This window comes from Phocoena phocoena, chromosome 1 (genome assembly GCF_963924675.1).
Source record: "Phocoena phocoena chromosome 1, mPhoPho1.1, whole genome shotgun sequence".
Taxonomy (NCBI): Eukaryota; Metazoa; Chordata; class Mammalia; order Artiodactyla; family Phocoenidae; genus Phocoena; species Phocoena phocoena.
In genome coordinates this window covers 24,987,864-25,049,809 of record NC_089219.1, presented here as the reverse complement: position 1 = coordinate 25,049,809, position 61,946 = coordinate 24,987,864, and the positions used below count along the sequence as shown (strand labels likewise).

The 61,946-nt window shown below is 47.1% G+C and overlaps 2 protein-coding genes across 2 annotated transcripts; one reads left to right on the top strand and one right to left on the bottom strand.

Moving 5' to 3' along the window:
- Positions 1-1,265: 1,265 nt before the first annotated feature.
- On the top strand, positions 1,266-18,274 carry PEF1 (penta-EF-hand domain containing 1). Its single transcript, XM_065888767.1, has 5 exons — positions 1,266-1,328; positions 10,073-10,391; positions 14,826-14,981; positions 15,462-15,605; positions 17,246-18,274. Exons 1-5 carry the CDS (start codon positions 1,305-1,307, stop codon positions 17,473-17,475), a joined length of 873 nt encoding a protein of 290 aa, XP_065744839.1. The 5' UTR covers positions 1,266-1,304; the 3' UTR covers positions 17,476-18,274.
- A 2,615-nt stretch (positions 18,275-20,889) lies between these two features.
- Positions 20,890-30,268, bottom strand: HCRTR1 (hypocretin receptor 1). The gene is made up of 8 exons (XM_065878048.1): positions 30,193-30,268; positions 28,635-28,972; positions 28,268-28,446; positions 26,844-27,087; positions 26,355-26,470; positions 24,277-24,503; positions 23,070-23,191; positions 20,890-21,353 (listed from the first exon to the last, which is right to left on the bottom strand). Exons 2-8 carry the CDS (start codon positions 28,831-28,833, stop codon positions 21,163-21,165), a joined length of 1,278 nt encoding a protein of 425 aa, XP_065734120.1. The 5' UTR covers positions 28,834-28,972; positions 30,193-30,268; the 3' UTR covers positions 20,890-21,162.
- Between the last annotated feature and the right edge of the window lie 31,678 nt (positions 30,269-61,946).

The window sequence follows — 61,946 nt, the reverse complement described above, 5'->3', positions numbered from 1 at the left end:
CAGTATATATGTGATTTTGGTGAAGGGGGAGTACACATAGTCAAGCACATATTTTTTGCAGAAGGTTACTGCTAGTCATGAGGGGAAGATGTCACCATGGAGGATTTTTACTGCTTTTCTAGATACAAGGAGATGAAGAATTGGGCTCATAAAATCGTCTCCTGAAAATATCTATCTGAAAACCCGTTCTGCCAGTTTTTCCCAGAGCACAGAGTGCCTCATTCCTGATCTCCACTCTGAACTCCTTTCAGGGGGTGTTGAAGGTCAGCAGCTACAGCAGCTCTTAATTTGATCCTTGTAGAGGTAGATGGCAAGTGCCAATCTGTAGGTGACACTGGTGAGATGGTTAGATGGGCCAGAATGGAAAGCACCTCATAACACTATTAATTAATTTTTAAAAAACACAGGTCCTGGAGATATAATGACAAGCAAAACCTGACACAATCTGCGCCCGCATGTAAGAACTAACAAATTAAATAAGCATGCAAACAAGTGGAGAGCCTGAACCATGAACAGGCAAGTACATGACTATGAGGTCGCTTAGTAACCAGGATTTTACTTACTTTGGCACCAGTCCTCAAGACTTCCCTGATGAGAACTGGGACATTCACTGACCCCAGTTCTAGGTTACACTCTGCCCCTAACCCATACTGAACTAGGGCAAGTCACTGCTTCTCTGGACCTCAGTTTCCCCATGAGGCCCATAGGGGCCCTAGATGATCTAATTTCCCTCCCATTCTGACGGTTTGGAATTTTCCTGTCCAAACACCATAGATCCCACTCCAAAGATGCTAACTGACACGTGGTGCCTGACATTAGAACGCAGTAACTTCTCGCCCTTGCCTCTAGCCTTCCCCGGAGGCCTCCATCTGTTCCCCGTCGTCACGGTAACCGCCTGGGCCTTCCTCAGCTGGAAACTTTGAGTGACGACAGCAACTACGCCACTATCATGCGTCCCATTTGCCAGGTTAAAACATGGCCACCACTGCAACACACCACCCAAGCTTCGCCCTAAATACCTGGGCCCGACCAGCCCTGGAGCCTACTCTAGGGCAGGAAAGAGAGGAACAGGTGCGCCAGTACAGCGAAGCAGATTTCTGGGAACGTCTCCGGATCCTTAGTTTCTCTGGCGTCTCTGGGAGGAACCAAATCACCGCCCTATAGCGTCACTTCCGTCGACCCATGCGCCTAGGATTGATAGTTGCGGACATCCAATCAGAATAGGCCCCGCCCCCACGCCCAGGAGGAGGCGGGTTTGAGACGGAAAGTCCCGCCCCACGGCGACGTGAGACGTCAGAGTCGCCATGGCCAGCTACCCCTACGGGCAGGTGAGTGTGTGAGGGGCGGGCGAATCCAAGTGGGTGCCTCGCCAAGTCCAGGCCCGGGATCCCCTGCTTCTCTTTCTCCCCGCCTTCTCCGCGCCTTTCCCACGCTGAGGTTGGCTTCAACGAGGTTTCGCGCAGGAGAGAAGGGAATAGGGATGGTCGGTCGCGCCTGGCTCACGTCACGCAGGACTGCACGTCTGGGAGGTCGTGTCGCGCCCCCTTTGACGTCGTGCACGGGAAGATTTGGGGTTCTTGGACCCCACAGAGTCAGACTGGGCTTGGCCTGGGCCCCATGTTTTCCCAGGATCCCGCTGGGGCCGCAGGCGGGGTCATCAACGCCAACAGAACGTTTAGAGCACTGGTTCTGTCGGTGTCTTTTGGGGAGTTGATAAAAATACACCCTTGACGTACTGCATCTGTATAATCAGGAGAACCTGTGGGTTTAGCAGGCTGCGCAAACGAGCTTGTTCGACTACTGACTGAGTCCAACACTTCCATTTCACACACAGGAAAGCGAAACCCAAGGAGACATGGAATTTATTTGAAGTCACCAGGCAGTTAGGCAGCAGAGCCCGGAGCTGTCAGCAAATGCCTTTTCCCCACTTGCCAGCCCATCTTGATCCAGGGAAGAACACCACAGCAAGGCGAGTCAGAGGAAGGTTCACACCTTGGCTCCATCACTTAAATAGTTTTGAGCCATTGAGCCCTTTCTGAGCTGAAGTTTCCTCCTCTGTAAAATAGGGCCAAATAATAGGATCTACTTCATAGAGCTGTTATGAAGAGTAATGAAGTGACGCTTGTAAAGCATTTGGTACTATGAAGAGTGTGACAGGTGTTACCTTTTAGTATTTTGATTTTTACTAGATTCCTTGAAGGCCAGTGCTGGAAGGGCCCTCAGAAGAGTCCCTTCGTTTTAGCTCAGAGAGGGCTCCTGAGTTGCCTAAGATCACACTAATTTAGGAGATAAAACCCATGCAGGAAAAATTGGAAAGCAAGGTCACATGGGATATTGCTAAGTGCTGGGCTGAGTGTAATCACATATCAGAAGATGTGGCAAGAGCCCTCGTAGGGAGTGCAGCCCTGTACAGTTTTTGCACACAGTATTTGGACATCCGTTATCTCAATCATGAAGGTTCTGTGAGCAGGCTAGCAGGGATTATTCCCCCAATTTATAGCCGAGGAATAAGCCCAAAGAGGTTAAGTGGCTTGCCCAAGGTCACACATAGCAAGTGAGGGAGTGCCCATGCTAGAACTTAGAGTTTCTATCATTGCATACTTAGCAGAGGTAGGAAGGAGAGAGGCCAGCCTGGGCTGGGGTTAGGAGGAAGTATAACCTAGCAGTGTTTCCCAAGCTCAGTTGCATTTGCTGAGGCTTGTGAATGTTAATACGTATTGCTAATAAAGGAGTATTCTGTGGTTAAATAAGTTTGGGAAATACACTGTTAAATACAGCTTAATGAGTTTTGTTAACCTGTTAACCACAGGCCATCTCAGAATTCTTAATTTGTTAATAGACATTGTAAATTTGCCAGAGAGGCAAAATTTGCCAGAGAGGGATAGAATATGAAGTGTTTCTTAAACTTACTTAACTATGGAACGCCCCACCCCACTTATATGACATAAGTCTGGTCATATGTTGGTGACACTGGTATTCTTGAGGAACACAGTTTGGGAGAACACTGCCATAGTACATTGTTTCTCAGTGGATGGTCTACATCAGAATCACCTAGAAGCTTGTTAAAAAAGCACATTTTGGGGTTCCACCTCAGACCTGTTCTGTACCCAGGAAAGGCCCAAGCATCTACATTTTAATAAGCTTTTGGAGACAATTTGTATGCATCCTAGAAGCAGTGACTTGGAAATTAAGAGCCTCAACTTCCAGGTTAGACAGAACTGGGCTAGAATCCTAATTCTATTTAATAGTTATACACCTTTGGACAAATCATCTAAGGGCTCTGAGCCTCGGTTTCTTCACTTGTAAAGAGGGAGGACTAGTACTTCATAGGGCTGAAAAGAGGATGAAATATGATAAAGCCTGTAGGGAGCTTGGCGCATTGCTGATACCTAGTGTGTGCTAGAGCGTGGTGGCATAGCTCTTGCTGCTGGGGTCACTGTTATCATGCCGTGCTGCCTGGGGTTATGCTCAGTGAAATATTGAAAAGGAGCACAGAGAGGAATGTGTCTCTAGTAGAGGAAGAAATGCTTGTCTCCCATCATACCTTCTTCGTTCCTCCTATCCAGCTCCTGGTCCACAGTGTTCCAAGAAAGGAAGTGGGTTGTCTGAAAGCATCCAAAGGCTTAGTCAGTGCTGCCTCCCCTCCACCCAGTACATAGCCCTGGAGGATTCTAGCCTCTTGTTAGGAGTCAAAACTCCTGTAATTTTCTGCTGCATCCTGCCCCAGGGTCCTCAAGCATGGACTGGGTGTTGGAGGAGTAAAACTCAAGTACCCTTTGGTCCTGTGGGGGAGCCAGCCTGATGGATTTCAGTGCTTAAGAGCTTGGTCTCTGAGGCCAGCGAGATTTGGCTTCAAATCCTTGCTCTGCCATTTCCTTGCAGAAATTTCTTGCAGAAGTCTGAGGCTCGGTTTCCCCCTTTTTAAAAATGGGGTGATAAGAGTACCTACCTCAAGGGTTACTGCAAAGGTTAAATGAAATAATCCACATAAAGTGCTTGGTATGGTGTTTTGGCATATAGTAAATACTCCAAGGGGAAGAGTGATACAGACACGTAAATTGTAGAATCTGTGCGATGAGTATTAAATGGGAGTAAGTGTCAGGCTAGCACAGGAGGGACCCCTAACTTAGTCTTGAGGGAAGGAAGTCTTGTTAAAGGAGGTGACTTTTAAGCCAAAAACTGAATCTCCAGTAGGAGTTAGCTGGGTGAAGAAAGGCATGGTATTCCAGTGGAGGGAATAGTATTTACAAAGGCCAGGAAGCAAGTAAGAGAGCCCAGTATTTTGGAAGAATTTAAGGAGATCAGTCTAGTTGTAGTGAAGAGGAGGGAGGGTAAGGGTAACAAGACCAGAAAGGCAAGCAAGGACCAGATCCTAAAGGGCATTATGTGCCTTTTTGAGGAGTGTGGACTTCATCCTGAGAGTTGTTGGGGAGCTCCTGAAGAGTTTTCTCCCATTCGTGCTTTGAGCTGTGACCGTGGGGCACTGTCAGGGGGTGTTGAAGCAGGAGAGACAAGGCAGGGAGACCAGTTTCAAAGCTGTTGAAGTAATCTAGGTGAGAGAACAGTGACCTGGTGAACATGGAGCTGGGAGGTGGAAGTGAGAAAACTTGGTGCCTAATTGAGGTGACGGAGGAAAGGAAAGAGGAGGTGTCCAGGAGGGCATCAGGGTTTCCCTTCACTGCAGTGGGAACACAGAAGGAGGAATAGATTTGGACGGAAAGTCCAGGAGGTTGTTGGATATGAGGTCTGCAGCTCATGAGAGATGAAGCTGGAGAGAAAGATTTTGGAGTGTCAGCACCGAGGTGGTAATTGAAGTCTTGGGACAGTTCTTGGCTCGCTGTTTATTGGCTGCAGATTTCTGGCCTTTAAATATGTTAAGAGGTTCTGCTGGTGAATGCCCAAACCACTCCTTCTGTAGTCTTGTGATTGTTTAACCCCTTAGAATGGGCTCTAACCTCCTCCAGCGGGCTGGGGGCTAGCTCCAGAGCACAGGCTTGTGTTTCCCCTCAGTACTCAGCATGGACCAAACTTTGACACCACTGGGCTTCACAAGGGTCTTGGGGTAGAAGAATGAGCCCTCAGAGCCAAAAGAAAATGTAAGACTTTCTGAGTGGGTTATTTGGGAGGGGGTGAACTCCCCACCACTTGCGGGAATGTAAACAGAGATTCCAGATGGTGCTGCAGAGATTCCATCATCGACTGAGAGGTTGGACTGGGAGGTCTTTGGGGTCTCTTACAATACTGTGGCTCTCGAATTGGGTCTAGGTGTGGGGGTGAAAACAGAATAAGATTCTTCTGAGTCTCCCTAATTTCTGGGCTTGAAGCCTCTGAAAGATTACCTAATCCAACCCTTTCCCCTTCAACCCCTTCCTCTGTAGAAATGCGTCATATCTGACACATATATTTAGGACAGTCTCTGGCACTAGCACGTGGTAGACACTCACTCATTTATTGGTGAACACCCAGAAGAGGGTAGAGTGGTGGAGTCATGCAGACCCTGTTTTGAAGCTTACCAGTTCTAGCTGCGTCATCACAGGCACATGATTAAACTCTGCACCTTAATTTTCTCATCTGTAAAATGGGGATCATAGCACTTACCTCATAGGACTGAGGATCAGTGAGAGCCTTAATAAAATGTTAATTGCCCCTTCCCCCCACCCAAATTTATCAAATGTAGTTTATTTGCAATCAGTAAAGACCTAGGGTTAGTTTTCTGTAATGTTTTGGAAACCATGATTGCTGAACTCTTCCTGTCTTTTTTTTTTTTTTTTTTGACAATCTTGTGTTTATCAGGATGAAATGCTCTTGGAAAAACTCTTCAGAGGGTTGGCAAATGGCATGGAGTAGTATAAAAGAACATGGAATCAGGGACTCTGGTTTTCATTTCTGGTTCAGACATTTACTAACAGCTCAGTGTCCCTGGGAACCCTCTTCCCCAGCCTGGATTCTTGTGGTTTTACTTTCTTCGTCCTCTGGTGCAAGCTAGAAACCTGAGTCATTCTAAACACTTCCCTTTCTTCACTGCCCCCTCCATCGCTTCTCTAACCTAATTAGTTGCCAAGTCATGTCTAGTCTATCTCTGAAAAAGCTTCAGAATCCATCCCGTTCTCTCTGAGTCTGCTGTCTGGTTCAAGCCCTGCCTGTCCAGCACCTGGGCTGCCGCCTCCCCCACCAGTTCATCCTTCACACCCAATGCTGCTTAGTTCTCTAAACAAGGCCCGATCACGTTTCTTCCCTGTTGGAAACCCTTCTGTAGCGCTCTGTTTCCTCCGGCATAAAGCTCCAGATCTTTTGAGTGGTATTCATTTGTTCACATTTTTATGGCGGCTTGCCGGTGCCAGGCTCTGTGCTGGACCCTGGGCTACCGTGATGAATGAGGCCCACTGTCTGCCCCTGGGGAGCTCACTGCTGTGTGACAGAGAGAAACTGCTCTAAGATGCACCAGCTAACTGAAATGCAGCAGGACAGGTGATAAGACAAGGAGCATGTAAAGAGCTTGCCTTTCTGAGTTCACTCTGCGTTCTTGCCCCAGCCCCCTGCTTTTTAGCCCACTCCCTGACTACTCCATGCTCACTCATAGGTCTGTGTGTTTGTCTTTCTTTCTTCCGTCTGGAATGTCCTTTACTGCCTTCCTTTTGGAGAATGCCTGTGTATCCTTCAGTGCCAGTTCCAGTATTATTCCTGCCTCTTCCAGGAAGCCTTCCTTGACCCACTGCCTACATGTGTTAATTTGATTGCTCATTTATCATTTGACAAACAGAAACAATTCCTCTGCCCATGCCTTCTTAATAGCATTTAAGTAGATTTTTCTGATGACACTGATCAGATTGTATCATAATTATCTGGGGCTCCTCAAGGCCAGGCCCTGTTTAGCTTCGTGCCCCAGGCCTAGCACAGAGCCTAACACAACATTGTTGCTCTGTAAATGCTTGCTGAATGGATGAAGTCTTTTCACAGTTGTACACCTCAGTTTCTTCATCTGAAAATAGGCCTACTAATACCTTCCTTTTTTCTGTTGGAGGATTGTTGGCAGAATTTTGCCAGTAGCATTTGTATGTATGTGAAAGTGCTTTGTAAACTGTACACGTAAGGGCTTTAATGCAGGGCAGAAAGGAAAGGGTTTAGTTGTGGCCAGGCTGCACCAGACCCCTGGATTGTGATAGGACCAAGGTCAGAAGACCGGCCGGCAGCACTAGCTTGGTTGTCGTGGGGTTGTTTCCTGGGGGAAGGGCTGTGCCTCAGGTGTCGTAAGCCAGGAACAGTTGATGGCTTTGCTCACATGACTTCTTGTGGAGCAGCAACTTCCTGGCTTGGTGTCCAGCCTGTTCTTCGGGTGTGCCCAGACTCTGCAGAGTCCCCATCCCCTTTTCTAGCCTACACTGGAATCCTGTGCCCTATCGCTTAAGGAAAGAGCACCGTGGCAGGAGATGGTGGGAATCAATGGACTGGGATATGGACGGGGAGTGATCTGCCTTTGCCTTCAGCTCACAGTGTTTCTTAAGCCAGTCTCTTCCCCTCAGCTGGCCTTAGTTTCCCGTCTGTAAACTGAAGGGGTTAGGTTGAAGAGGTCTTCTGGGCACCTCTCCCATCACACCTCTCCAGCTCCCTTGGGAGTCTTTAAGTCCTAATCCAAGTGCTGCTTTCTCCTGGAAACCCTCCCCGATTTCACTCTCCTTTGTGGTCCCATGGCACATGGCTTATGTGTCCATTTTAAACACCTGTTTCCTTATGCTGTTTTGTTAAATGTTACAGAGTGTGTTTCAGTGTCTCTCCTATTAACTGAGCTCCTTTGAACATTTCACTCTCCTTTATACACACCCCCCGCCCCAAGAGTTTAGCTGGCCCAGGGCTTTGCTGATAGCAATAATAATAATTAATATAACAGTAGAGCTACGATTTATGCTGGATGCTGTTGTAAGAACTGTTTCTTGTATTAATGGTTTTCAGACTGCCTTTTGAATCACTGGGGGGTTTCTGCAGGGCTCACTCACAGCCTAGCAAGGGAGGGGCCTATGTGGTCAGGGCTCTGGGACCCCCACCTCCAACCAGAGCAACTTTCTCTTGCCAGTTTTTTTTTTTTTTGCGGTATGCGGGCCTCTCACTGTTGTGGCCTCTCCTGTTGCGGAGCACAGGCTCCGGACGCGCAGGCCCAGCGGCCATGGCTCACGGGCCCAGCCGCTCCGCGGCACGTGGGCTCCTCCCGGACCGGGGCACGAACCCGCGTCCCCCGCATCGGCAGGCGGACTCTCAACCACTGCGCCACCAGGGAAGCCCTCTTGCTAGTTTTTAAATATTTTTATTCATCAAAAGGTTCTTTAGGGAGTTCCCTGGTGGTCCAGTGGTTAGGATTCAGCGCTTTCACTGCCATAGCCCGGGTTCAGTCCCTGGTTGGGGAACTAACATCCTGCAAGCCGCGTGGCCAAAAAAAAAAAAGGGGGGGGGGGCGGATGGGGTTCTTTAGCTAAAAATTTAACTAACAAAATTCTGCTGTATACATTTCTTGTAATCTACAGAACAATTCAGTGAGGAAGGGATTATTATATTTTACTTGTGAGGAAACAGGCCACTGACCCATGGTCATGAGCTCAGCTGATGAGAGAAGAGTTTTGAATTGAGATTTGCCTGTGACTTCATTATCTGTGAAGGAGTCTTGCTACGAGCTGTGGCAGCTTCCAGGGCATAAGAGCGTCCACGATGCTGAGTGGGGAAGGTGGAAGGACGTGCTTCCTGCCCTCCCTCAAGAAGCCTCTCCTCCCCGAGCAAGCAGACTCTCTTGAGATGAAGTGTGACTTTGGCCTTAGCCTTGAGGGTAACTGTCCTGGAAGCTATCAAACGCAATTAAAAGAGGAAATCCAGGCTCGTACTGCCTAGGCCACTGGTGTGCCTTACAGGTTGATCTAAAACGTGTCCAGATGGTACCATCCTCACAATGCTCGGAGCCGGGCGCAGTTGCTCTCTGTGCCCTTGAGCTCACTGCAGATGTGTTGAGGCTGTGGTCCACTAGGCCATTTAGGGAGATGGAGCCGAACACTCTGAGCCTCAGGGATCCCTGGCTAGTGGCGTGGGGACAGGGACAAGAGAGGGAGGAGTGCTCCCATGTATGCTCTACTGTTTACATGGCCTGGGCTTAGCAGCCAGGAGACCTGGATTCTGGCCCCAGCCCCTCCACACGGTTGTTGTGTGATTTTTCTGGACTTGAGTTTTCTCCTCCATAGAAGAGTCCTACTATTAATAGTTACTGTGTATTGAGTGCTTACTTTGTGCGAGGGCCTGTGTCAGAGCCCTTTACGTGACTGGCCTCATTTCATTCACATACTAACCTGGAGGTAGGCAGGCACTCTTAGAGCCAAGGATATTTAGGCTTAGAGAGGGTAAGTCATTAGACCAGTTAGTAAGTGGCAGACCGCAAGCTTGAACTGGTCTTTTTCACTCTTAACCATGGGCCTGTATTGCCTTAGGAGTAGGGTCTTGCCTGCCTGTCTCACAGAGCCATGAATGAGGCTGGGGAAATGGTTTTGCATCATGAGCTAGAGTAGGGTAAGGAAGACATGCTGTGGATGAATCCGTGCTATAGATACATCATTTGTGACTGAAGAGGGTCAGGGGCATGGGCTGGAGATCACATTTGCACTGTGAATTCTGCGGATAGAGATGGGGGTACCACAGGGTGTGGATTTGGAATTCAGTTTGATTAATTTGCCCGCTCATTCATACAATAAGTATTTATTGAGCATCTGTTCTGCACTGGGGGCTGGGGATAAAGGGATAAAGTGGCAAACCAGACATGATACCAGCCCTTGTGGAGCCCCTTGGTGTGCAGGGAAGGGCAGCCAGGAGGGCAGGGTTCTAGCCCTACCTCTGCAGGTCAGTGGCAGTGTGACCTTGGGTAAGTTGTATCTCCTCCAGAAGCCTTAGGTTCCCCATCTGAGCAGTGGGGTCATGATTCCAGTCCAGTTCAGCCCATAGGATCAGTTGAAAGAAAGGCAGTGGCAGTGCCTTATAACTGTAAAGTTCCATACTGTGGCTAGTTTCTGGCCCTGTCATTCTGACTGATATCTTGCTCTTCTTGCAGGGCTGCCCAGGAGCTGGAGGACAAGCACCCGGAGCCCCTCCGGGTAGCTACTACCCCGGACTCCCCCATGCTGGAGGGCAGTATGCTAGCGGGGTACCCCCTGGTGGCGGATATGGAGGAGGTCCTGCCCCTGGAGGGCCTTACGGACCACCAGCTGGTGGAGGGCCCTATGCACACCCCAACCCTGGGGGGCTCCCTTCTGGAACTCCAGGAGGACCGTATGGTGGCGCGGCCCCAGGGGGCCCCTATGGACCACCACCTCCAAATTCCTATGGTGCCCAGCATCCCGGGCCTTATGGACAGGGAACACCTCCTCCAGGTAAGTAGGGATCTTGGACTCCAAGTGCCTCTGACCTTGTTCTGAGTTATCCAGGGCCCTTCCTTGCCCTCCTTGTGGATGTGTAGGCAGCCTGGTCTCCGGCACCTTAGCATCTTGTCTCTAGCTTAGCTTGCATTAGCAGAATGAGAAGTCTGTTAGTTAGCTTTGCTGTGGTAACAACTCCTAAATCTCTGGCTTACAGTGGCAAATGTTTATTTCTGTTCCTTGCTCACACTTATTTACTCTTGGTTCCATGTCGGCAGCTGCAGGCTTGGCTGCTGAGGTTTTGCTCCACGTGTCTTTTCTTTCCAGGATCCAGGCTGGAGGAGCAGCCCCTATTTGGGATATACTGTTTTTGTGGCAGACAAAAAGAGTAAGAGAGCTAGCAGGAATGCACGATGCCCCCTAAAGCTTCTGCTTTTAAGTAGTTTATATCTCTTCCACTCATGTTTATTGGCCAAACCACATCCTCTGGTCAAGCCTGACATCAATAGGATGGGAATGGATACTCCTCTCACTGGAGGGGCTCTGGAGGCCGCCAGGCAGTGGAGAGGATGTACCATGCTCTTGCAGGGAAGCAGGGGAGGGAGTGGATTAGCAAATGATTGGAGATAATACTACAGTCTACCGTGGGGAGAAACCCCATTTCTGTGTAAGAGAGACTGACTGCTATATGTAGAAAGGTAAGATAGCATAGTTGTTGAAAGCTTGGGCTCTTGAGATCAGATCACTTACTGACCTGACCAAATGACGTCATCTCGTTAAGCCTCAGTGTCCACATCTATAAAATGTGTAAATGTCACTACCTCACAAGTTTGTTAATAAAGATTAAATGAGAAGTTGCAGGTAAACACTGGGCACAGGGTATGGCAAATGGGAGGGGCTTAGTAAACAGTGTTCTGTGAGAGGACTCATTCTGGAGCATTCTCAGCAACGAGGTATGTGGCATTTAATGTGATAGCAGATATGGCAAGGGCCGTACCACTGAAAGATGCCGAGGCAGGCAGGAGAGTGATGGGATGAGATAGGGGAAGGATAAAGAGCAGAGATTGTAAAGCTGAGGTACTGGACAAATGGGGGCTGGGGAGGGGGCTTGGCAACTCAGTGGAGGCAGAGAATCTTAGGTGGGACTTCAAGCTCAGTGAAGATTTCTGAATGATTTCAGACAGGGGGTTGGGGAAGGTGAGATCCCAGACCCCTGTGTCCTCCCAGGCTCATTCAGTCAGCCTCTTCGCAGTGCTTGTTCCCAGGAGACCACACCAGCAGCGAGGCAGCCTGGAACCATTCTGGTGCACCTGAAGGGCCTCCAGGGAATGGTACTGCTGGGAAGCTGTAGCATCTTAGCATACATACCCAGCAGGTGGCCGAGGAAGAGGCTCAGACCTTGGGGGTTCTAAACACTGTGAGCCAGTGGCATTTATCTTATCAGAGCTGGGGCTGCTGGCTGTTTGCTTTCAGCTCAGAAGCTTCCTGGTGGATTTCCTCCTCCTTTTAAAATTTTGTTTCTGAGCCTACATGAGGTCACTGCAGGGAAAGAAACCCCTGGCTGTGAGGCTTATCCCTCCAGGGCCTGAGGCCAGAGATAATGGGGCTGCAGGGGAGAGGAGAAATGTGCTTCAGTCTCTTAACTGCTCACCCTCTGCAGCTTCCTCTCTCCTCTCCAGTGCCGCCCGTGAGCCCCTGGAGCAGTGCTTCTTTTTTCTTTCTTTTTTAATATTTATTTATTTGGCTGCGCTGGGTCTTAGTCGCAGCACAGGGTATCTTCGTCGCAGCGTGCAGGATCTGTTTTTTCAATTGTGACATGCGTGTGGGATCTAGTTCCCTGACCAGGGATCAAACCCAGGCCCCTTGCATTGGGAGCGCGGAGTCTTAGCCACTGGACCACCAGGGAAGTCCCTGGAGCAGTGCTTCTTAAAGTATGATCCGTATATCACCTGCAGTGGAGTCACCTGGAGGTCCCACTAACTTAACCCTGCTGAATACAGGGTCTAAATGTTGAACACCATGCTCTGCAAGAGAGGTTTGACCCTTAAAGATGCCTCATTGCCCACAGGGAAGATCCTAAGGGCACTCGATTCCCAACGGGTCTTTCCAGACCCTCTCTTCCATCAACCCCAGACCCCTTGGAGTACTCTGAACACGCTCTGTGCCTTCGCCACATGCTTTTTCTTTTCCCCATCGTAACTCTTAATCATCCTTTCATACCCAGTTTAAATAGGCCTTCCTCCGCGAAAATGTGACTGCATACATTCCAGGCCCTCTGTGAAAACTTATTTTGCTGTTATCTCATTTAATCATCACAGCAACCCTGGAAAGTAGGTCCATTTTAGAAATGGGGGAATCAGTACTCAGAGAATGAAACAATTCCTCTAAACCACACAAGCTAGTAAGGATCTTTGCTCTCTTTGCTTCCAGAGCCTGAGCTGTTCTATGCTGACTGCACAGACCACATATTACAGAGACTCTCCTGCCTGTGGCTGTGACCTCCTCTGCGCCATGGCACAGCAGCTGTTTTAGGAAAGAGGGTGGGGCCTGTCTGGATTTCCTATCCGAGGAGGTCAGACTAGTCCCTCAGTCAGGCAAACCTTTATCCTTCTGGCCTTACTTTGGGGACTGGACAGTGGTTTCTGTGCTGTCTCTGATACTTACATGTGTGAAGGAGCCCTCAGTCAACTCAGCAGGTTTACCAATACTGTGTAACTCTGGCTTTTTCCCAAGACAGTCTTCTGTGCTTCTCTGCTTTCATCTGCCACCTTCTCCCCTCACCCCCAGCCCACCCTGCATGTCTTTCCAAATGAATGATCCTTTCTTCCATCTGACGTACACACAAAGCTCCCAGACACACAAAGCCGTTTGAACCATGACAGCAATGCTAATAATCAGCAGGTATATAGTGCTTGGATGGTGCCAGGTGTTGATCTAAGGGTTTTCATTTATTAATTATATCTTTATAATAACCTTATGAAGTAGATGCTGTTGTGCTTGTCATTTCACAGATAAAAAAACTGAAACACAGAGACCTTCAATAACTTAACCAAGGCTGCACATGGGAGAGTTGGGACTTGAACCAGGAGGCCAATTCTAGCATGAATTGAGCACCTCCCCTTTCTGTGTCCGGCTCTGTGCTAGCCCCTGGGGATTCAGAGATGAGTTAGGCTGGGATCTTGCTCACAAGTTGCTCCAAGTGTAACCTGGAAAGAGTAGGAGAAAACATGTACACAGTGGAATGATCAGGGCCATAGAGAGGAGTACAAAGGAGAGAGGAAGGAGGCCTGTCCAGGGATGGAAGAAGAGGAAAGGCTTTATAGAAGGAGCAGCATTTTATTTGGGTTTTGAAGGGTGGGTGGGAAATGGATGCAAAGAGATGAGGGAGAAGAGGGTATGAGACAGAGAACCTGGTGAGGTGAGTAAAGGCTTCATAGGGAGCTGTGAAGGTCTGGGTAGGACCAAGTGCCTTACTTACTGCATCTAGGCTGGAACAGAGGCAGAGGGGGACAGAGTGGGGATAGAGTGACAGGTAGATGGGGGTAGACCACATTGTGGGGAAACTGGAATGCTGTTTTAGGGATGCTGGACTTTATTTTGTAGACAGTGGGGAGCCTTTGAAGAGTTTTGAGTTGAGGTGGGGGGAAATTGGTGAGAACAGAGTGGAATTTTACAAAGATTACTCGGCAACAAGTACTAAGTGGTGGAGAGTTGCTGTCATGAGGATTTGGTTAGGATTTTGGGTTTGTTCCACAGTCAGGTGAGAGGTGTCTGAATCAGGACAGGTGCAGTAGGAACAGGGAGGAGTTGATACCTGTGTATGGAACTGGCAGCTCTAGGCAGCTCTTTGGGTGTGTGGGGTGAGGACGTGTCAAAGATGTCTGCAGGGAGGTTTGGAGATGGGGACAGGCATCGGAGGTGATGGGGAGGGAAGAGACATGGAGCTCTGTGGCCACCCACATTCTGGTAGCTCTTGATAGAATATACCAGCTCTCCTGGTGCCAGAGATGGACCAGACCTGGTTCCCACCCCAGAGAGCTCCCTGCTGCCTGACTCTCAAGATGCTTGTCTCTGGGCTGTGCATGTTAGGTGCTCAGCAAACATTTTTGGGGAAGAGATGATCCCCCTTTTCAGAGAATTCTTAATCTGCCGGACAAGTCCCTGTTCCTTAGAAACTTAAAATCAACTAGAGAAGTGGCTGGGGCACTGTAGGAAAAACCTGAAGGATTTGTGGAGTAGAAATCAACCGCAAATACTCGTGAGTTTACACAGAAGGTCCTCTTCCATTAGAGTAAGGATGTTGTCTTGATGGAAGACAGGGAGTGGGTAGGCAGATTTGTGAGACTTTTGAGGTAGCTGGGGGGCACTGAGGCTGACCTTTCCCAGCATTTCTGTGGATTGGTCTTGAGGCCTGCGTCTGACTCCCCTGGTTGGCACCCCTTCCTGCAGGTGGCACCCCTCCCAATGTGGATCCTGAGGCTTACTCCTGGTTCCAGTCAGTGGACTCCGATCACAGTGGCTATATCTCCATCAAGGAGCTGAAGCAGGCCCTGGTCAACTCCAACTGGTCCTCGTTCAACGACGAGACCTGCCTCATGATGATGAGTGAGTCCTAGCCCTTCCTCCTGGGCTCCGGCTGGGGCAGAGCCGCCTCCTGTCTGACGGTAGGTGGGTGGGAGGCCATTCTGAGGAGAAATCTTTTGGCCAGGGAGGATTTCTCACAGGAAACTGGGTTCAAGGTGAGATCCCTTAGAGAGCTCTTTTCCTTAGATCTTTTGTCAAGTTCTAGACCTTGCTGAATCATAGGCCAGCTCAGTGTCTCATTCTGCAGAATGGGACTCCCTGTCCTGGTGGGAGATGGCAGGGAGGGGGTCAGCTGCCAAGCCTGTGGAGAAGATGCAGTTCTGTCAGGGGTGGAGGCTGGTATAGTACTTGATGAGGGTGCATCTTGGGTACCGGCATCTGGGCCTCAGGCCTGTGGTTCTGTGGAGTGTCCTACTCCAGCCTGGGGAGAAGGGAGCCTCAGTGGTATCTGAGGACCCTTGGCCCTTAGTCTTGAAGCCTTCTTTCCCTCCCCCACCCAAGACATGTTTGACAAGACCAAGTCAGGCCACATTGATGTCTACGGTTTCTCAGCCCTGTGGAAGTGCATCCAGCAGTGGAAGAACCTCTTCCAGCAATATGACCGGGACTGCTCGGGCTCCATTAGCTACACAGAGCTGCAGCAAGGTGAGGGCCTGGCAGGGACTCAGTGCACAGGCACAGCCGGATGTTTCTCTTTACCCCCTAAGACAGAGCAAGGGGTTCTCTCTAGCCTCTGGCTACCACGTGTCCAACTGCACTGCAAAACGCTGCCCTCAGCACAGGCCCTCTCCCCACCCCTTCTGTGACCTGGCTGGGCCGTGAGCCCAGTCCAGGGCAGGGAAACGATCGGGGCTGGACTCTCTGGCGATGGGATTCCTGGCAGCACTAGGTGAGACAGGCGCAGCTGTCAGGGAGCCTTGGGGATGGAAAGTCAGCAGCCGAGGGCACTTTGAGACTGGTACATGTGGCTCGTGTGGCTCTTTCCTCTCTAGTTTCTAGCATGCAGAACGGAAAGAGCCCTGTAGAGGGGCTCAGAAAGGTGGCTTCTGTTGCTAGCCCTACTAGAAGGCAATTTCATTCCCAGCTTTGGGACCCAGACCACTCTAAAAGTTGCAGTTGGGTAAGATGACCTGAGGCCACAGCTCCAGGTCTGGTTCCAATTCTGACTCCAGAGGATGGTTGGTTAGTGTGGGGATGAGAACTGGACGGGGAGCTTTGCCACCTGAGAGGGAGAAAGGGCTCCCCACAGAACCCAGCCCCTCGCCCTGGCCATGGATTTCAATCAGACTAAGGAGCCTGGGGGCGGGAGCAGGGGGAAGGGGAGCTCCCTGGTGGAAGGGAAAGGAGGTGACCTGTTCTGAGCACCTACTCTGTTGTCAGGTAATGGTCCGGTGATGGATATTTGTAAGGGTGATATTATCACAGGAAAGCTAATATTTATTGAATGCTTGCTATGGGCCAGGTACTGTAATAAGCTTTTTTCATATATTACATCATTCTTTCTCTGCATGTGATAGGTACTGCTTCTTATTCCCCACCCTTAGATGAAGGATCTCTTATTATTACCCTTTTACAGGTGAGAAAACTGAGACTTAGTCTAGGTGACTTGCCCAAGGGCCACATAGCAAAAGGGGAGCTGAGACTTTAGCCTGAGCTGGTAGATTATACAGAGAGGAAGAAGGAAGCATCCCAGGAGGAGGGACAGGAGGAGCAGCGTGGAGGCTGTGAGCTTGGAACTGCCCAGCAGCCTCGCCTGGGGAGATGGTGATGATTTTATAACTTTTAGCAAATAACACTTACTGGGTGCTTATTATGTGCCAGGCACTACACCAAATCCATTGCACGATCACCTACTTTAATCCTTACTAGAACCTACAAGGTAAGTATTATCCCAGTTTTAGAGGTGATAAGACAGAGGATTAGCAAGGGTTAATAAGCCACCTCTCATGTGTGTCTGCTCGGGGCAGGGTGACCCGAGGGGGCTCAGGCTCCTGTCTGTAATAGAGACGAGTCAGAGATGAGCGTGGACAGACTGGTGTCATTCTGGGACCCTGCAGGCCCCTAACTGAACAGACAACAGAGACTTTGAGAAAGAGGGATGGGGGCCTTCCAGCTCAGGGGAGCATCCAGAGCCCCTGTTGTGCTTCTGCCGTTTTGGACAGCCCCTCGGGACATCTGTCCTGTTTCTGCTTTGGTGCCAGTCCCCTTGAAGTTCCTGAACTGCTGTATTCCGTGGAGCTGGTTGATGGCGGTGCTCACGGCAGGTTTTTGTGTCTGCTCTCCAGCTCTGTCCCAGATGGGCTACAATCTGAGCCCCCAGTTCACCCAGCTCCTGATCTCCCGCTACTGCCCGCGCTCTGCCAGTCCTGCCATGCAGCTAGATCGCTTCATCCAGGTGTGCACCCAGCTGCAGGTGCTGACCGAGGCCTTCCGGGAGAAGGACACAGCTGTGCAGGGCAACATTCGGCTCAGCTTCGAGGACTTCGTCACCATGACAGCTTCTCGGATGCTATGACCAGCCCATCTGTAAAGTGGGGAGTGCACCAAGGGACTTTTCCTGGCTCCTAGGGTGGGAGAAGCATGTGGGCCTCTCTTCATTTCCTGCCCTTCCTAGAAAAAGAATTCTCCCCTGCCTGATTCAGCATTGTTCCCAAAGAGGGCTGGGAGTCTGTGTCATAGCCACCAGGTAGTGGGGACCTGGGCTGAGACCACACAGGTAGGGGCCTGACCTAGGAGAGGACTGGAAATTGAATGTCCTTTTACATCCCTGAGTATTTAAATGGCACAGCCTTGCGCCAGGTGCCAGAGATGCTGGTCATTGCAATGGAGTTAGTGTCCAGTCAGCTGACTCCAGACTCTAGCTTTTCCTTCTATGCCCTGATGCCAGCGGTAAGTGTTCATCAACCTCTTAACGATTAGCACCTGCGTTCCCTCACCCACGCTGTCTTGTCAGATGAACCCAGTTTCTCCAAAATGGAATCTGACCAGGGTGAGAGATTTGCCCATGGGACCAGTGGCTTGGATTCCACCCCCCACAAGTCCGTGTGTGTTGACTTCTAGCTGCCTGTTCAGGGACCTTGGGCAGTCTGCTCTCTGGGCATCTTTGGCCACGCTACCCCTCTGCAGCTTGGACCCCTCATACTTGCCTGCCATCCTCTGCTTGGCTTCAGTCCCCGGGGGACAAGTTGCTACCTCCCACTGCCAATGCTTTTTTTTTTTTTTATTTGTGGTTGTTTTCATTTGGGGCCAAAAGTTTGGTGCAACTGTAAGCTTCAATACAAGAATAAAACTCTGGAGTTTCGCATTTTACACCACATCTTCCCAGTTACAGGTGCATATGCTTATCCATTCAGTCACTCATTTATTCTTTCATTCAACGAATATTTAAGTACATAGTATATACCATGCCATGCAGAAAGAAACAGCTCAGGGGGACATGCCTCCACAGGGCTGCTCTCACTTACTGGGTTGAAGTTAAGTGTAACTTAACTTCAGGTTAAGTCTGACCTTGCCAGGTTCAGTCCAAGAAGCTGACCGTGTGTTTTATAACAGTTTTAGGGCTGGCATTCTGGGCTAGAAGCAGCCACCCCAGACTTTCCACAGCCTGGCCTTTTTATTATCTCAAACCCTAGTTTTAATCTTCCAGACAAACTGCATTTATGCAGTCATAACTTTCTCCCCATTTTTGTTAAGCGCAGACATCTGTACTTGCCAGCTGGATCTTCAGATCAGCTTGATAATCAGTCTATAGCAAACGTCTACAGTGATCTGACAAAACTTCAGTCCGAAGCCAAGGCACCAGACGTTTTGGTTTGATTGGGGGACCTTATGATGGGTAATGGTGAGCTAATCCTTCTGTTTTGGGGGGATGAAGATAAGAAAACAGGCTCTCCTCCCTGCTTGGTTGGGGAAGCAGCCCAGTGAGGCCTGGCAGGTTATGTCAGGCTTAGGCAGTTAGCCCCGGTTCTCCTCTGGGCTGCTGTCGTGCTAGAATCCTAGAGTTAGGTGGAATCCAGTTCCCAGAGGCCAGCCCCCATGCAGAGCTAGAACCCCTTCCATGACCCCACTTTGAGTCTGGCCTCTGCTTGCCAACCTCCAATGACAACTCAGTGCCTTTCCAGGCAGCCCATTTCCTCCTGGACTAGTAGGGACTTCTTCCTGATGTGGATTCCAAATCCCACCACCTTGAAAACACTACCCATTGGCTATGGTTTTCTCTCTTGGGCCACCGAGAACATACTCCACCCCTTCCTGCATGCCAGTCCTCTAGATACCTGGAACCTGCCACCACATTCCCCCAGGTCCTCCCTTCCCTAGGCCAGATAGTCCCAGGCTTTCCAGAAGCTGTTCACTGAGCTTCATTCCATGGCATCCTGGTCACCTGTGAGTTCATCTGAGTCCCCCAAAATAGAGGCCTGAGGCCCACCATGGTGCTGGGTTCAACCTGCAGAGAACAGAGTAGAACTGCAGCCGTTAGGGGAAGCTTTTATTGTTTCTTTGTTCCCACTGAGCCAAGTGTTTACTGAAACCTGTGTCTAGAACAGTGTCAATCATACTCCGTCACCTTTGTGATCAGCTGGGGCTGAGGAACCCAGGACCTGGGTTCTTCCTTGTGGGCATGGTTGGTTCTGGGCTTGGGCGTCAGCCCTCACACCTCATTCCACACACTGCCCCTCCAAGCCTGGCTACAAACTTGACAAACAGCTTTGGATCCTAAGGCTGGCGGGAAGGGAGTGGAGAATGGGCGGGACACCCTGTACCCTCTGGCAACAGCTGCACATCTGTGGCAGTGTTCACGTGAGCTGGGCTGGCGAGTCATCTGGAGCGCAGGATGACATGCTCAGACCACTCCCTCCACCTGCTCTGCCTACGAGGAGGGGTGCTAAAGCATTCCTGGGCTGGGCCCCTGGCAGGAGCCGCGGTTTGCGGTTTGCCCCACTTCTTGACGGGTGAGGTCATTAATCAGGTTAAGCAGACCCAGCGGTGCGCATGGCCGAGCTGGCCTCTGCCAGATGTCTCCCGCCCGGCTCAGCAGAGAGTCCTTCAGACTGCTTCCCACCTCCTGCTCTGGCAGCAAGGATCAGGGCCTCTGGCAGCCCTCTAACCATCTTGGTGGCAGATGGAACACGTCTAGCCCAGTCTCTGGCTTTCTCTTTTTAATCTGTGAGTTCATAGAAACGAAATGCAAGCCCTGATTTCCAAGAAGGTGAAGATAACAGTAAATTGGTCTGTTAACCCTGCTGTCTGCCCACCCTACCCCCCTTACCTTCCATAGACTGCTGGGCTCGTGAGCAGACAGATGTGGCCAGGATCGAGGTCCTGGCTTCAGAGCATCGGAGCCACGTGAGGGAGCAGGAGCACGTGTGCTCTGAGACCTGCCCAGGAGCCATCTGGGATCCCGCGTGTTAGGGGACGAGAGGTGGGAGGGGTCAGCAGATAGCTGCATTCCAGCACTGTCTTCTCTCCTCCCCCAGCCTCCCCACCTTCTCACTCCTAACCTAAGAAGCACAGATTTTGTGCAATGACAAGGAAAGGGAACATTCAGTGCCAGGCTTTTAATTACAGTTGCTTCAGGCTGCTGGCCTCCATACCAAATGGCCTCATGGAGAGTGTTCTATCACTGCACAAGCAACGGGGTCCAGTCTGTGGTGTGTGCACTTGGCACCTGGTGAGGGTGGGGCTCTGTTGCCACTGGGGAGGGGCTGGGCTCAGATTCGTTCACATGGGCCTCGAGGAGCGCTGCCAAGTGCAGCCTGGGCTTTAGAGCCCCTGGACCAGATGGAAATGCCTGCTGGGACCCTTATAGCAGACTCCAGGGAAGACCTGTGATTGGGTAGGAGAGGGGTCTTTGGGAGGAGGGCCAAGCTCTGGAAGGATGATAGTGATGGATGGTACTGTGCGGTATAGCCAAGTGAGAGGAACACAACGTTAATCTTGTCCTTAACACTTTACAGTTTACAGAGAGCTTTCCTTTCTTGAGCGTGCTTAATCCTCACATCAATCCGCTCAGGGGACGCAGCTCAGAGAAGGGAAGTGACACTGCCCAGAGTTAAACAGGCAGAAAACGAGGCGAGGAGCCCCGGTCTCGCACTGCAACCAGCAGTCTTTCCATGAGGAGTGGGGGCAGCTCCGCCAGTAGCCAGAGGAGCAGCCCAGGCAGGGGGTAGGTTGCACCCCCTTTTGCCACCAGGAAGGCCCTCGCTCAGGGCAGCACCGTGGTGACACTGGTGAGCACCACGTGCTCCGAGACTTCGGAGACAGAGCACCGGCCCTGCAAGGACGAGGACTTGTGGCTGGCAGAGGAGCGAGGGCCGGGGGCCTTCAGAGAGCCGCAGGGACCCAGGCCAGGCAGGCAGCAGGAGAAGGCGGCCTTAAACTGCTCCCGGAATTTGCCTTGGTTGAGAGACAGAAGACACAGCCATAAGGAGACAGAAGCAGCAGGAAGGGGCCTTGGGCCCAGGGACACCCACGCAGCTCCAGCCAAGCTGCCTGTGACGGGGTGGGAGGGAAGGGTAGAGCTGGGCAGGAGAGAGCCCCAAGGCGACCTCCTCACTGCCAGGGAGAGTGAGGACAGAGGCCCTGGAGCAGGTTCCCAAGGAGAAATGCAATTTTCATCTGATTCCTTGACTGCGCTCTGGCTCTGAGCCTGGCTGAAAACGTTTTGTCTGGCTCAGGGAGCTTAGGTCACCTCTGCCCTCGTTGGCGGGTAGGTGGAGGGGCTCGCGGCTCACCATCTGTGGCTAGGCTTTCCCCATCTCTGCCCCATGGGGATGAAAATGACAGCGGCAGCAGCCCTTGCACAAGGCACTGTGCCGGGCACCTGAGTTTGTCGCCCAGCTCACCCCAGCACCCTGAAGGCCTGAAGGGAGTCCTTTAGCCTCACTCCACAGAGGCACACAGAGGTGCAGTGGCTTGCCCAAGGTCACCAGCCAGAATTTGGGCCCCGTTCTAATTCCAAAGCGTTCGCTTAAAGGGTAGGGAACAGTGGGGAAGGAGGGATCACCACAGCCACCTGTACAGTCAGAGGACACCAGGCAACAGATCGCGCTGGAACTGAGCGACCATGCTTCAAGCACCCGGCAAGCCTGGCCGGTGCCCAGCAGAGGGCCGAGCACACAGCAGGCGCTCAGCAAGTGTAGACCAAAGGCAGAAGTGCACGTCAGGAAGTCTGCCTGACGTGTCCTCCGCCGCCTGCTCGTCTCTTCTGTTCTCCCCTCTGAGCTGGAAACCACGGCTAGCCTCTGTTGAGTAATTCTTTAGTCTCAGTGAGGGTTACAGCATTGACCCCAGCCCCTTCTTTAACCTTTCAACCTTTTCTCAAAGACTGTCCAGGCTTGAGCAGTCATCTGGTCAGTTCTCTAGGCCTGGTCCGAGTCAGGTCTGGGGAGTCACGCTCTGCTGAGCCCAGGCGGGGGCCCGGGGTGGGCCCTTTCCACCCTGAGACCGGGAGGTAGTGGAAGGGGGTGGGGGCTATGGGACAGTGGACAGAGGAGGCCTGGGCGGGGGGGCAGGGGACCAGGGATGCCTGGACTTGCAGAGGGGAGAGTGGGAGGGCTGGTGCTGGAGGCAGGTGGATTCAGGGGTAGCCCCCCCAAATTCGGGCCACTCTGCCAGCACGTGTCTAGCTGGGCATGGGGAAGCTGTTTCCTGGCCCTGGGCTGCCTCGCTGGTGGCCCTTCCTTCCCCCTGATGCCTCGATTATGCAGTCATCTTCTCAGGCAGGGGCTCCATCTGGAGCCTGTGTTGACCAGACTGGCTGATTGGCAGACCTGCCGTGCATGCATCACGCAGGGGTGGAGGTGAGCTGGCCCAGCCCCTGCGCTCCCACCCACTCAGTGGTCTGCGTGATCTGCAGAACTGGATCCTGGAGCTGGTCGCTGCCTTTGGCCACTATTGGGAGTGTGGCCTGTCTCCCACTCAGACCAGGGCTCTTGGGCGGGGACAAGTCTTCCCCCTGAGTGGGAGTTCCCAGAGCAGGGTCATGATCCCCAGGAGGCAGCAGGTGTATTCTTCCCCGCATGCTTTATTCAGCCTGGGTTGAAGATGGGGAGACCATTGTCCTGGGGACTGTTGCCACCCTCAGTTACTCTGCGTCCCCAGCCCACTCACCACTGAGGAAGTTGTAGATGATGGGGTTGGCGGCGCTGTTGGCGTACACCAGCCAGTGGGAGAAGGTGAAGCAGGCATAGACGGCTTCTCGGTCGCTGGCTTGGTGGAACATCCCAAACACCCTAGGACCAGGGGGCAGGACACTCAGAAATGGGATAGGGGTGTGTGTGTGTGTGTGTGTGTATGTTGGGCAGGAGTCGCTGTCCTCATCTACCAGACAGGAAAACTCAGAAAAGGAAGGCGAGTTGACCAAGGTCACATAGCTCATGAGTGGCTGTAAAGTACAAGAGTCCCACTGCCCCTTCTGTCCACCAGGTAGCCCTTTCCTGGGCCTCTGAGTCTGGGGTCCTGACCACAGTTTGGGGTTCTTGGGCGCAGAAAGTATGACCAGAGTGGGCCTAAGAACAGGGACCAGGGTACCTCTGCTCAGTCACCGGCCGTGTGGCCCCCTGGGGCTCCCCGTCCGCTTTATTATCCATCCCCGTAGCAGCATGATGAGTCATAGACATCATCCATTTTTTAAATAGGGAAACTGAGGTTCAGAGAAGCAAAGTGATACGTCCAAGATCACACAGCCAGGAAGCGACCAAGCGCGAACACACTGAGATTGTCTCATGGCAAAGAGCCCAGGGTCTTGCCCTGCCCCGTCCCCACCGCCACCCCATGGCCTCTCACTTGCTATTCTTCCAGACACCTGTGGGTGTGGTTGCTCCCTTCCTTCAAGTCTCTGCCAAATGTCACTTCCTCAGAGAGGCTTTTTTGTTTTTAACCATTACATCTAAAAAACATTTATATTTAATCCCACCCACGTCTGTCACTGTCATTCTCTATCCCCTTTCCCTATTTTTTCTTCAAAGCAGTTATCACTGGCTGACATTGTAATACATGTCCATTCTCTCTCCCGTCAGATGTCGCCTCCACGAATGCAGGACATTGTCCCGTGCACTCGTTCACTCCGTTCCCAGCCCTAACAACCTGATGATTGAGTGGCCAGACGAGAGAATTTTCACGAGAGCCCTAGGAGGCAGGCCGGTTATTATTCCCATTCTACAGATGAGGAGATTGAGGCTCAAAGAAGAGAAATTACTCCCACAAGGTCACATAGTGGATGAGTGGTGGAGCCAGATCTTTCTCTGAAGCAGAGAGAGCTCCTTCCTCTGACCCCACCACCTCTCCCCACCCCCAACCACTCCCCACGCGCTCTCACCTCTTGAGGACATTGAGGACACTGATGGGCAGGTAGCAGAGGGCAAAGACCAGCAGCACCACCATCAGCATCTTGGCCGTCTTCCTCCGAGCTCGCATTTGCTTTACCTCGGCCAGGAAGGCACGGGCCCGAGGCGGGGGCTCTGCGCCCACGCCCTGCCCCTGGTCCTCCAGCTGGTCTGAGGGCCTCTTCCAGTTCCTCACCAGGGCCGACGTGGTGCCGGGGATCTGTCCAGCACACACAGACAGCAGCGGTGGGTACAGCTCCTTGAGAGGGTCGTTCTGCTTCGCTGGGCCTGCTCCGGGCTGGACCCTGGGGCAGGGGGAGGTGGGCAAGGGAACAAACCCTTGCAGCAGGAAGGAGCCTAATATTCATGATAAAGACCAACACTCTGGACTTGAGTGTACTTCCGTTTTCCATTAGCTCGTCGTGAGACCACCCACAATATGTCTCTTGGGACGGTATTATTCACCCTTAGTTGTAGATGAAGTAGGGGACCCTTGACAAGTCCCCAGGTCACAGCCTGGGGCCTGAACATCCTTCCAGCTACCCACCCATCTTCCTTAAATCACCACCTCCATCTGTGGCGACAGGGGTGGTTGGATGACTAGTGCCTCCCCCGGTCCGGGCCTGACTCTGGGAGGCCTGAGCAAGGGGCGTGCAGGTGGACAGCGTGGAATCGCCTGGGCCTCAGAGCATAGGTCCCAGCCTAGGTCAGTGCCGATAGGCCTATGGTGGTTCTAGGCACCTGGGGCAGCCACAGATATTCTCAAAGCCTCTCTCACACTGGACACCTGAATCACCCCACAACAGAAGGGCATGGGGCTAGAGTTCAGGAAACTTGGGATCTAGGGCCAGCTCAGCCATTCACGAGCTATGTGACCTTGGTAAACTCACTTTTCTTTCCTGAGCCTTGCTTTTCCTGTTGCATAAGGATAGCGACTCCTGCCTTGTGGACCGGGGCATTGTGAGGAGCAGATGGCGAGCGCTGGTGGAGCGCGAGGCTGCTCGTGTTCCGGCCAGCCTCCTCTCCCTGCCCGGGCGCTGATCCAGGACTCACCCCGCTAGTGCCAAGGGCCTCTGAGCATTCCCTCCCATGGCAAACCACCCCCCTCCAAAAAAAACCCCTGCTGTTGGTCAGTGTGTAATAGAGGAAAGAAGGCAGGCCCTGGAACCAGAAAGGCTCTGCCACTCATCAGCCGTGGCAGATTGGTTGCCCTTACTCAGCATTTGTAAAGTGGGTAACATTGCTTCTTTGGTTAGATAGTTGTGAAGACATTGCAAGCAAAGTGCCTAATTTGGACAGCGACACGGAGGTGTTGTTGTTGTTGTGGCACTGAACCGAGCTTTAGTCCCTGATCGTCCACTCGCTGGTGAGGGATTTGGGAGAAGTTGCTTTGCCTCTCTGGGTCTCAGTTTTCTCATATATTAAGGTGGGGATAGGGACTTCCCTGGTGGCGCAGTGGTTTAGAATCCGCCTGCCAATGCAGGAGACACGGGTTCGAGCCCTGGTCCGGGAAGACCCCACATGCCACGGAGCAACTAAGCCCGTGTGCCACAACTACTGAGCCTGCGCTCCAGAGCCCTCAAGCCACAACTACTGAGCCCCCGTGCTGCAACTACTGAAGCCCGCGCGCCTAGAGCCCGTGCTCTGCAGCAAGAGAAGCCACCGCAATGAGAAGCCCGCGCACCGCAACGAAGAGTAGCCCCCTCTCGCCGCAACTAGAGAAAGCCCACGTGCACCAACAAAGACCCAACGCAGCCCAAAAAAAATAAAATAAATAAATTTATTAAAAAGAAAAAAAAGGGGATAACGTATGGTGGTGAAGAGGATGCAAGACTAGCTGGGAGTGCCTGGTGCAGTAACTGGCAGCTACTGATATTAGAAGGATGTCAGTTACTATTCGGTTCCAGGGCCGGCACTAGCACTTTTGGCCTTGAGTTTGACGCACGCCTAGGCCTTGCCTCTCTGGTTGCAGCCAGGATGGCATGTTCTGAAGGCAGAGGGCTGTCTACTCCCTCAGACCAGTACCCCTGTCCCCTCCCAGCCCACACAGTCACACCAGAGTGGGCCTCACCTGGCGGCCCCAGAGCTTGCGGAAGATCTGGAAATAGGCCATGGCCATGAGGCCTAGCGGGGCCAGGTAGGTGACAATGAAGAAGCAACTGTGGTAGATCTTGGGATAGAGGTCATCTGCAGGGGCCAAGAGATGCACGGGTTGGGTTCAGTCTGGGAACCCCCAGCCTGCCTTGCTTAGCAATACCACCCTGCCCTGACTAGGGCCAAAGTAAGCAGCTGGGCCCCATACAGGTGCCATGGCAGAGAGACCCTGGAGTTGCCCAGCCCAGTGGTCTCCATCCTGGAGGGACCCCTGGCAGATGTCTACACTAGAGAAGGTACCCACACCAGAGGTATCCCTGCTAGATGCCTGCTCTAGGGTATCCTCCCAGGAGATACCCACCCCTGGGTGCCCACCCCAAAAGTGCCCTGATAGATGTCTGCTCTGGGGGTGTGTGCCCCGGAGGTGCCCACTTCAGGGACACCTGCCCAAGGCTCCCGCCGTTACCTGCCCAGCGTTCATCACAGACAGAGAAGAGCCGGGTGCGGTTGGCTAGCTCGGGCAGCACACTGCTGCATTCCATGACAGCAGCCTGGGGCACCATGACAGCCAGCGACACGGCCCAGATGCCCAGGATGGAGCCGCGGGCACGCCGGGCGGTGCTCTTGAACAGCAGGGGGTGGCAGATAGCATACCAGCGGTCCAGGGCGATGAAGCTGAGGGTCAGCACTGCCACTGACACAGACACGGCCTGCCCCATGGGGACACAATGTCAGTCCTTTTGGGGGCCACCCAGAGACATGGGGTGAGTGATGGAGCTCACAGCCCAGAAATACCAGGCAGCCAGGTGCAGTGCAAATCCTGACTCCACCACTTACTGCCTGTGTAGATTTGGGCAAATCACTCACCCGCTCTGAGCTTCGTATGCAGAATGGGAATGTATCATCCACCTGGCAGGATTCTTGTGAGAATAAATGAAATTATGGATGGAGAATGTCCAGCTTGAGACCTGGCACATAGTAGGTGCTCCCCTACTATGAATACTAATTTACACTTTAGGCAATAACTACATGCCGGACACGGTTCTCGTTATCCTCAGAACAACGCTTGAGGTGTGTCCTCTTACCCCCAAGGTACAGGTAAGGAAACTGAAGCAAGAAAGATTAAATAACTTGCCTAACGTGGATTTCCTCACCTGCCTGTCTTTATTCTCAGGGTTGCCAAAGTTAATGGGTTGAGTGGGAAACCTCCAAATAATGGGAAATCCAAGAGGCATTTCTCTCTGCCCCTGGGATCCCATCCCTTCCCCAGGCGGTGAGGAAAGAGTCCTCATTCTGGGAGGCAGAGATGAACCTAGGCCAGAGACGCAGGGGCACTGGCTCCAGGAGTGCCCCCTGCCCTCTGGGGTACAGGGAGAGGGTCGAGGGATGCGACCCTCTGGCCAGCTCTCCTTCCAGCCCAACAACCGTACAGGACAGCCTGACACCCACCACTGGGAGAGGGAAGGCCCCAGCCAGGAGTGGAAGGGCCGGGGAGGAGACTCTTGCCAGCCCGCCACCTCAAAGCTGCCCCCTTGGGGTCAGGGAACAGGCCCATTCTCTGTCACGGTGGGCTTGCGCCTCTCTCCTGCACTGTGTGCCCGTGTACCTGGAAGTGACTGTACATGTGTCCGAACATGCCTCTGTGAATGTCTATGAGTGTGACCTGGAGGGTATCTCTGTATGAGTATACGGGGCTGTGTCTGTGTCTGTGTCCTTGAGTGTCGTGCCTGACGGCCTGCCCTTGTTAACAACAGAGCATGACACTGCCGAGGTACTGAGCCATGTCCTGTCTAAAAGGCAAGCTTGAGGGTCACTGAGACCTACGCAAGGCCATGGTTTTTGTACTTGCTATGACAGGGGGGTCATGAGGGGCACCCAGGCAAAGCTCACCTGTAGATAGGGGATGACCTTGCAGAGGGCATGGCCGAAGAGCCAGGATTCAGTAATGTCTACCAGCAAGCTAGCCGGCAGGCAGATGGCCGTCACCAGAACGTCGGCCAGGGACAGGTTGACGATGAAGTAGTTGGTGACCGTCCTCATGTGGTGGTTCCGCCACACGGCCAGGCAGACTGCAGGGTGGGAGCAGGATGAGATGAGGCCGGTGGCAGAGCCACGCCCAGTCTAGCTGGGTCCCATCAGTGAGACCCTTCCCCCACAGTACCCAGTAGGGACTTGGGGGAGGGGGAGAGAAGCAGGCCCAGGACCCCTCCCAGTCCCCAGGGGAAGCCCGAAGCACCACAGGGACCTAGAGACCTACCCAGCGTGTTGCCCACCAGGGCCACGAGGAACACAGCCACGTAGGCGGCGATGAGGACCCACTCGTACTGTTTCGGGTACAGATAGTCACGCCACAGATAGCGGAGAAACTCGTCTTCGTAGTCTGGAGGCACCGGGGACGGTTCTCCGCTGTCAGTGGGGACCCCCATCTGGGGCCCTGGGGTGGCCAAGGGCTCCATGAGCTTAGGAGCCACTACAGCTGATGGACATCCCAGGCTCCCCCAAGGGAGGGGTGCCCCTGGGCCAGGCCTTAGCCCACTTCCCTCAGGGGACCCAGAGTCCTGCACTCAGGTGTTTGTGGTCCCAGCCTGAAACCTTCTGAAGGAAGGAAAAGGGAACATTAGGGAGAGTGCCAGGCAACTTGCAGATGAGCTTCCTCTTAATTCTCACAGTCCTGTGGGTTATGGAGAGCCTGAAATCGATGGAGGAAGACAGATCTGCCTTGCCTCCCAATTTCATACCAGTTGGGTAACTTACCTCACCCCTCTCAGCCTTGGTTTCCCCATCTATCCCGTGGAGTAATAACTGAGCCGGCCTCACAGGGCCTCGCTGAGGAATAATGAGCTCTAATGAATGCGGAGTGCTTTACCCAGAAACTGGCACCGGAAGCCGGCTTCACGGTCATTGCCGGTTACCACTATTAAGAGCCCTGCTTTGCAGAGGGGGAGATAGAAGCTCAGAGAGGTTGAGCCCCTTGCTCAAGGTCACAAAGCTGTTATTCCAGGTCTGTCTGAGTCCACCAAACACCACAGATTGGAGAGGGGAAGCCATCCTGATTTAAATGTTCTCTCCTGAGTCAGTTCGCAGGCCTGAATTTTTGGTTGAAAAACTGGTCAAGGGAGGCTTTTAAAGACCCACGCCCTGCCCACAAGACCTGCCAGACCCTCCTTGGTGGGGACACACACACACACACACACACGCGCGCGCGCGCACACACACACACACACACACACACACACACACAGTGTGGGTAGAGGTGCAGGGAGGAACTGACAACCTCTCCGAAAGCGAGGGGAGAGCCCCAGGCACAGGGGCTGGGCCCGTCAGCCCCCAGCCCCCTCTAGTGCCCCCTTGAATCCCGTGGCCGCGATGCGCCCCGGTGGCCGCCAGGGGTCGGTGGACCGGCGTGCGGGCCGCCCTCTTCATTCATAAATCCGGCCTCGCACCCCGCCCCTCCTCGCTCGCTCAGACCCGTCCTTTCCCCGGCTGAGAAGGGAGGACCCCGGACGTATGTAGGAGGGTTGCCGATCCCTGGAGACCCCCCGGGGAGCATGAGGGGGTCTCCTTCACACCCCCAGCGGGCGCCGGCGGACCCGCTTCCTCAGCGGGACCTCCCTGCATCTCTGGGGCTGTGGGGGCTGCGGTGGGGGGAGCGAGGGCGCGAAGCGTTCTTTAGGAGCCTGCCTGCCGGGAGGAGGGCAGAGCATGCCGGGGACCCAGCCTCCAAGCACCCAGGTTATCTCCCGAGACTCTTGGCTCCCGCCGAGGGTCCTCTGAAACCCCCCACCCCGAGCCCTGGGGTCCCCCAAGCCCCGCACCTGTTGGCTGCGGTTCCCCGGCGTCCTCGGCTGCTGGTCTCCCGATCTTGCACCGGGACTTTGCCTCCCCGCCCCGAAGGCCGATCTCCGGGGACTGGGGTTGGAGGGGAGGGGCCGGGGCAACCCCCTCCCAAGGATGCGCTGCCTGGGCTCGCTCGGCTGGGTGCGAGCGCTGGCTCCGACGCGGGCTGTGGCTGGGCGCGGGCTCCGCCAGGCTGCGCGCCGCGGAGAGGGGGGAGGCCGGGGCGGGAGGGGCAGGGAGGGGAGGGAGCCCCGGGCCGGTCTTGGCTGCAGGTCTCCCAACCCAGAGACCGGGAGGGAGACGCTCGTTCCTCCTCGCCCCAGACTTAAAGCGTCCATCCCACCTCCATTCATGTTTCCATCCGTTCATTCATAGCTTTCGCATTCATTCAACATTTCTGCCTCCGGCTACTCTGCTTTCAGAACGCACCTACTGTGTGCCGGTGGGCCCCAGGCAGCTTTGAAGAGCCACAGTGCAGAGGTGGATCCCAGCTCCACCTCTTCCCGCTGCCTCACCTAGCTGATGAGGATGAGGGCACAGGTGGGTCACTGCACCGCCTCCAGCCAGGCTCCGGCTGTTGCTGGAGCAGCTAGCTCCCAGCGATGCCAGAAGGCCCCGATCGCCCTTCTCCCAGCCTCCGATTCCATCTGCCCTCCAATCCTTTTTGTTCATACCTACTTTCCCCCCTCCCAAGACAGGGACGGTAGGTGGGGGCAGGAAGGGGGGGGCGCCAGAAGGGCTGATGAATTCAACTAACATTTTCCAAGCTGTGTGCCAGGCAGTGAGCTAGAATGATACAGCTGCCATTTGTACAGTCCCCACCATGTGCATGATCTCATTTAATCTTCACATCAACCCAGTGAGGCAGCTGTTACCATCCCCATTTCACAGATAAGGACCCTGGACTCACATGGTTCAAAGACTTGCCCAAGGTCACACAGCAGAGGCCGAGATGGGACTCAAACCTGCACTCTTCTCCAGGTCTACCTTCCTCCCACGCCAGACGGAGGCTGGCTGGAGCCAGGTGGGCTCACAAACAGGCAAGTCCTCTATAGAGCGAGGAGAGCTGCCAGGGGGCCCAGGAGCTGGGGGGCACAGGACAGATTGATACAACCAGGGCATCAGGACAGGCCTCCTACAGCAGGAACACACCAGAGACCTAAAGAATGAGAACGAAGGCCTGCAGCCAGTGATTCAAGGCAAAGAAAACAACAGGGGCAAAGGTGAGGAGGTTGGACCTTCCAGGAGTCACAAGTGGGTGAAGGGTGACCTTCTGAGCATCAAGCCATCACCTTGGCTATTATCTGTCTCAGGACGGGACCTTCCTAAAACATCAGATTCACCCTCCCCTCTGACCGTCGGAGAGTCACACCCCTTCCCTCCTGGGAGATGACTCCTGAGATGGAACTACCATCTTCCCTGTTGCAGCCAAAGCCTTTTTTCAAAGGAGCTAGAGATGTACCATTAGGCACAGAGTGTGTGGGAGGGAAGTTGGGGCAGCCCAGGGGATGGGTCAGGGACCTCCTTCACCTGTCCAGGGCAGGAGGAAGGACTGAGGCTGGCCCTAGGGCAGAACCCTGTCCCTGGGTGGCATCCGCACAGTGAGTGATGGGTCAGAGCATCCTTGCAGTAACAACGCTCTGTCCTGCCTGCCCTAGGTGCTGGCAGAGGTAAGGGAATGGATCAGGGGACGTGTGTGTGTGTGTGTGTGTGTGTGTGTGTGTGTGTGTGTGTGTGTGAGAGAGAGAGAGAGAGAGAGAGAGAGAGAGAGAGATGGAGTTAGTGTCTGTATTTAGAAGTAAGGGCTGTGACTGTGTGTCTGGGGAATCCAGTGTGTTGCTGTGTGTGTGTTTGTGTCTCTGAGCCTGCATGTGGGTAGGGACAGGCTCTGGGCTGATGACTGGGGGGCGTCCTGGGTGGGATATGTCTGTATGGGTCTTGATTTGTCTCTGTGTGTACTGGTGTTTGTGTCTATGAGGGATGTGTGTGTGTGTGTGTGTGTTGGGGGGTGTCTGTCGCTCGGTGTGTCTGGGTGTGTGATTGTGGCTTTGACTAGCATTGGCCTCCCAGTGTGTTCTCTTGTGAGCGTGGGAATGTGAGTGTGGTGTGGCTTTGCGTCCATGGCTCTGCGACCGAGCGTGCGTGCGTGGAACTCAGTATGTCTGCCCCCACGGGGATGACTCATCTAATCCCCCACGTGAACCACCCCCCATCTAGAGCTGTGACCATTTGCTAGGGGCTAGGGAGGGGGCCGCGGCACACGCGGGGAGGGGAGGCACATAGCGCCGGACAGTCAAATGACAGCTGCAGCCGGCGATGTGAAAGGTACAGACCCCTCTGTGCCTGTGTGGGTGGCGGGCACCAGCTGAGCTCAGCACAGACCAGGCTTAGAACCCAGCCCAGAGCTCAGAGTGCCATGATTCAAGGCCTCCCAGACACCCTGGGTTGGAGTGATCAAGCGGCTTCCCAGGTGCCCCCAAGTCATTATAATGGGGGTGCACCTGTCTGTGTGGGGACGGAGTCAGGCGGAGAATCCACCCCCACCCCCGCAAAGCCCAATGTCACAGAGCCAGTCCCGTCTCCCCTTAAAAGGATTCCCACTCGCCAAACCCTCTTTTCATCCCTTGGCACCCCAGAGATGGCTGCTCCCCAGGACAAAGGATCCTGAGTGATTCCTTGTACCCTGAAGCAGCAGATATTTTTTCCTCCCCTATCAGACCCTGGCCAGGGAGGAAGCTCTGGGTCCCCACGTCCTGAGTCTGGCTCTTTTAGCCACGGCCTGAGAGTAGGAGAAGCCAGTTGTTTGTCCTTCGCGGACATGGGGTAGAGACCCTGGTATGCCTGCTCAGAGAAAATCCTGGGGTCCCAAGGGGGCCAGCGATACTCCTGGAGACCCACAAGAAGCTGCAGTTGTTTGGTTTGGGAGCTCAACAGCACCGGACTCTGGGAGCTTCTGGCAAAGCATCTGTGCCCAGGAGAGGGACCCCAGTGACCTCATATCCTCCTTCTCCAGGCTGGGCCCTCAGCCTGGCATCTCCTTCTCCCAGGGAGGGCCAGCCTGAAGCCCTTGCTTTGCCTGAGCTGAGGGTCAACCGAGACCACACGACCTCTTTCCTGGAACCAGCCAGCTCCAGCCTTGTTGATCTAATCCGGAGCCTCTGAGCTACAGGTCCCTGTCACATCCGTCATCAAGTGTCAGCCCAGGCACTGGCCCCAGGTGCTGCCTCCCCCTCCCTCCCAATTCCGTTGTGACTTACAGTAACCTCTGTCTGGCCAGCACTAGAATTATCAAAATGTAATTGCGTTTTCCACTTGCTAAGGCTGCTACAGGCCCAGGATGGGGATGGGAGCACCCCAGGCGGGAGAGAGGTGCTTCTTAGAAGAACAGAGATCAGAAAACAAGCCGAAGTGTGGGCTGGGGCGAGGCGTGGGCCAGCAGTGACTGGGCTGTGAGCCCAGAAAGGGGGATTCTGAGGGCTCAGCCCACTGAGGCAACTGGGGTGTTTTGGTCCTTGGGCCCAACAGTACTGGCCTCTGGAAGTTCCTGACAAAGTGCCGTGCCCAGGGGATGGACTGAGGGACCTCATGTCCTCCATCTCCAGGCCAGGCACTCAGCTTTTGTGCCCCTTGTCTTGGGGAGGGCTGGCCCTCCTTCAGGGTTTGAGTGGCTGGAAGGGAACCAACATCCACCAGGAGAATGAGGGGCCCAGGTCCCGAGGTCAGGCATCCTCGGTGGCTTCACAAGCTAGGGAGCATCTTCAAGCCAGAGGCAGGAGCTAGAGGGAAGGTGCTGGAGACAGCAGTCTTCTGTCTGCTCACTCACTCATACACCCACTCAACAAGCCCTGGTGGCAGGTAGGTTGCAGAGCTGGGGTCCCTCCTGGTTAGGCTGGGGAGACCCCATGTAAACCTGGGTGGGGGTGGGTATCAAATGCATTAGAGTGGGAGCCTGTAGAGTCAGGGCCAGGGGTAGGATGGGGCTGGGACCAAAAACAGATAGTGCATGTGGACCCAAAGGAAAAACAAACAGACCCCTCAGCCTGTTAAGCCTAGTGTTGAAAGAAGGTTTGGAGCACAGGCTTTGGAGCCAGAAAGAGTTAGCGTGGGCTAGAGTCCTGGCTCTGTCGCTTATTACTGTGTGATCTTGGACTAGTCACTTCACCTCTCTGGTGGGCTGGGTCATGGCCCTCAAAGATATCCATGTCCTAATCCCCAGAATCTATAAATAAGTTACAAGGCAAAAGAGGCTTTGCAGATGGGACTAAGTTAAAGATCTTGAGTTGGAGAGAGTAGCCTGAGTTACGCAGGTGGGCCCAATATAATCACAAGGTCCTTATAAGAAGGAGGCAAGAGGGCGAGGAAGAGAAGATATGATGACAGAAGCAGAGGTTAGAGTGATGCCAATGCCGGAAGGGTCCACAAGCCTCTAGAAGCTGGAATAGGCGAGGAACAGAGTCTTTCCTAGAGACTCCAGAAGGAACGCAGCCCTTCCAATTCCTTGACGTTAGCCTCATAAGACTCATTTTGGATTTCTAAGCTCCAGAGCATAAGAGAAAAAAATTTGTGTTGTTTTAGGCCACTAAGTTTGTGGTAATCTGTTACAGCAGCAATAGGAAATAATACCACCTCTCTGTGCCTCATTTCACTGGTTATGAGACCAACAGGAACCTTTACCATATAGAGTTGTGTAAGGATTCACTGCAAACAGGCAGGTGTGCAGAGCAGCAAGTGCTGGGCACCAGCAAGACAGACAACCACACGTTCATTCATATGATATTTTAAAAATAATTTAGTATTTTAAAAAATCACAGGGGTCTTCATGGGAAGAATCAGGACTTTGCCAGACATCCTTTTGCTTTTCCCGTTATTTGGTATTGTTTTTATTTTGAGTCATGTATTGCTGCTGGAGGCTGTTAAAAGATCCAGTTCCTAAAATAATAAGTAATATTAGTAATAAACAATGATCATAGGAAATGTGTGCTGGTGTGGTTATTTCAACACAGGAACATACAAGGAGAAGCAAAAGAAAGAGATGCCTGATCTTCCTGGGAGGGGTGTGAGTGAGTGTGTGTGTGTGTGTGTGTGTGTGTGTGTGTGTGTGCAGACTGGGGGTGGGGAGCAAATTAACTATGACCTGGATCACCAGACATTTGAGGAATATCTTAAACATGACACAGAAAAACCGAGATAAGCAAAAACGTTCCAGGGGCAACTAGGGGCTAGGTCTTGAAGGATGAATAGGAGTTCACAGGTGGGTTTTGAGTGAGACATGCTGGGCAGGAGTGAGAGAGGAAAAAAGGGCAGGATTCCAGGCAGAGGGGGCAGCATGAGGGGTGGGCATGGCCAAAGGTCTGTTCTGGGGTCACAGTAAACACTAGTTTGGCCTGAGGGTGATCCCAGGAAGAGAACCAACGAGAAACAGAAAGATGGGTGAAGGGCTCGCTTTCAGTCTAGGCTGAGGAGCTTGGACTCCATCCCAGAGGCAGTGGAGTCCCTGAAAGGTGTGAGTGAGGGTATGATGTGGGCTGATTGGCAGCCATACCCTCCAACTGAAACACATTTGAAATGAATAAAGAGTACGTTTTCCTTGTAAAATATTCAAACCACTCAGAATAACATAAAATCATTATTTTTAATTATGTAGAGTAGCTATCGATTCCTGTATAAGAATATAGCTACTATAACAAAGATTCCCCAAATGGCAGTGCCTTAGAAAGATGGACATTGACTTTTCTCTGCAGGCTATCCAGGGCCAGCAAGGTGACCCTACAATCATCAGAAACCCAGAATTCTGCCAGGACAGAAAAGTATCCCAGTTTTTTTGTTTGTTTGTTTGTTTTTGTGGTACGCGGGCCTCTCACTGTTGTGGCCTCTCCCGTTGTGGAGCACAGGCTCCAGACACGCAGGCTCAGCGGCCATGGCTCACGGGCCCAGCCGCTCCGTGGCATGTGGGATCTTCCCGGACTGGGGCATGAACCCGTGTCCCCTGCATCGGCAGGCGGACTCTCAACCACTGCGCCACCAGGGAAGCCCAGTGTCCCAGTTTTGAGCACAGGTTCTGGTGCCAGACTGTCTGGGTTTAAATCATGGGTCTGCTGTGTGACCGTGGACATACTAAACTTTGTGCTTGAATTTCTTCATCTGATAAATGGGGATAATATAGTTCCAGTCGAAGGTAGGGAGAATAATACTCCCCCAAAGATGTCTACGTCCTAACCCATAGAAGCTGTGAGTGTTACCTTATATGGCAAAAAAGGGCTTTGCAGAAGAGATTATGTTAACAATCTTGAGATATTATCCTGAGTTGCCTGGGTTGGCCCAATGTAATCACAAGGGTCCTTCTAAGAGGAAGGCAGGAAATCAAAGTAGTAATAGGAGATGAAATGATGGAAGCAAGAGATGTAGTGATATGATGAAGGGATCACGAACCAAGGAATTGCAGGTGGCCACTCGGAGCTGAAAAGGCAAAGAAATGGATTCCTCCCTGAGTCTCCAGATGGAAGGAGCCCAACTGACACATTGCTTTTAGACATCTGACCTCCAGAACTATAAGAGTTCTGTTTTAAATCACTGCTGTAATTTTTTAATACTTTTTTTGGTTTGTTTTTTAATTTTTAAAAAGTTTGTTTTTAGCTGCATCGGGTCTTTGCTTCTGCATGTGGGCTTTCTCTAGTTGCAGCGAGCGGGGGCTACTCTTCATTGCGATGTGTGGGCTTCTCATTGCAGTGGCTTCTCTTGTTGCAGAGCATGAGCTCTAGGAGCGCAGGCTTCAGTAGTTGCGGTGTGTGGGCTCAGTCGTTGTGGCTTGTGGGCTCTAGAGCAACACTGCTGTAATTTTTACAGCAGCAATAGGAAATACACATCCTCATTAGGTTAAATGAGTTAATATTCAAAGCACTTAGAAAAGTGCCTGACACAAAGCCTACACATAAGTCTTAGCTAGTATTATTAATAGAAAAACTCTTGGCTTGGGTCAGAGATGGCCAGTCCCATCCGTATTCCAGCTAGTAGAGGGGACTATCACTTCTGTTACATCCAGTTGGCCTGAATTTGGTCACATGGTCACATGTAGCTGCAAGGGAAGCTGAGGGATATAATTTTTCTCTGAGTAGCCATTTGTCCGGCTGAAATGTAGGGGTTCTAGGACTAAAGGAAGGAGGGAAGGTGGCTATTGAGGAGTTAACAGTGTCCTACTTTGAAAGACGAGAAGTTTAGCAAAGGTACTTTCCCCCCAGAGTTTGGATAGCTACTCATTTTCCAGCTCCTCTTTTTTGTGTTCTTAATTGTATGCAATATCTCTTGACTCTTGGCTGTGTAAGATGAGACGTCCTTGATTACTCTTTTCCTCCCTCTTCTTGCTAAACCATTACATTTTCATCTGGTCCTGTACCCATAACTAAAATGTTCTGTTTTTTTGTGTTGTCTATCTCTGAGCTTCAAGAATTGAAAAATCAATAAGGTGTCTTTAAAAAATATTATGACTATGTAAACATTATTCTCTGCAGAGCTAACTAGCATCCTGGGACCTATACAGAAGGAGCTATAATCTTATGGTTTAAATGCTCTTGAAGAAGAAATGCTCCAGGCTCCAAGTTCAAATGTATTTTTCTACATTCCTTCAGATACTCAAAGTCATGTTATATGTTAATTTGCTTCACGTTTGGGCCATGACTTTCTTACACAACTTTTTGTTCTCCCGGAGTTTTTAACTGCTTTTCTCTTCTCTTCCTGTGAAAAGAAACATATGCCTTTTTAATCAGGTCATTAAAATCTTCCAGCTTCTTAATTACATTATTTGCTGAATGAAGTCCATTTTCTTCTTAAGTTCATTCTTCTCCAAACCCTCTGACTTCCTGTTCTAATTTTGACTGATGGTTTTATGGACCTCTGGTATTTCTATTCACTGCACTCCTGGGTTAATTCCACTTTTTTATGAATCTATTAGCTCTCTCTTTCTTGGGTTTTGTCTCTGTTTTGCTGGAGTATATCTTCAAATAACATTTTAAAAAGGGGTACCTGGGAGAAAAGCTCTCTGAATCTTTGTGTGTCTGAAAATGTCTTTAATTTGTTCTATGCTTGCTGAATGGGGAGGTCAACCAGCAGGCTTCAATTTAGGGCTTGTGGAAGGGAGGCAGATAGGAAATTAGACACGGGGTTCCCACCCTGGGCCAAATAAGAAGGGATTTACTCTAGACCGTGATACTCTGAATAGGAGCCCTGGTCATTTTTTCCTTTTTAAAAAATTTTTTACTTAATAAAAACTGAGATATAGTCGATGTACAGTATTAAAAGTTACAAGTGTACAGCATAGTGATTCACAATTTTTAAAGGTTATATTCCATTTATAGTTATTATAAAATATTGGCTATGTTCCCTCTGTTGTACAATATATCTGTGTACCTTATTTATTTTATACATAGTAGTTTGTACCTCTTAATCCCCTACCCCTATCCTGCCCCTCTCCCCACTGATAACCACTAGTCTGGTCTTTATATATGTGAGTCTGTTTCTTTTTGTTATATTCACTAGTTTGTTTTATTTTTTAGATTCCACATATAAGTGATATTGTACAGTTTTTGTCTTACTCTGTCTGACTTATTTCACTAAGCATAATACCCTTCAAATCCATTCATGTTGCTACAAATGGAAAAATTTCATTCTTTTTTATGGCTGCGTAATATTCCATTGTATATATATACCACATCTTCTTTATCCATTCATCTGTTGATGGACACTTAGGTTGCTTCCGTACCTTGGAAATTATAAATAATGCTGCTATGAACATTGGGGTGCGTGTATCTTTTCAAATCAGTGTTTCCATTATTTTCAGATCTATACCCAGGAGTGGAATTGCTGGATCACATGGTAGTTCTATTTTTAGTTTTTTGAGAAACCACCATACCGTCTTCCACAGTGACTGCACCAATTTACATTCCCACCAACAGTGCACAAGGGGTCTGTTTTCTCCACATCCTCATCAACATTTGTTATTTGTGGTCTTTTTGATGATAGCCATTCTAAAAGGTGTGAGGTAGTATCTCATTGTGCTTTTAATTTGCATTTCTTTGATGATTAACAATGTTGAGCATCTTTCATGTGCCTGTTGGCCATTTGTATGTCTTCTTTCTCTCTCGCTTTTTAATCTGTCACTCTCTCTGTATGTTCCTGATGTGAGTGCATTTGCAGGGGAGAGCTGGTGGCTGACACTGGCTCGTTATTTACTAAACAGGCCTTTACTTGAATATTTTCCAGACTTTGGTTATTCGCATACCACTATCTCATTTTTTGCCATATCTTCTTACTATCTGCATTATTATTTACTTATGGTATTATTTTTCTTTAAATTGACTGTCCTAGTTCTGCGCTATGCCTGTAAAATTGCAAGTGTGATGTTATAGTTATATCTCTTATTGCTTGTTATATATACAGTTATATCTTCTAGTCTATATGAAAATAAACACATAACTCTTAAGATAACAGAAGTTTACATCGTGGAAAAGAATATATATATATATATATACACACACATATGCATATATATGTATATATATAAACTGAATCACTTTGCTGCATACCAGAAACTAACGCAACATTGTAAATCAACTATACTTCAATAAATAAAAATTAAAAAAAGATAACAGAGGTTTATTTATTTACCACTAAATATCATCCTCAGCCGTGGTGCATGTACCATACTTTAGGAAATATTTCTTTAATTACCATGTTGATTACCTTCTAATCAATTGTCTGAGCCTTCTCTGTGTACCTGCCAGTTTGGGTCTCCAAGTGGGGCTCCTTTAAAGAGTTCCTCTCCTCCTTGGCCTGATTCTGACACGCTGGGGAATAAAGTAAAAGAGTAATTATGGGAGACAAAAGATCACTTTTATTGTTGATGATGTAAAGTGGGAGGCCTCTCAGCTTAGGGTGTGAGTTGAGGGATCTGCTAACTGAACCCCCGTCATTGCGCAATGAATAGATGGTTTGACCCCAATTTCCCATGGCATAGACTCAGAGTCTCAGCTCTTTCTCTCCCTTTTACTCTTAGTGGCATGTGACTATGACAGCCAAGTTTCTTGGGCTCAGGTACATATTCAGAGAGCAGAGAGTCCATAATGTATACCAATATCTTCAAAAATTTTTTAAAAAGAGAGAAAAAACAACCCACTACGTTTTATGTGTCTAGAAGAACCGTGATACTCAACCCAGGCAAGGACAGTTTGAGACAGAAAGGTCTTAGGTCAGTCTCAATGATGGATATAGATGCAAATACCCTAAGCACAATAGTATCAAACTAAATACAGCAATATATTTTAAAAAACGTAATGACCAAGTTGGGTTTATTCCAGGGATGCAAGAATATTTCAACATTTGAAAATTGTCATTTTAAGTCCCAGCATTAACAGGTTAACAGACACAAAAATCCTATGATCATGTAAAACAGATGGAGAAAAAGCATTTGATAAAATTAAGCAAGTTATTAAAATTCTTGGCAAACTAGGAACAGGAGGGAACTTCCTTAACATGATGCATAATAAAGGATCTTTCTAAAACCTGCAGTAAACATACCACTTAATGATAAAAACTTATAAAGCATTCCCTTTAAAGTCAGAAACCTAAAAAGGATGTTCACTATCCCTCTTTCTCTTCAAGGCTGTACCGGATTTCTTAGCTTATGCAATAAGAAAAAGAAACAGTAAATAAATGGTATAAACCATTGAAAAGGAAGAAAAAAAATAGTTATCATATTTGTAGGTCATGTGATTGTCTACCCAGAAAATCTAAGAGATCCTACAGACAAATTCTTAAAACACTTGAGAGAATTCACATTGAGAGGCAATTTTCCACGGGTCTGTTGCATTCCTGGATGACTTGCAAACAGAGGCACTTTGTTTGGTCTTTTTCTTGACAATCTCTTTAAGAATGTTTGTATGTCAACCATCTTTGGAATACAGAGTAAGTGTCTCCTTCCGGAACAGAAGGCAGATTTGCTTACTGTCCAGTGTGATGAAGATAATGTCTCCCTCTGCAGCAAAGATCAGACATTTGGGTCCCCTCAACTCAGGGATCCTCGGCAATTATGCAAACGCAATCATTGCATGAGCTGCATCCTTGTGGGACTTCGAAGGCAAGTAGAACCACTGACTTAAACATGAAGCTAATGCTGCTTGCTGAGCCACAAGGAACAAAGTCCTTTGTCTCTGACCCAGGAGTCTCACGTCTTCAGCCAGCATCCAGGACACAGTGGTAGCTAAGGGTCTGAGTAGTGCGAAATCCCAGGCCCTTCACATTCTTGGCAGTTCTGCCATCTCATTTCTAAACACTTGCAACATACAGAAAATGCTATTTATAAAAGATACCATTCATAAAAGCACATAAAACTCTTAAGTGACTAGGAATAAATCTAAGAGATGTGTAAGATTTTTATGGAGAAAATTAGAAAACTTGATTGGTGGTCATTCAAGAGACATAGATCAATAGAGAGTATAACTTGCTTGTAGAAGGAAAGACTCTACAGTAAACATGTCAGTTCTCCTCAAATTAATCTATAAATCGATTTCAGTTTCAAAGGGTTAAATAAAATATTTTTAAAATTAATGTTTTCAGGGGCTTCCCTGGTGGCACAGTGGTTAAGAATCCGCTTGCTAGTGCAGGGGACACGGGTTTGAGCCCTGGTCCGGGAAGATCCCACATGCCGCGGAGCAACTAAGCCCGTGCACCATAACTGCTGAGCCCGTGCTCTAGAGCCCGCGTGCTCCACAACAAGAGAAGCCACGGCAATGAGAAGCCCGCGCACTGCAACGAAGACCCAACGCAGCCAAAAATAAAATAAATAAACAAAATAAATGAATTTATTAAAAAAAATTAATGTTTTCAGAAAAAAAATGCGTTCAGAAACATGTCAATCTTATCCTGAAGTCATATGAAAGAACAGCCAAGAGTAGCAAAGGCAAATTTGAAGAAAATGAACAAGGTGAGGAGAATGACCCTCAGATAATAAGACTTATTATACAGCTAAAGTAGTTAAGACAAGGAAAGATAGGCAGAATGAGGTACAGATAAATAAATGGGGCAGAATTGAGAGCTCAGAGGCAGAGCCATGAAGACTGGAGGTTCAACATATGTTAGAGATAATATTTAAACCAGTTCCCTCCAATAAATGGTGAGAATTTGGTTTTCCATGTGGAAAAAAAGAGACTTGCACCCTCCTATCATTCTGGTTACCAAAGTCAATGCAGAGGGATACTAAATGTGAAAAAAATTTTTTAACATTAAAAAAAATTTATTTATTTATTTATTTTTGGCTGTGTTGGGTCTTTGTTGCTGTGTGCCGGCTTTCTCTAGGTGTGGTGAGCAGGGGTTACTCTTCGTTGCAGTGCACGGGCTTCTCATTGTTGTGGCTTCTCTTGTTGCGGAGCACGGGCTCTAGGCGTGTGGGCTTCAGTAGCTGTGGCACGTGGGCTCAGTAGTTGTGGCTTGCGGGCTCTAGAGCTCAGGCTCCGTAGTTGTGGAGCACAAGCTTAGTTGCTCCGCAGCATGTGGGATCTTGCCCGGCCAGGGCTCGAACCAGTGTCCCTTGCATTGGCAGACAGATTCTTTTTTTTTTTTTTTTGCTGTACGCTGGCCTCTCACTGTTGTGGCCTCTCCCGTTGTGGAGCACAGGCTCCGGACGTGCAGGCTCAGCCGCCATGGCTCACGGGCCCAGCCGCTCCGCAGCATGTGGGATCCTCCCGGACCAGGGCATGAACCTGTGTCCCCTGCATTGGCAGGCAGACTCCCAACCACTGCGCCACTAGGGAAGCCCAAAAATTTTTAACTTTTAAATGAAAATCTTTTCTAGACGTCATGATGTAAAGATTTCAAGCTACAAGAAGCATAAACAAGAAAATGCAAGGTGAGGAGAATGACCGTCAGATTGACCCTCAGATAGATTTAACTACATTCAAATTCCAAAGTATTGTATAGTAAAAATATAAACAAAATTAAAAGCCAAGACTCATGGCTGGGAGAAGATGTATATATATAGATATATATGGTTCATACAACAAAGCATTAGTATCCATGTTACATAAAGAACTACAGATCAATAAAAGATTATAAACAACTCATAAGAAAAGTGAGTAAAGGACATAAAGAGGCAAACCACACAAATATATAAAATGTTTATAACCTTACTTGAAATTTTTGGAATACAAATTAAAGCAACAATGTGATATAATTTTATATCTCAAATTGGTAATGTGAAGATTGGCAACGTTTTCAGGCTGAATATATTGTGTTGGTGAGCATGTGGAACAATGGGCATTCCTGTTAATGCTAAAGAGGGTTTAACTTTTAACCACTTAGAAAAACAATATGGCAAAATCTAGTAAAGTTCAACATGTGCGTACCTTCTAACCTAGCAATTCACTTCTGGAAATAAATTCTAACTCTTGACAAGTATAAGAATGTTCTTTACAATGATGTGTGTAGTGAAAAATTAAAAACAATAGAATGGTGCATAACTAAATCATATTAGAGCTAAAAAAAAAAGATAGAGATGAACGCACTGAAAAATCTATATGTGTATTTATTGACAGGCCTGCCCCTAACATTTATGAGGCCAAGGGCAAGAATAATCTGGAGGCTCAGGACCCATGCCTCTTCTGTTCTCACTCTGGCTCCATCCCACACAGTGAAGGACCTCACACATCAGTCAATTTATCTAAACTCTGTCCACCAAACCCATCCCCCCAAAACAGCTACCCTGGACACCCCTTAGGATTAGGGGGTACATGGCTGCATGGTCAACCTCAGGAGAAAAACTAGCAAAATGACTGCTCTGGTCTTGGAAACGGGTTCTGGGCCCCTGGAGCAAGGGAATTCCAGGATCCTGGGTACCCAGACGTGGTTTAGAAGGGCGAGGGAAGGCTTCTGGTTGATCCTTGACACTTTAACCCCTAGAGGAGGGCCTGAATCTAAGGGAGGTGCTGTGTGTTAACTTGGACAAATCTCACCTGTAATACTGAACATAAAAGGCAGAATGATATGTGCCATGTGATAACTTTATATGAGGTTTAAAAATAAGCAAAACAATACTATCAACTGCTCAAGGATACAAGGAAGAGGAGCAAAATTATAAAAACTCAAATAGGAAGGGCACTGTATATTCTTGCCTCCTTTGTCATAGATGAGGTGACCGTAGGTGCGTGGGTTTATCTCTGGGCTTTCTATCCTGTACCATTGATCTATATTTCTGTTTTTGTGCCAGTACCAAGCTGTCTTGATTACTGTAGCTTTGTAGTATAGTCTGAAGTCAGGGAGCCTGATTCCTCCAGCTCCATTTTTCTTTCTCAAGATTGCTTTCACTATTCGCGATTTTTGTGTTTCCATACAAATTGTAAAATTTTTGTTCTAATTCTGTGAAAAATGCCATTGGTAATTTGATAGGGATGGCATTGAATCTGTAGATTGCTTTGGGTAGTATAGTCATTTTCACAATATTGATTCTTCCAATCCAAGAACATGGTATATCTCTCCATCTGTTTGTGTCTTCTTTGATTTCTTTCATCAGTGTTTTATAGTTTTCTGTGTACACGTCTTTTGCCTTCTTAGGTAGGTTTATTCCTAGGTATTTTATTCTTTTTGGTGCAGTGGTAAATGGGATTGTTTCTGTAATTTCTCTTTCTGATCTTTTGTTGTTAGTGTATAGGAATGCAGGAGATTTAACCTCTTCAATAAGTGGTGCTGGGAAAACTGGACAGCTACATGTATAAAATGAAATCAGAACACTACCTAACACCATACACAAAAATAAACTCAAAATGGGTTAAAGACCTAAATGTAAGACCAGACACTACAAAACTCTTAGAGGAAAACACAGGCAGAACACTCTATGACATAAATCACAGCAAGATCTTTTTTGACCCACCCCCTAGAGTAATGAAAATAAAAACAAAAATAAACAAGTGGAACCTAATTAAACTTAAAAGCTTTTGCACAGCAAAGGAAACCATAAACAAGATGAAAAGACAGCCCTCAGAATGGGAGAAAATATTTGTAAATGATTCAATGGACAAAGGATTAATCTCCAAAATATATGAACAGCTCATGCTGTTCAATATTGAAAAAACAAACAATCCAATCAAAACATGGGCAGAAGACCTAAATAGACACTTTTCCAAAGAAGACATATAAATAGCCAAGAGGCACATGAAAAAGGGCTCAACATCACTAATTATTAGAGAAAGGCAAATAAAAACTACAATGAGGTATCACCTCACACTGATCAGAATGGCCATCATCAAAAAATCTACAAACGATAAATGCTGGAGAGAGTGTGGAGAAAAGGGACCCCTCTTACACTGTTGGGGGAAATGTAAATTGATATAGCCACTGTGGAGAACAGTATGGAGGTTCCTTAAAAACCTAAAAATAGAACTATCATACGACCCAGCAATCCCACTACTGGGCATATATCCTGAGAAAACCATAATTCAAAAACACATATGTAGGGCTTCCCTGGTGGCACAGTGGTTGAGAGTCCGCCTGCCGATGCAGGGGACACGGGTTCGTGCCCCGGTCTGGGAGGATTCCACGTGCCGCGGAGCGGCTGGGCCTGTGAGCCATGGCCGATGAGCCTGTGCGTCTGGAGCCTGTGCTCCGCAATGGGAGAGGCCACAACCTTGAGAGGCCCGTACAGCAGAAAAAAAAAACAAAAAAACAAAAAAAACCCACACATATGTACCCCAATGTTCATTGCAGCACCATTTACAATAGCCAGGTCATGGAAACAACCTAAATGTCCATTGACAGATGAATGGATAAAGAAGATGTGGTGCATATATACAATGGAATATTACTCAGCCATAAAAAGGAATGAAATTGGGTCATTTGTAAAGATGTGGATGGACCTAGAGTCTGTCATACGGAGTGAAGTAAGTCAGAAAGAGAAAAACAAATATTGTATATTAATGCACATATGTGGAATCTAGAAAAATACTACAGATGAACCTATTTCCAGGGCAGGAATAAAGATGCAGATGTAGAGAACAGAAGTGTGGACAGGGCGAGAAGGGGAGGGTGGGATGAATTGGGAGATTAGCTTTGACATAAATACACTACCATGTATAAAATAGACAGCTAGTGGGAACCTGTGGTTTAGCACAGAGAGCTGAACTTGGTGCTCTGTTATGACCTAGATGGGAGGGATGGAGGAATGGGAGGGAGGTCCAAGACGGAGGGGATATATATATACATATGGCTGATTCACTTTGTTGTACAGCAGAAACTAACACAACATTGTAAAGTAATTATACTTCCAAAAAATAAATAGGACATCTACTTCCAGCAGTACGGTGGACTAGGTACTCTGAAAGGCCTTCCTACTCCAAAAGTACCAGATGCTGCAAACAAACAAAACCCAATAACTTGTTATTTTATAACCCAGCAAGTGAAATCCCTAAGGAGATGAAACAAAACAAAATTGTGACCTGAACGCACATCTATGAGGGGTACACATTTAGGGAGGGGTGATATGTAAAGGTGAATGCCTATTCAACACCACAGTCAGGAGCACAGGTGGGGCCAGTAGCAAGTGGGGAGACCTGAGACTGAGACTCCAGCTTGAACAGGGACCCTGGAAGTGTGTTAAAGTGATTTCAGGTCAGCAGCTCTCCCTAGTTCCCAGGTACAATTATCTCAAAATAAACATTAAAAAAAATCGCCACCAACAGACCTACATTAAAAGAATGTCTAAGTGTGTACTTTTTTGCGGGGGGGGCCGCATGGCCTGTGGGATCTTAGTTCCCTGACCAGAGAGTGAACCTGGTTGCACGACAGTGAAAGTGCCGAGCGCTAACCACTGGACAACCAGGGAATTCCCTAAGTATGTACTTTAGAAAGAAGAAAAATGATGGAAGAAGACAAACCTGAGGTGCAAAGAAGATTGTTGAGAAAAGAAAATGATAAACATGTAGATAAATCTAAACAAATGTTTTATAATATAATGAGCATGATGGCAAATTTGTGGGCTGAAAAAAAAGGACAGACTGAAACGAAACTTGATTGCAAGGTAGAAGGGGACAGCCATTGCAGTTAGAGTATGCCAAGGTTCTTGTATTGTTTGGAAAGTGAGCTGGAATATTAAATTCAGGCTTTGTTACGTGTGCAATGTAAAATTTAAAAAATAAGCACTCTAAGAATAGAGTGAATGATTTCAAAGGAATGAGAGTTAATTTTCAAGCCAGTAGACAGGAAAAGTGGAGTAAGGAAACAAACTCAGGCTGTGGCCAAGATGATGGAGTAGAAAGACCCTGAGCTCACTTCCTACCACAGGCACACCAAAATTACAACTATGTACAGAGCAACTGTCGATGAGAACAACCTGAAGACTAGCAGAAAAGATTTTCCACAACTAAAGATATAAAGAAGGAACCACAGAGAGACTTGTAGGAGGGGTGGACATGAGGTACAGTCAAGACCCACACCTCCCAGTTAGGCGACCCACAAACAGGAGGATAATCACAATTGCAGAGGTTGTCCCCGAGGAGCAAGGGGTCCAAGCTCAAGATCGGGCCCCCTTGCCCAGTGTTCCCACTGGGAAGACGAGCCCCCAGAACATCTGGCTTTAAAGACCAGTAGGGCTTGTGTACAGGAGAGCCAGAGGGCTATAGGAAACAGAGACTTCACCCTTAAAGGGTGCACACAAAATCTCACGGGCTCAAGACCCAGCACAGAGGCAGGAATTTGAAAGGAGCCTGGATCAGACCCACTTGCTGATCTTGGAGACCCTCTTGGGGAGACAGAAGGCAGCTGGGACTCCCCCTGAGGACACAGACACTGGCAGCAGTCGTTGTGGGGAGCTTGTTTTACTGCCAGGACACTGGTGCTGGCAAGGACCATTTTGGAATCCTCTCTCTAGCTCATTAGCACCAGGACCCAGTCTTGCCCACCAGTGGGCTAGCAGCCTCCACACAAGGCAGAGCCTGACAGCCAACTGGTCCAGGGGCCAGCCTCACCTACCAGTGTACCTACAGTAGTCAGTCCCACCACAACGGAAGGGCCCACGTAGCCCTTGTAGGGGCACCACTAGAGCACATAGCTTGAGTGACCAGAGGGAGTGTGCTACTGAGCCACATAAGGTGTCTTTACATGAAGGCATTTCTCCAAGATCAGGAAATGTAATAGACCTACCTAATACATAGAAATAAAAATAGAGGGACTTCCCTGGTGATCCACTGGTTAAGACCCTGCACTTCCACTGCAGGGGGCACGGGTTTGATCCTTGGAAATAAGATCCTACATGCTGCACAGCATGGCCAAAAAAAAAAGAAAGAAAGAAAGAAAGAAAATTAGAGAATTAGGCAAAATGAGGCAACAGAGGAAAATGCTACAAATGAAGGAACAAGATAAATCCCCAGAAGAGCTAAGCAAAGGGGAGATAAGCGATCTACCCAAAAGAGAGTTCAAGGTAATGATCATAGAGATGCTCAATGAATTCGGGAGAAGAATGGATGAACATTGTGAGAAGTTTAACAAAGAGCTAGAAAACACAAAGAAGAACCAAGCAGAGCTGAAGAATACAATAACCGAAATGAAAAATACACTAGAAGGAATCAATAGTAGATTAGATGATACAGAGAAACAGATCAACAAACTGGAAGACAAAGTAGTGGGAATCACCCAAACTGAAGGGAGAAAAGGAAAAAAATTTCTAAAAATGAGGATAGTTTAAGAGAACTCTGGGACAACATCAAGCATACTAACATTTGCATGATAAGGGTCCCAGAAAAAGAAGAGAGAGAGAAAGGGGCAGAGAATTTATCTGAAGAAATAATAGCTGAAAGCTTCCCTAACTTGGGAAAGGAAACAGACATCCAAGTCCAGGAAGCACAGAGAGTCACAAACAAGATGAACCTAAAGAGGTCCACACCAAGAGACATTGTAATTAAATTGGCAAAAATTAAAGATAGAGAATCTCAAAAGCAGCAAAGGGAAAGCAACGAGTTATGTACAAGGAACACCCGTAAGGCTATCAGACGACTTTTTAGTGAAACTTTGCCAGCCAGAGAGAGTGATGTGATATATTTAAAGTGATGAAAGGAAAAAAACTACAGCAAGAATATGCTACCCAGAAAGTCTTTCATTCAGATTTGAAAGAGAGTTAAGGAGTTTTATAGACAAGCAAAAGCTAAAAGAGCTCAGCACCACGAAATTGGCTCTGCAAGAAATGTTAAAGGGACTTCTCTAAGTGGAAAAGAAAATACTACAATTAGAAATATGAAAATTACAAAAGGAAAAATCTCATTGGTAAAGGCAAACACAGTAAAGGTAGGAGATCAACCATTTAAAAAAATAAATTTATTTATTTATTTTTGGTTGTGTTGGGTCTTCGTTTCTGTGTGAGGGATTTCTCTATTTGTGGCAAGCGGGGGCCACTCTTCATCGCGGTGCACAGGCCTCTCACTGTCGCGGCCTCTCTTGTTGCGGAGCACAGGCTCCAGACGCGCAGGCTCAGTAGTTGTGGCTCACGGACCTAGTTGCTCCGTGGCATGTGGGATCTTCCCAGACCAGGGCTCGAACCCGTATTCCCTGCATTGGCAGGCAGATTCTTAACCACTGTGCCACCAGGGAAGCCCTAGATCAACCATTTTTGAAGCTAGTAGGGGGACTTCCCTGGTGGCGCAGTGGCTACGAATCTGCCTATCAGAGGAGGGGACACGGGTTAATCCCTGGTCCAGGAAGCTCCACATGCCACGGAGCAACTAAGCCCGTGCACCACAACTACTGAGCCTGTGCTCTAGAGCCTCCACACCACAACTACTGAAGCCCACACGCCTAGAGCCCATGCTCCACAACAAGAGAAGCCACCGCATGAGAAGCCCACACACTGCAAGGATCAGTAGCCCCTGCTCGCCGTAACTAGAGAAAGCCCTCACACAGCAACAAAGACCCAACACAGCCAAAAATAAAAAATAAAATAAAATAAAACAAATAAAAAATAAAGCTAGTAGGAAGGTTAAAAGACAAAAGTAGTAAAACCATCTATATCTACAATAAGTAGTTAAGGCATATGTGAAACAAAAAGATGCAAAATATGGTGTCAAAAACATTAAACGGGAGTAAAGATGCAGAAAACAGAAATTCAGTCTACTCTTAAAAAATAAGAATGGAGAAAAAAAAACAGAGCAAAAGTGGGACAAATAGAAAGCAAATGGTAAAATGGTGGAGACTCAAATACATTAGTAATAATAGTAAGTCAACAATACACAGTTTGAAGTGGGATAGTTCAAAACACCTTTCTCCATTATTGACTCATATTTCTAACTGGAAAAAATTTAGTAAGGATATGGAAGATCTAAACAACACAAGTAACAAGCTTGATTTATTGACACAAAGCAGCTCCAACACCCAGCACTTATTCTTCCCAAGCACACATGAAACATTTACAAACACTGACCACATACCAAGCCATAAAGCAAGTCTTACTGTCAAGAATCAGTCATACACACCATATTCTCTGACCAAAATGCAATTAAGTTAAGAATTGATAACAATAAACAATTCCCACATGTTTGGAAATTTAAAAACACATTTCTGGAAACAACCCAAACGTTCATCAACATATGTATATGCATAGCTGATTCACTTTGCTATGCAGCAGAAACTAACACAACATTGTAAAGCAACTAGACTCCAATAAAATTTTAAAAAGTTAAAAATAAATTAAAAAAAAAAAGAACGAGGGCTTCCCTGGTGGCGCAGTGGTGGAGAGTCCGCCTGCCAATGCAGGGGACACGGGTTTGTGCCCCGGTCTGGGAAGATCCCACATGCCGCGGAGTGGCTAGGCCCATGAGCCATGGCCGCTGAGCCTGCGTGTCTGGAGCCTGTGCTCCGCAACGAGAGAGGCCACAACAGTGAGAGGCCTGCGTACTGCAGAAAAAAAAAAAGAATGAAAAAGCTATGATAACTACACATCCAGGGGAGATTTAAAAGCTGAAAAACAGAACAATCTGAACAACTATTTCTTTAATGTTGTCATTTATTCTCATTTCCCTTTCTTAAGCCAGTTTTGATGTTATATTTTATAGACACTTATCTATTACATGTACATTTTCAAATTTATTTGCATAAAATTGTTTCTTATGGTTTAAAAAATCTTGCTCTAATTAATTCCCTCTTTTCATTATTTTTTTGGGCCTTCTCTCTTTTTTCTTAATCAGTCTTGCTAGAAATGTATCTATTTTATTAGATTCTTGTTTTATTGATCTGTATTGTTTCTTTGTTTCTGTTCTTGTTATCAATTTTTCTCTTATCTTTACTATTTTCTGCTATTTTTAATAACTATTACTTTGCTCTTTTATTGAGATATAATTGACAGATAATGCTATATTAGTTTTTTTATCACTTTTTTTTCCACACACACACACTATATTTTATTTTTACAAGAGATAAATAAACTGACACCAAGCGTTGTAAATGGATGACCACAACAATAGCAACAATGATTGCAATTACCAAACACGAAACACACTCATACTATGTCATAATATTGACATTCAGTCTAGTAATCCTCCACCGTAACAGCTCCTTTACTTTGCAGTGAAAATTGATTTGTATATTTTTTGCCTCTGAGTCCTTGTGGGGTTTCTTTTTTTTTTATTATTCAAACAGAAAGTCACAAAAATTATAATCAACCTCATCAGTTCACTCAGTCCCATGTAATTAATTTTTTTTCATCTTGATCTTTTGTTAGCACTTTTTTTTTTTTTTCTTGTGGTACGCGGGTCTCTCACTGTTGTGGCATCTCCCGTTGCAGAGCACAGGCTCTGGATGCACAGGCTCAGCAGCCATGGCACATGGACCCAGCCGCTCCACGGCATGTGGGATCTTCCCAGACCGGGGCACGAACCCGTGTTCTCTGCATCGGCAGGTGGACTCTCAACCACTGCGCCACCAGGGAAGCCCTGTTAGCACTTTTATAAATTCATCAGTTTTCCATTAGAGTTCTGAAAATGCTTATTCATTCAGTTCAGAAGTATAGTCAGTTACCAGAAACCTGTACTTGTCAAAGTCTTTACCATGAATTCCTTGAAGATGGAACCCTTTTATAGGAACATATTTGTAAAAGCATCAGAACTGTCTGTAAATGACAAAAGACTTAAAAATGACCGCGGTTAAAGATTTGATGAAAGTTCATAATAATGCAATTGACAAGGAAATTTAGTTATTTCTGAGATATACAGTTTAAAGTAATAACTGGAATTATGACTTATAACATTATACTGGAACTTATAAGATTTTTAGAAATTTCATGTAATGTCTGAAACATTTATATTAACATATTTCCATACAAATAACCCAAAGAAAGTTTAGTATTAGTTGGTTTTTTGGTTTGTTTGTTTGTTTTTTTATACTGTGGGCTATTAGTCATCAATTTTATACTTATCAGTGTATACATGTCAATCCCAATCGCCCAATTCAGCACACCCCCACCCCCACCCCCACGCAGCTCTACCCCCTTGGTGTCCATATGTTTGTTCTCTACATCTGTGTCTCAATTTCTGCTCTGCAAACCAGTTCATCTGTACCATTTTTCTAGGTTCCACATACATGCATTAATATACGATATTTGTTTTTCTCTTTCTGACTTACTTTACTCTGTATGACAGTCTCTAGATCCATCCATGTCTCAACAAATGACTCAATTTCGTTCCTTTTTATGGCCGAGTAATATTCCACTGTATATATGTACCACAACTTCTTTATCCATTCGTATGTCGATGGGCATTTAGGTTGCTTCCATGACCTGGCTATTGTAAATAGTGCTGCAATGAACATTGGGGTGCATGTGTCTTTTTGAATTATGGTTTTCTCTGGGTATATGCCCAGTAGTGGGATTGCTGGATCATATGGTAATTCTATTTTTAGTTTTTTAAGGAGCCTCCATACTGTTCTCCATAGTGGCTGTATCAATTTATATTCCCACCAACAGTGCAAGAGGGTTCTCTTTTCGCCACACCCTCTCCAGCATTTGTTGTTTGTAGATTTTCTGATGATGCCCATTCTAACTGGTGTGAGGTGATACCTCATTGTAGTTTTGATTTGCATTTCTCTAATAATTAGCGATGCTGAGAAGCTTTTCATGTGCTTCTTGGCCATCTATATGTCTTCTTTGGAGAAATGTCTATTTAGGTCTTCTGCCCATTTTTGGATTGGGTTGTTTGTTTCTTTAATATTGAGCTGCATGAGCTGTTTATATATTTTGGAGATTAATCCTTTGTCTGTTGATTCATTTGCAAATATTTTCTCCCATCTTGAGAGTTGTCTTTTTGTCTTGTTTATGGTTTCCTTTGCTGTGCAAAAGCTTTGAAGTTTCATTAGGTCCCCTTTGTTTATTTTTGTTTTTATTTCCATTACTCTAGAAGGTGGATCAAAAAAGATCTTGCTGTGATTTATGTCAAAGAGTGTTCTTCCTATGCTTTCCTCTAAGAGTTTTATAGTGTCCAGTCTTACATTTAGGTCTTGAATCCATTTTGAGTTTATTTTTGTATATGGTGTTAGGGAGTGTTCTAATTTCATTCTTTTACATGTAGTTGTCCAGTTTTCCCAGCACCACTTATTGAAGAGAATGTCTTTTCTCCATTGTATATCTTTGCCTCCTTTGTCATAGATTAGTTGATCATAGGTGCATGGGTTTATCTCTGGGCTTTCTATCTTGTTCCATTTATCCATGTTTCTGTTTTTGTGCCAGTACCATATTTTCTTGATTACTGTAGCTTTGTAGTATAGTCTGAAGTTAGGGAGTCTGATTCCTCCAGCTCTGTTTTTTTCCCTCAAGACTGCTTTAGCTATTTGGGGTCTTTTTTGTCTCCATACAAATTTTAAGATGATTTGTTCTAGTTCCATAAAAAATGCCATTGGTAATTTGATAGGGATTGCATTGAATCTGTAGATTGCTTTGGGTAGTATGGTCATTTTCACAGAATTGATTCTTCCAATCCAAGAACATGGTATATCTCTCCATCTGTTGGTATCATCTTTAATTTCTTTCATCAGTGTCTTATAGTTTTCTGCATACAGGTCTTTCGTCTCCCTAGGTAGGTTTATTCCTAGGTATTTTATTCTTTTTGTTGCAATGGTAAATGGAAGTGTTTCCATAATTTCTCTTTCAGATTTTTCAACATTAGTGTATAGGAATGCAAGAGATTTCTGTGCATTAATTTTGTATCCTGCAACTTTACCAAATTCATTGATTAGCTCTAGTAGTTTTCTGGTGGCATTTTTAGGATTCTCTATGTATAGTATCATGTCATCTGCAAACAGTGACAGTTTTACTTCTTCTTTTCCAATTCGTATTCCTTTTATTTCTTTTTCTTCTCTGATTGTCGTGGCTAGGACTTCCAAAACTATGTTGAATAATAGTGGTGAGAGTGGACATCCTTGTCTTGTTCCTGATCTTAGAGGAAATGCTTTCAGTTTTTCACTATTGAGAATGATGTTTGCTGTGGGTTTGTCGTATATGGCCTTTATTATGTTGAGGTAGGTTCTTTCTATGCCCACTTTCTGGAGAGTTTTTATCATTAATGGGTGTTGAATTTTGTCAAAAGCTTTTTCTGCATCTATTGAGATGATCATATGGCTTTTCTTCTTCAATTTGTTAATATGGTGTATCACATTGATTGATCTGCGTATATTGAAGAATCCTTGCATCCCTTGGATAAATCCCACTTGATCATGGTGTATGATCCTCTTAATATGTTGTTGGTTTCTGTTTGCTAGTATTTTGTTGAGGATTTCTGCATCTGTATTCATCAGTGATATTGGTCTGTAATTTTCTTTTTTTGTAGTATCTTTGTCTGGTTTTGGTATCAGGGTGATGGTGGCCTCATAGAACGAGTTTGGGAGTGTTCCTTCCTCTGCAATTTTTTGGAAGAGTTTGAGAAGGATGGGTGTTAGCTCTTCTCTAAATGTTTGATAGAATTCACCTGTGAAGCCATCTGGTCCTGGACTTTTGTTTGTTGGAAGATTTTTAATCACAGTCTCAATTTCATTCCTTGTGATTGGTCTGTTCATATTTTATGTTTCTTCCTGGTTCAGTCTTGGAAGGTTATACCTTTCTAAGAATTTTTCCATTTCTTCCAGGTTGTCCATTTTATTGGCATAGAGTTGCTTGTAGTAGTCTCTTAGGATGCTTTGTATTTCTGCGGTGTCTGTTGTAACTTCTCCTTTTTCATTTCTAATTTTATTGATTTGAGTCCTCTCTCTCTTTTTCTTGATGAGTCTGGCTAATGGTTTATCAATTTTGTTTATCTTTTCAAAGAACAAGCTTTTAGTTTTATTGATCTTTGCTATTGTTTTCTTTGTTTCTATTTCATTTATTTCTACTCTGATCTTTATAATTTCTTTCCTTCTGCTAATTTTGGGTTTTGTTCCTTCTCTAGTTCCTTTAGGTGTAAAGTTAGATTGTTTATTTGAGATTTTTCTTGTTTCTTGAGGTAGGCTTGTATAGCTATAAACTTCCCTTTTAGAACTGCTTTTGCTGCATCCCATAGGTTTTGCATTGTCGTGTTTTCATTGTCATTTTTCTCTAGGTGTTTTTCGATTTCTTCAGTGATCTCTTGGTTATTTAGTAATGTATTGTTTAGCCTCCATGTGTTTGTGTTTTTTACGTTTTTTCCCCTGTAATTCATTTCAAATCTCATAGCATTGTGGTCAGAAAAGTTGCTTGATATGATTTCAATTTTCTTAAATTTACTGAGGTTTGATTTGTGACCCAAGATGTGATCTATCTTGGAGAATGTTCTGTGCGCACTTGAGAAGAAAGTGTAATCTGTTTTTTTGGATGGAGTGTCCTATAAATATCAATTAAATCTATCTGGTCTATTGTGTCATTTAAAGCTTCTGTTTCCTTACTTATTTTCATTTTGGATTATCTGTCCATTGGTGCAAGTGAGGTGTTAAATTCCCCCACTATTATTGTGTTACTGTCGATTTCCTCTTTTATAGCTGTTAGCAGTTGCCTTATGTATTGAGGTGCTCCTATGTTGGGTGCATATATATTTATAATTGTTATATCTTCTTCTTGGATTGATCCCTCGATCATTATGTAGTGTCCTTCCTTGTCTCTTGTAACATTCTTTATTTTAAAATCTATTTTATCTGATATGAGTATAGCTACTCCAGCTTTCTTTTGATTTCCATTTGCATATTATAGCTTTTTCCATCCCCTCATTTTCAGTCTGTATGTGTCCCTAGGTCTGAAGTTGGTCTCTTGTAGACAGAATATATATGGGTCTTGTTTTTGTATCCATTCAGCAAGCCTGTGTCTTTTGTTTGGAGCATTTAATCCATTCACGTTTAAGGTAATTATCAATATGTATGTTCCTATGACCATTTTCTTAATTGTTTTGGGTTTGTTGTTGTAGGTCCTTTTCTTCTCTTGTGTTTCCACTTAGAGAAATTCCTTTAGCATTTGTTGTAGAGCTGGTTTGGTGGTGCTAAATTCTCTTAGCTTTTGCTTGTCTGTAAAACGTTTGATTTCTCCATCGAATCTGAATGAGATCCTTGTTGGGTAGAGTAATCTTTGTTGTAGGTTCTTCCCTTTCAACACTTTAAGTATATCATGCCACTCCCTTCTGGCTTGTAGAGTTTCTGCTGAGAAATCAGCTGTTAACCTTATGCGAGTTCCCTTGTATGTTGTCATTTTTCCCTTGCTGCTTTCAATAATTTTTCTTTGTCTTTAATTTTTGCCAATTTGATTACTATTTGTCTTAGCGTATTTCTCCTTGGGTTTATCCGGTATGGGACTCACTGTGCTTCCTGGACTTGGGTGGCTATTTCCTTTCTCATGTTAGGGAAATTTTCGACTATAATCTCTTCAAATATTTTCTCTGGTCCTTTCTCTCTTTCTTCTCCTTCTGGGACCCCTATAATGCGAATGTTGCTGCGTTTAATGTTGTCCCAGAGGTCTCTTAGGCTATCTTCATTTCTTTTCATTCTGTTTTCTTTATTCTGTTCTGCAGCAGTGAATTTCACCATTCTGTCTTCCAGGTCACTTTTCCGTTCTTCTGCCTCAGTTATTCTGCTATTGATTCCTTCTAGTGTAGTTTTCATTTCAGTTATTGTATTGTTCATCTCTGTTTGTTTGTTCTTTAATTCTTCTAGGTCTTTGTTAAACATTTCTTGCATCTTCTCAATCTTTGCCTCCATTCTTTTTCCGAGGTCCTGGATCATCTTCATTATCATTATTCTGAATTCTTTTTCTGGAAGGTTGCCTATCTCCACTTCATTTAATTGTTTTTCTGGGGTTTTATCTTGTTCCTTCATTTGGTACATAGCCCTCTGCCTTTTCATCTTGTCTATCTTTCTGTGAATGTGTTTTTTGTTCCACAGGCTGCAGGATTGTAGTTCTTCTTGCTTCTGCTGTCTGCCCTCTGGAGAATCTGTGGTTATTCCATGCAGGCTATTCATAAAGGCTAATTCTTCAAGCACTTCAAACTCAGTATTGACTCCTGAGGGTGAGATGGCTATGCATATATTTAGAATGTTCTTCTTTCTAGGAGCTCTTGGTTTCAAATTCTCTCCTCTGTTCACAGCAAGTTACCTTTGTGAAGTGACTTCCAACAATTCTTCTCAGTTTTCATTCTCCTTAACGTGGACTGGCCTTTCATGATAGATCGCCATCGTGTAAAATTCTCAATAATATTCCCCTAGAGGTTTTTCTCTCACTGCTCAGAATTTGTAGCTGCAACTGCACATGTAGGTGGTAACCATTCTCAGCAGCATCATCCTCAAATGCCAGAGACTAGTGACAAATGCATGAAGTATGTTTGTCACAGTTAGAGACCAATGATTTCCTAATATCTGCTAGTTTTGGAGGGTCTCCTGCAGAGGCGGGGGGGGCGGAGGCTGTGGCTCACCATGGGGACAAGGACTCTGGCAGCAGAAGTTCTGGGAAGTACTCCTTGGCATGAGCCCTCCCAGAGTCTGTCACTATTTTCTGCTATTTGAGAGGATGTTATTATGTTTTTTTTCCAGTTTCCTAAGTTGGATGCTCAGCTCATTAATATGAAATCTTTACTAATATGCAATCCTTAATAAATGCATTTAAGAATATGCATACCCCTCAAGGATTGCTTTAGCTGCATTCAAATTTCAAAATGTAATGCTTTCATTGTCAGCCAATTCCTAATTTTGTATTTTTTCTTTGTCCTATTAAATATTTGGAGGTATGATTTTAATTTTCAAACTTAGGGTTATCTTTTTGTGATGGGTTTCTCATTTCATTTTATTGTAATCATAGAAGATGGGCTATACAATATCAGTTCTTCACTCTGTGGGCAGACTTGCTTCATGACTTAGTATGTGATCAATTGTTATAAAATTTCCCTTATTGTATGAGAAGAATGTCAATTTTCTGATTGTTTGAACAAGCTTCTTAATTATGCTATTCAAATTTTCTGCATATCTATTAATCTTATGGCTGCTTGATTTAGTAACTATGGAGAAAGGAAAGATAAAATACTTGGGAGGGTTGTGAATCCATTCATCTTTCTTTGAAATTGTCTCAAGTTTTGTTTTGTATCAAACTATGGTATGTGGACCAAATTTGGCCCACTCCTTGTTCTTGTAAATAAAGCTTTATTAGAGCATAGCCATGTTCTTTTGCTTATGTGTTATCTGTGGTTGCTTTCTTACTACTATTGTGAAGATAAGTTGAGATAGAGACTGTATTACCTGAAAAGTCTAAAATATTTACTATCTGTCCTTTCATAGGAAAAATATAATCTGAGGGCCATGCTGTTAGATTCAAAAAGTTCAGAATTATATCTCCCTGGCAACATTTGCTTGTTGACCATTATGTAATGATCCTCTCATCCTCAAAATCATGCCTTTTGACTTAAAGTGCATTTCATCTGATATTTCTAAAACTACACCAGTTTCCTTTGGCTTATTATTCATCTGATGTGCCTGTTAGGAATGCATTTAGCTGCAAATAACAAACCTCAACTACAAAGGCTGAAACAAAGTGGGGTATATTTCCTTTAAACAACAAAAATTCCAGAGTTAGACTCCTGTTGGCATTATTTTAGCTGCTCTGTGATGCCATCAGGTACCCAGGCTGGCTCTGCATTTCTTCTTCATCAGCATTAGCTTGTGAGCCTTTGTGCTCACATGCGTTATGTCAAGATGGCAAAAAGACTGCTACTCATTCAGACATTGTGTCCATGTATCAGGCAGGAGAAAGGGAAAAGGAAGGAAACATTTCCCAGAAGATTTCCCTTATACATCTCATTTCCCAGAACTGGGTCACATGAGCACATTTTCCCTAATCATTGACCAAGAGAAATGAGATTCCACAATTGGCTTAGACCAAATCTTGATACATCTTTTGGAGCTGGTACTTTTACACTACAAGAAATAAACTGGGTACTGTATAGCACTGGGAAATATACTCAATATTTTGTAATAACCTATAAAGGAAAAGAATCTGAGAAAGAATATATATATGTGTGTGTGTGTGTATGTGTGTATGTATGTATATATATATATACATACACACACACATATATATACATATATATATTTCAGATATATATACATATATATTTATCTGAATCACTGTGCTGTACATCTGAAACTAACATGACATGTAAATCAACTATACTTCAATTTTTTTAAATAAAATTTTTTATTTATTTATTTTTGGCTGCATTGGGTCTTCGTTGCTGTGAGCAGACTTTCTCTAGTTGTGGCAAGCAGGGACTGCTCTTTGTTGTGGTGTGCGGACTTCTCATTACAGTGGCTTCTCTTGTTGCAGAGCACTGGCTCTAGGTGCATGGGTTTCAGTAGCTGTGGTGCGTGGGCTCAGTACTTGTGTCTCGCAGGTTCTAGAGCACAGGGTCGGTAGTTGTGGCACATGGGCTTAGTTGCTCCGCAGCATGTGGGATCTTCCTGGACCAGGGCTCGAACCCGTGTGCCCTGCATTGGCAGGCGGATTCTTAACCACTGTGCCACCAGAGAAGTCTACTTCAACTTTTGAAAAGAAACAAAAAAGAAATAAACTGGCCTGGGGTAAAGGCACTCCTCCTGGACCAACAGATCTCTGCCTACTGCCTTAAAAAAAAAAATCAGGATTGTACAGCAAAGAGCAAAAGATTTGGGGCATGCTGTTGGTCAGAAAATAGACTGTGCCTGTTATACCTGGGGTATATTTTTTCGTATCTTTGCTTTCAATATTTCCATATTTTTGTTTTAAGTGTATCTCTCATGAACAGCATGTAGCTGAATTGTGTGTTTTCATTCACACTGATAATCTACTCAATGATGAAATCAGTTCATTTACATTTAGTGTGATCGCCAGCACTTAAGATTTTATTTCTATATCTTATTTTGTGTTTCCCATTTACCATGAGTATTATCAATTGTTATTGATTGCTCTGTAACAAATTACCCCAAAACTGAGCAGCTCAAAACAACAAACATTTACTATCCTACACAGTTTCTTGGGGTCAGGAGTCCGGGAACCATGTAGCTAGATGATTCTGGCTCAGGCTCTCTGGGAGGTTGCAGTCAAGCTGTCAGCCAGGGATGCAGCCATCAGAAGGGTCTGTTGAGGATCAGCTTCCAAGCTCACTCACATGGCTGGAGGCTGGAGTCTTCAGTTCCTTACCACATGGGCTTCTCCGTAGGGTAACTTATACATGTCTTCCCCAGGGTGAGTGATGTGAGAAAGTTGAGAGAGATAGAGAGCTCAGAGAAAAAGCAACCAAACTGGAAGCCACTGTTCCTTTCTAATAGGGTTGCCAGATTTAGCCAATAAAAACACAGGATACCCAGTCAAATTTAAATTCCAGATAATATTTCAACATTTGTATGGGACATACTTATACTAAAAAATCATTCATGCTTATTCAAAATTCAAATTTGACTGGGCTTCCTGAATAACATCTGGTAACCCTTTTTATAATCTGATCTTGGAAGCAAAACTGGCTACAAAATTTGGGAGGCCCCTTATTTAAAAATTGTTAGGAATTTCAAGTCAGTGAGAGCAGAACATTAAACAGAGCATGGAGCCCTTCTGAGGAAGTTACCCTGTGTGAGAGCACAGGCTGTACTCCCAGAAAGCCAGCCCTGCTTGGAAGTGACATACCATCACTTCTACCACATTCTGTTGAACAGAAACTAGTCACTAAGTCCAGCTTACACATTATGGGAGGGGATAACATGAAGGTATGGGTCCCAGGAGGTAGTGATCACTGGGGCCATCTTGGAAACTGACTACATTTGCTTCTTCCATTTGTCATTTCCTGCCTTGGGGTGAACTGATTGGACTGTCTGCATTCCCTTTGTTTCCTCTCTGCTGGTTTAGAATACATTCTATTTCTGTTCTTTCATTAGTCATCCTTAAAATTTTAACGTGCATACTTCTGTTAATAAAGTCTAAAGTTAATCAATTCTTGAACAATCAAGGACCTTAGAATGCTTTTGAACTCTGATCATAGCTTCCTGCCTATAATTTGATTGTTTTCAGTTTTTAGTCTACCTTGTTTATTTTATCCCCCAAGTCAGCCTTTAAAATTATTTTTTATAAAGTCCATGCTTGTTTGAATTTCCCATTTTTAATCTTTTTTGGTTTTTTGCTCCCACTTCTTGTAATCTATTCCATCCTCTGGGTTTACTTCCTGAGTTTTTCATATTTTCTTAATCTGATATCTTGCCAGAACACTAGGTCCTCATGCGTTTTTTAGTG

Coding starts and splice junctions, on each gene's coding strand:
- HCRTR1 (XM_065878048.1), bottom strand. CDS start 28,833: ATGGAGCCCTTGGCCACCCCAGGGCCCCAGATGGGGGTCCCCACTGAC. Junction 28,447..28,634: donor CCTGGTGGGCAACACGCTGG/GTAGGTCTCTAG, acceptor CCCACCCTGCAG/TCTGCCTGGCCGTGTGGCGG. Junction 23,192..24,276: donor GTCCTCAATGTCCTCAAGAG/GTGAGAGCGCGT, acceptor CCCTGGTCCTAG/GGTGTTTGGGATGTTCCACC.
- PEF1 (XM_065888767.1), top strand. CDS start 1,305: ATGGCCAGCTACCCCTACGGGCAG. Junction 14,982..15,461: donor GACCTGCCTCATGATGATGA/GTGAGTCCTAGC, acceptor CCCCCACCCAAG/ACATGTTTGACAAGACCAAG. Junction 15,606..17,245: donor CTACACAGAGCTGCAGCAAG/GTGAGGGCCTGG, acceptor TCTGCTCTCCAG/CTCTGTCCCAGATGGGCTAC.